Below are 72,089 nucleotides of genomic sequence, written 5' to 3'. Positions count from 1 at the left end.
CTCCCAGGAGTCCCTGTCTATGGAAGAAGCAAAAATTTACAGAAATGACAATTTAAGGTCAAGAAATGACAAATTAAGGTGTTAGTGGCTCCAGAGAATATGCTACAAATATCTTATTCCTCTATTTGTACATGATTTGGAATATGCATGCATTTTTAGTGTCCCATCTCTTGTGTAATAAAATAATGGATTCCAAATACTCTCACAAAAATTTATTTGTGCTTTAATCTCCCACTTTTTAGCTAATTTACCTGTTGTACTAATTGACAAATCAAAGAAGTGCAATGAATTCTAAGATCCGCAGCTGTGAAGCTCCCATCATGCCGTATTGTTTTAAAATAGAGTCAAACTGGCAGATAAATTATTAGACCCTCATTTGTTGGCTTCCTTCCATTTCTCCCTGTTCAGAATCACCTCTTCTGTGGAATTGGAGCTTACAAAATATATTCTTTTTTCACAAGTTTTGCTACTACTGTCCTTTGTAGGATTTAGGGTCAAAACTTTGAATATTAGAATTTAACATCTTGTTGACAAATGGCTATCTTATATATTCTTGAGTGAAATGTTATCCAACTTTCACCCAGCTCACCCAGACTCTGCAGGTTATTTGCTCATGGAGCTTGTCTCCTGTGCCCAGAATTTCTTCCACCATCCACCTGCTCCCTGTGGTTTCTTTATGCAGTCCCTGGAGGCTCATCGCATCCTTCTACACTTTTTCTTCATTACCCCATGAAATCCAGTTCATCTTAATAGTCATCTTCCCCAGGACTCAAACACTTTGTCTCCTATTCTATAGACTATAAGATCAACATTATTACTTAGCATCTCTTCTGGAATCAACCCAGAGCCCAAACTCAAAATGTCCAGAAAGTAGAAATCATTCTGTTTGCGTCAGATCTGCTCCTCTTCCAGGGCTTCCAATCCAGGAGAACTCAAGTATCCATTCCAGAAGCATGAGTTGAGTTTGTTCTTGTGCCAGGCAGTTTTCTGGGCTCTGTAGACACAGTAGTGACAAAACAGGGGGAAAAATTCTGTTCACGTAGAGCTTAGATTCTGGTATGGGAAACACAGTGAACAAAGTCACAGAGGAACGTCATCACATAGCTGACACCACCCTGGACAGTTATCACCCTGGGAATCTGGAGCCAACTCTTGACCACTGAGAGCCCCTCATCTCCCACAGGACGTTGACACTGAACTCCTGAATGCTGTGTCCACAGCCTCCTTGATCTTCACGGCTCCCTGCCCCAATCCATGTGCCTGAGTGCAGGTGCCCATCCCTGCTCACCTGGCCACACAGAGTCCCTCAGTGTGGTCTTGTCCACCATTTTGTCCACTATATTTTATTCTTCACATTATATTCAGAGGAATATTTCAAACACATGTATCTGGCAAAGGCACCTCACTGCTTAAAAATATTCCATAGATTCTCTTCCCATCAAGATTAAGTAAATATATTTAGTTCCACATTCAAGATTTCTCTGGGCATGACCATCATTTCTTCCCCCATGTCCTGCCTCACCTTTCCTCCCCTGCAGCCTCTACATAAACACAAGCATGTCTTCTTTACAAAGAGGATACTTAACCCTGGACTACAGTGTCCCTTTCTCTTTGGGTCCTTATTGTCCTCCAGTCCCACCCTTGTGCCTCTTCCTTCAGGACCAGACTCACATATCACCTCCTGGAGAAATTTTAACCACACTGAGATGAGTGAATATTTGTTTTCATTATAATAATTTGCAAAGATTATTATCAAACCTAAAATTTTAACCACCTGTGTGCATATTTCCTTAACTAGAATTTAAAGATGAAAATAGTGCACAAAGAACATATTTATGATTCTTATCATCATTTTTTTCCTGATTAGTTAAACCTATTTACACTCCCTAAAGCAGTGGCTGTACATTATGTGATTACTGTTTCATTAAACATTCAATCTTCCCAACTTGGCTTGAGAAAAGCATCATCCTTGGACCAATCCAAACATCCAGGATAAATAGAGATTCTGTAGCATTTGAAATCAAGAATGTCTTTAATTATGACACCCTGTGAAATGAGAGCCTGGAGGACTATTTCTAATGATTATTGAATTTGAAATCTGTGACAGACTTGGTCGACCCTGCACGTAGGTGAAGTCTTATAATCTCTATGTCCCTTGCAGCACCAAGGACACTAAAATCAAAACAATTTCCACAATACTACTTTCCTGGACACATCATTTTTGTTTTATCTCTGTTTGTAATGGAGCATTTCTAATATGAAACCATTAAGAATGATTTAGTATTAAGATTTAGTTTTTAGTTTATTTACTGTCTAATCACAGGGTAAGAAATGTCCCTTTTATTCCCAATTTACTGAGAAATTGTTTTAAAATCACAAAGAGTTGGATTATTGATCAGAAGCTTTTTCTCTGGAGGTAACCATTGTTTTTCCTTTAATAAATCACAGAATAATAGAATAGAAATAATGAACATTGACCATTGTCCCATCCCATACATAGAACTTAATATGATTTGAATCCTAAATCCTAAGTCCTAAATACCAAAGCTACTATCAGAAAGCTTCTGGAAAAATTCTAAATTAACATCTTCATGTTACTAGAACAGACAAAGTCTTCTTAGAGAGGACACAAACATTACCAATCATTACAGAAAATATAATAAATTAAATAACTACATAAAAATTTTTAAAATTGCATAACAGGTATGTGATATCAACAAGATGATGGAATAGGAGCTCCTCCCACTCATAATCCTCCTCAGCAATGATAATTTGAAAGCCAGCCATGATCAAATCTGCCTTTGTGAGAGCTTTGGGATCCAGGTAAGAGATTCTGAAAACTTTGTGATACCCAAGACCGAGGAGAGGTATTTTGAGAAAGCAGGTCCCCATCCAGGTGGCAAGCTCACTGACCATGGACCTAGATAAAGACAGAAAAACAGCACCAAACATTGTTAATATGGCTTCAGCTTCTTTTTGCCTTCCTCTAACCACCTACACCACCTATGAAGTAACCTAGCAGGAATCACTCCTCAGATAATAGGCCTGTCAAAATCAGATCTGGCCACAGATAATGAAGCAGCCTGTGACACAACTCCAACACCTCTTAGATGTGATCTGAAAGGAGTCCTGCCCTTGCTGGCATGGGACAAGAGACATGCCCATCTGTACATCTAGAGGCAAGTCTGTGGACCTCGGTCTGACTGTGAATCCTGAAGTAGCTCTGTGACTTGGCTCCCTCTAGGCTCAGGGTGGTCCAGGGCCAATCCTGGCCTCCCAGGGACCCATGAATGACCCACAGGGAGACCTCTCAGGGACCCACTGGGAACCATACCTATCCGTGCACTTGGTAGCATTTCCACTGTCTGTAGACCCAACTGCAGACTGTGAGAAGACTGTTGTCTCGGTGCCTGTACTACTGACCAAGGTCCTGGAGGCAGACCTGTCTACTCAGAGACAAGACAGGATCCACACCCACCAGAGCCCCTGGTAACCATGCACCCCATTGCAGACCCAGCAGCAGCCACATGACTCAGCCCCAAACCTCGTTATCTGCAATCACACAGGCAATGCCATCAGCCTGGGGACTCAGCAAGAGAAGGTCTTGACCTGCCAATATCAGTCTGTAAAGTCTCTAAAGACTGAAAAGGTGTCTGCTCCTTCAAATGTACAGACACCAAAGCGAGGGTGCACAAATATTGAAGAATAGGGCAAATATGACAGAAGGAAAGGAAGCTAATAAACACTCAGTAACTGACCCCAAAGCAATGGAGATCTATGAATTGCCTGACAATGCATTAAATAGACATCTTACAGAAGCTCAATGAGATGCAAGAGAACTCAAACAGATAAACAAAATCAGGAAAACAAATCATGAAAAAAATGAGTTTAATTTTAAAATAGACACTATAAAGAAGAACCAAATAAAAATCCTGGAGGTGAAGAATACAATGATAGAACTGAAAAATTCAATAGAGATTTTCTACAATAGATTTTATCATAATAAGAAAATTCCCACAAACACACACATGCACAATTGGATTCCCAGGAGAAGAAGGAGAGAAAGGGGCATTGTTCAAAGAAATAATATTTGAAAACTTCCCAAATTTTGGAAGGGATATGGGCATCCAGTCACATGGAGCTCAAAGGACACTGTATAAGGTAAAGCAAAGAATATTACTATGAAACATATTATAATAAAATTGTCCAGTTCAAAGACAAAGAATTTTATAAGCAACAGGAGAAAAGTGACTCATGACATGTATTATAACAGCATAAGGCTATTAGTGGGTTTCCCGGGTGAACCTTTGCAAGTCAGGATGTAATGGGAAGACACTCAAAGAACTGAAAGAAAACAAAAACTGAACAAACACTCTGCCAACCAAGAATGCTATACCCAACAAAGCTGTCCTTCAGAAATGAAGGAGAGATAAAGATATTCCCAGACAAACAAAAGATGGGGGATTTTATCAGGACTAGACCTACCTTGCAAGAAATGCTAAATGGAGTTCTTCACATTCAAATGAAAGGACACTAAGCAACAAGATGAAAACCTGTGAAAGTATAAAGCTGACTTGTAAAGATAAATATATATTCAAATTCAGAATACTCTAACACTGTATTGTGGTGTATAAATTATTTTAACTCTAGTATAAAAGTTAAAAGACAAAAAGATTAAAACTAACAATAGCTACAAAAATTTTTAATGGATATACAATATAAGAAGAAGTAAAGTGTAACATCAATAGCTTAAAATGTGGTGGGGAAAGTAAAAGTCTTGAGTTTCTTTATGTGATTGAAGTTAAGTTGTTATCAGCTTAAAATAGACTGTATTTCTATAACATGTTTTATGTAGGCCTCTTGGTAACCACAACCATCACTAGTTGATAAACAAAAGATAAAGAGAAATGAATCAAAGCATATCACTACAAAAAAATCAACAAATAAAAATGGAAGACAGCAAGAGAGGAAGAAGGAAGAAAGGAACTACAAAGCAATGAGAAAACAGCAAGTTGACAATAGTAAGTCGTTACCTATTCATAATTACTTTAACGTAAATCAATTAAATTCTGTAATTAAAAAAAACAGCATGTCTAAATGGATTTAAAAAACAGTTCCAGCAATATGCTGTCACAAGAGACTTACTTCAGCTTTAGGGACAAATATAGGCAGAGATCAAAGGGATGGAAAAAGATATTTAATGCAAAGAGTAACAAAAAGAGAAGAGAGGTGGCTATAGTTATATCAGAAACAACAGATATTCAGCCAAAATATGCGACAAGAGTTGAAGAAGGTCACCATAGGGGCCAGCCCGGTGACATAATTGTTAAGTTTGCATGCTCCGCTTCAGCAGCCTGGGGTTTGCAGATTCAGATCCCGGGCACAGACCTAAACACCTGTCACCAAGACATGCTGTGGCAACATCGCACATAAAATGAGTAAGATTGGCACAGATGTTAGCTTAACAACAATCTTCCTCAAGCAAAAAGAGGAAGATTAGCAACAGATGTTAGCTCAGGGCCAAGTTTCCTCACACATACACACACACACACAAAGAAGGTCGCTATATAATGATAAAAGGGTCAATTCATCAAGAGGATATAACAATTTTAAATATATATATTCATCCAACATCAGAGCACCTAAATACATAAAGCACATATCAACATAAATGAAAGGAGAAATTAGCAATATGATAACAGTAAGGGACTTCAATATTCTACTTTCAGCAATGGTTGGGTCATTCAGACAGAAAATCAATAAAGAAACAGTGGACTTAAACAACTCGTAGACTAAATGGACCTTACAGAATGTTTCCTCCAATAGCAGCAGAATGCACATTGTTCTCAAGTGCACATGAAACATTCTCCTGGATAAATCATATGTTGAACCACAAAACAGGCTTTAAAAATTTTTTTAGTATTGAAATCATACCAAGTATCTTTCCATACCACAATGGTATGAAACTAGAAATCAATAACAGGAAGAAAATTGGAAAATTTACAATTATGTGATAATTAAATAGCACATTCCTGGATAATCAATTGGTCAAAGAAGAAATCAAGATAGAAATACAAAAATTATCTGGAGACAAATGAAAATGGAAACACAACATACCAAAATGTATGGGATCACCAAGAGCAGTTCTAAGCGGGAAGTTCATAACAATAAATACCTAAATTAAGGAAAAAGAAAACTCTCAAATAAACAATCTAACTGTACGTCTCAAGGAACTGGAAAAAGAAGAACTTAGCCCAAAGTTGGCAGGAGGAAGAAAAAATAAAGATTAAAGCAAAAGTAAATGAAATAGATACTAGAAAAAATAAAAAAAGATCAATGAAAATAAGAGTTTGTTTTTTGGAAAAGAAAAACAAAAATTAAGATAAACTAACCAATAAAAACAGAGTAGGGACTCAAATAAATAAAATTATAAATGAACGAGGAGACATTACAACTGATACTGCAGACATTCAAAAGACCATAACAGAATACTATGAACAATTATATGCCAACAAGTTGGACAACCTAAAGAAATAGACTAATTCCTAGAAACATACAACCTACCAAGACTGAAGCACAAATAAATGGAAAATCTTAACAGGCCAATAATGGGTAAGGAGATTGAATCAGTAATCAAAAACCTCACAACAAAGAAAAACCCACCACCAGATGGCCTGGTGAATTCTAACAAATATTTAAAGAAAAATTAATGTTATCTTTTTAAAATTCTTCCAAGAAATTGGAGTATGACATCAATAACTTCCTAACTCATCTTATGAGAGCAGCATTATCCAATAGCAAAGACAGACAAGGACACTATTAGGAAGAAAATTAAACGCTAATATCCCCAATGAACGTAGATGCAAAGATCCTCGATAAATTACTATCAAAACTACTTCAACAGCACATTAAAAGTGGGATGGTCAAGTAGGATTTGTCCCTGGGATGCAAGGATGATTCAATTTAAACAAATCAATAAATGTAAGGGAAGACACAGACAGCAGCTGAGTCACCACAGGCTGGGAGAGGGACTCTATAAACAATTACAGATCAAGTTGGGAGGCAAATGATGAGCTACTGGAGAAAAGAGAAAAGAAATGGGAACTAGCATAACACCTCTGCAGATTTTGGCCTTGCCACCTTCCATAATTGTGTCAGCCAATTCCTTATAATATAATTTAATATAATATAATATAATAATTATATATATTAAAATCTCCTATTGTCTCAATTTCTCTGGAGATAACTGAATGATGCATATACCATTCATTTGCAATCATGACCAGCCATGAGATTAGGCTAGCAAACAGTACAAAGGATATGGATCTAGAGGCACAAAGGTTCCCTCTTCTCCCTCCAGCCCAGGTTTCTTCCCGTGACTCTCAGAGCAGACTCACTCCCTAGTTTTCTGTTTCTCCATGAAGAGCCACCTTTAGAAGGGAGTCTTAGTGGCCTGAAGGAAACAGTAACAATGAGGCAAAAGTCCAGGGAAGCTCAAGGATGTCATGTTGATAGAAATTGATGCCACAGTTGGTCTCATACCCGTGAGGGTCAAATACCTCCCATCACAATTTTGAGTTTTTGCACTGAGGGCTGATGGTTCCAGGCAGCAACGTGGTAATAATCCACACCAGTGCTTACAGTGCAGGTAGATTAACCTTCTGACCAAGACCCCATTAAGTCAGGACAGTTGAGTCATTTAATCATACCCAAGACCTTAGAAATGGGGGTGCTGCCAAATGGAGTAGTGAAGATGGGTTCACAGCTCATGCAGTGCCTGGGAACCAGAAAGGAAAGGGTGGTCATGAGTGCCCCAAAGGCCCCTTCACCCTGACCCCAGCAGAAGGCATCTACTCATGTAGACCCAACAGAAAGAAAGAATTGAGCTCAGGACACAGTAAAGTTGCCAAAGAGCTTTGTCTGCTGGGGTTCCATTTCAGGACCTCTGCTGCACCATCTGGTTCCTCTTATTCCCTGGGGGCAGAGTTACTTTTGGGCAGAAAGAGCCTTTCCCCCTCACTGTCTCCACCCCTTCTCTGGACCTACATCTGGGCCATGACGCCGTAAGAGATGAAAGGCTATGACTAGAATCAGATTCAATTGTGTGAGGGAATCAGACCCAGGCAATTGTTGGGCTATAGTACGGGATTCACAAGCACATGAATATTTCATATCAGTGATGCATTCATTTCCCAACATCCTAGAGAAAGTTGAGTGATTCCCTACTCGGCCCGGATCTTCTACGCTTTCCTCTCAGAACCAGCTCCAGGATGCTCCCACTGTCCTCAGGGTGACATCACCCTGGCTCTCTCATACCTCTGAGGACTCCTGGCAGAGAGCCCCTGTTACTGCAGATGGTCTTTTCCTGTAACTACCCAGGGAGTACTGGAGGCCTGTCTCTACCATATACCTTTGGGAGTGATGCTTCAATTCTCTCCAGGCCACTAAAGACCACGTCACCTAAATCCAAGACTCAAAGCTGAATCCTTCCGATAATGATGTCTTGGCAGCATTTCAGATCATTGATCTTATACAAGCACATGCTTAGTTTAAAACCTCATAAAATACATAAGGACGCAGAATTAAGACACAAAAATTCCTCTTCACATCTTCTAATTCTTTGGAACTCTCCAAAATTATTTTCCCTTCCCAGAGATAATTACAAAACTGAGTTTTACATATTTGGCCAGAAAACTAAGATTTCAGTGCTTGTCTTTCATCTGTCGAAGTTCCCAACAGATATTTGATATTCATTTTTGATGTTTCCCTTTTCCTGACCCCCAACACACACAGTCAGTCTCCAAGACTTGCTATTTACACCTCCATGTTGGATATAAAATTGCTCCATTTCCTCCTTTTTCACTGTCATAAAATATAGAAAAAGTCACCACCATCTCCCCTGTGAATTTTTGCCTCCGTCACTTAGCTGGTCTCCTTGTCCCAGATATTGCCTCAACTTACCCTTCAACCCATTCGCCATTGTGCAGCTGGAGAGCTCATTCTAAACACCAGATGAGAACTCTTCAGTGACTCCACATGGCCTCTACAGTCAAGTACACACTCCTCAGCTTGTCTCATCTTAATGATCTGCCCGCATCCTTCCTTTATATCATCCAGCTCATCTTAAGTTACTTCCCCTCACCCTGTCCCCCCTAAGATCTGACACACGTAGGCCAAATGCAAGTTCTCGTAACTACTTGGATGAACAACTTTTCTTCTCTTCTATTCTTTGAAAATGCTGTTACATTGTTTCCTCATCTTTCCTCCTAGCTCATTTCTATTAATTCTAAAGATATTAGATTAGATCTCATCATTGGTACGAGGCTTCTCGTGCCCCAAATCCTTTCAAGCACAAACTCTCTCTGGGGATTTAACTCAGTATGTGCACCCTTTAATTCTCCTCATACAGCTGTGTTCAGGGACTGGTAGAAACAGGTGGAGATGAGGCTCTAGAGGCATGAATGAGGAGACTGGTAGCCTCAGAACTAGAGAAAGAATTGTCTTGGGCCCTCCCAGTGTCCATGCTGGGATGACAGGAAGGGTCCAGCTCCACTGTAAAGGAGCATTGTCCACAGAACTGAACTCTGGATCATTACAAGGAATTGAAAGATTGTTAGGAAGAAGGTAGTAAATGAATAGTCCTTTAGCTTATCATGAAACAGATCTGAAAAGACTTAGAATTCTGTTGCATATAAATATTTGTTGAATTAATAATTCTAATAATTCTTAATTGGATTTACTGAGTTTTGTAAGTAGTCCCAACTTAAAAGATAACCTTTGATTGAAATATCTAAATGTGCACCAGGAACCCAGCTGATTTCTCACAGGTCCACTGCACCCTGATGCTCTAGGTAGTAAATAGGAAGGAAGAAGCTCACAGGTTTTTATCTCATATCACCATGGGCCTCCAACACAATGTAGGCAGCAAGGTTGCTGTCTTTTGTTGACGAGTAATAATCAGTCTTACCCCCAGGATGGAGCCCGGTGATATTTTGGAGGCCAAGTTGCCAACCTGGAGCCAGAGAATTTCTATGAGACTCCAAAGGGTCAGTTGTTATCCCTGTGGAATCGCAGAAGGTTGAGGACGTGGCCTGGGTGTTGCTGCAGCCATGCAGCCATGCTACTTCCTTGTTGCCAACACTGTTGCTGTTTCTGGTGCAGGTGAGTATGGCCATCTGTCCCAGGGATGTGGTCACTAAGGGTGGCTGAGTCCGCACCACCTGGACCCAGAATCTGGAGGAGGAGAGACAGGGAGAACAGTGAGCTGAGTGTGTGAGGATGGGATACAGAGGCAGGGTGAGGCTTCCCACAGAGTCTTTTACCTGGAACAGGCCCCCCTCACATGTGCAGAACGAGGAGCCAATGAGCAGAGGGTCCCGGGTACCATGCAGGTGCTCAAGAGCTCCCCTCCCGAGACCCAGCTGGGACATTGGGGTCCCCTATGTCTCTTTCATTCTCTACAAGCCCCAACAGGGATGGAGTGCCTACATTCAAATGGGTATGGGTCCCTGACTAGCTGTAACACCCCTCAGCTCTAGGTAATGTCTCTGTTGCCTGGAGGAAGGGGAGAATTTCACCTGCACAGGCCCCAGGTGCTGAGAGAGCCTGGCCCTTCATGGCCATGGGTCCCTGAGGTTCTGACAGGTGCAGTCTCATCACAGCACAGTTCAGTGAACTCACTGTTTGCTCTTTTCCCTCTGGCCTGTGGAAGTTTCCCAGGTGGGAGGGCCAGGCATGCTCACCTCTGAGATAGCCCCACAGTGCCCAATGCTAGCCACATATTCTTGCCACCACCAGACCACAGACCTGACACAGCTGAGGGTCCCACAGTTGTGCATTTGATGGTGCTGTCAGCTCATCAGATCCTGGTGCTAGAGGACATGATGGGGAATCAAGGGGCTGTTGTCAGAGCAGAGAGGAAATAATGTGATTTTAGCAGCATCTTCAGTCAGTAAGCAAGCAAGCACATTTTCTAGTCTATGATTTATTTTTTTAAAAACATGAATTTTTTTTACCAGAGCCCAGCTGCACATAGTAGACTTCTTCAAACTAATGAGCAGTCAGCGAGTCATCGCCATTGCTCAGGGAGACAGGTTCAATTTATTTCATTTTTTGAAATGGTTCCCTTTGTTTCCCATCCTCAATACCATCCTTCTCACCCTCAATTATGACAAAATGTGAAGACAATCCCTATCCTTTCTGCCTCAATGAATTTATCTATTCTGAATATTTCCTATAAATACAGTCATGCAATACGTGCCCTTTGGTGTCTGGTTCCTTTCACTTAGTATACATTCTCATGGTGCAGCATGTATGAGTATTTCATGCCTTTTTATGGCTGAATAATAATCCCTGGTATGGAAGGTGGATCTACTTTATTTCCATGTTCATGGTATAAATATTTAAAACAATATTTCCTTGCCTAGTCTGAGTTAAACATTGTATTGCAGACTCTGGTTGGGGCTTCTGTAGCATGTGGTACACTCTCTGATTTGATGTTGTTTAGAGTATTATTCAACCATCAAAACAGTCTCTTAAGTTCTGCAGTGCTGTTTTAAACGACAGAGGGGAACCAAAAACACAGAGCAATAATACATCTAGGCTTATGTCTGGCTGCTTGGGGTAAACAGGATTCCAAGACAAGGGTTTCCTAAGAGTTAAGAATGGGCTATTCACCTGAGTGACCTCAATCAGGAACAACTTTGTCCTCCAGGCAGAGGACATTGGGTAGTGTCTGGAGGCATCTTTGTTGTCAAAACTGGGGGACGTGCTCATGGCATCTAGTGGGGAAAGGCCAGGGATGCTGCTGAAGTTCTTACAATGCACAGGACAGACTCCACCACAAAGTACCAGTAGTGTCGATGTTCTGAACCCCTTTTTTTAAACTACATCTACTCCATGGCTTGATTATAAAGGTATTAGGAAATCAAGATGGGGAAGGCAAAATTTGTATTTTGAAAAGAAAATAGAGGAAGTCGTGAACAGACAATTCCAACTCTAGCGTTCCAGCAGGAGACAGAAAAGAACAACCCTCCTGGTGGAGGCAGGTGGAGGGCAGATTCAGGACAGGGAGGCTCTAGGGAGTTTTGGTCTCACTTCCCCATGGGTCTGAATCACTGTGTCTTTGTTGCTGTCTTCACCAGACTGAGTAATAGTCGGTCTCATCCTCAGGCTGCAGCCCAGAGGTGGTGAGGTAGGCGGTGTTGGAGGAGATGTTGACAGAGCTAGAGAACCAATCGGGAACCCCAGAGGGTCTTTGGTCATCCTTGTAGACCACAGTGGTGGGGGAACTGCCTGGGTGGTGCTGGTACTAGTAGGCATAATAGTCATCAATGTTGCCGCTGCTGCAGGTGCAGGAGATGGTGACCTTCTGCCCTGGAGACTCCAAGTGAGTGGAACTGAGTCAGCACAACCTTGGCCCAACAATTTGCAAGCAGGGAGTGACACAGAGATCCATGAGGGCAGAAATAACCCAGTCCCAAGGGAGGAAGGAGAGGGCATCATCCCAGGTGACATTCAGGTGCCTTCCCAGAATTCCCTGCAGGTAGCCACCTATGTAGTGAGTGCAGAGGATGAAGCAGAGTGGAGCCCAGACCACGGCAGAGATGCCCCCAGGCTCTGCCTCCTGAGCCCCACTGCTGGGCCTGAGCCAACCAAACATTTTTGTCTGTCACCCTGATCCTGAGGGCAGGAGGTCGCCATGAAAACATTCCCCTTTTTGGAGACTGCGCTTGCCCCTCCTCAGACTTAGGCCTGGCCTCAGCTGAGTAAAGAGAGACTACAGCATACAGCAAGCATTCCACCCCTGGGAGGGCAGAGGAACATCTGTGGGGCATGGGGAGTGCTCACAGCTGAACAGCTAGCCTGAGAGCCTGAGCAGGTTTACAGAAGACAGCACCCTCTGCTGGATGCAAGAGACATGGTGACCCTGGACAGGTACTGGTTCTCAGGGCTCTGCCCTCCACAGGCCACACCCATCACAATCACAGCCACATATCTAAGATTCTCTGCACAGCATCCTATGCTCACTGTGCATGTGAACATTCATATCTATCCAGATGGACTGAGACATTTTGAGTTACTTTGTGTTATTGGAGATCATGAATATCACAAGAAGGAGGGGCTCTAATTGGAAGGAAGTGGAGGAGAGGGCTCTGCCTTCTCCAGATGGGTCCACATGGAGCAAGTCTGTGAGCTCGTCACTAAAAGGCCCAGTTGTTCAGGCAGGAGGAGGAAGGAACCCTTTGATCAGGACAAGATTTCACCATTATAAGACACCATAAGAACAGAATGACTCTGAGGAGGCAGGGAAATGTCTGCTGGGTGTGAATCAGAGAGCAATTTAATCAGAGCCCTTAATCAACAAATGCCATGAAGTTTTGAAATAAGACAGGAGAATAGAAAGTCAACAGGAGAACTTGAATTTAAAAGAGGTTTGGGGAGACAACCTACAAGGCTTGTAACCAATTAGATGGTTGCGTAGGGAAGAAGGAAGAGTCTGTATAAATATCAGGTCTCTCATTTTGTGGATCATTTGGGTGTTACTGCTCTTGATTCTTGTAGGAGAAATGGGACAGAACTTATTAGGGGGCTCTGATAAGAGCTTGCTTTCCTCTTGCAGAGTAAGAGGTAAGAGGGAATGAAGCAGGTGGGAACATGAGGGTGAAGCTCTGCAGTCCCTTAGCAAAGGGAAGCACCAGTGCTGTGACCAACATCAATGCATCCATTATTAATACACTGCACATGTTTGGGGACACATGTAATTGATAACGACTCAATAAATAAATCAGAAGTGAATATGAAAGATGCTGAAAGAGTAAAGTGTTGCCTGAGAAACTCTCCAACTGTGGAATTTAAGGAAGGTTTCTCAGGACAAGCATTCTTCAAATAGAGTCATGAAGAATGAGCATGGGCATGGATCCTGAGAGAGAAAAGGAGTGAGCAGTGTCCTGCATGAAGAAATGGTACCTGATGATGTTCAAATACACTAAAAGCTACAGTGTGTCACCATATTAAGAACATCCTTGATATGAGATGTCATTGCAGAAAGGAGCAGGGAGGCTGCTGCAGAGCATTGCAGGTGTAAGAGAGGTCAAGAGGTTATGAGGAAGTTTGGAGGAAAATGTCAGAAGAGGAATCAGGAGGATAATATTAATTTAAAAGATGTGGGAGTTAGAATATACAGAAGAGTTAACCAACAAGATTTCTTGTGTGAGGAAGAAGTAAGAGTAGTCACAAATTTAAGGATTCTGTTTCTGATAACTAGCAGGGTTAAGTCATTTAATTTATTAGGTTATTAGATATTTGGTTTCACTCTCTATTTTTCAAAAATCTCATAGCTTAGGCGAGTGATGTCAGCATCATGGTGGAGTGAGCTCTTCCTTTAGTCTCTCTCCCCTAAGATACAACAAAAAGGACATTAATATATTAGTAGAACTGGCAAAAGTCATTGATGAAGAAAAAATATTAAGGGCAGCAAGGAAGAAGAAAATAACCTATAAAGAAACCCTTATCAGGCTTTCAGCAGATTTCTCAGCAGAAACTTTACAGGCTAGGATAGAGTGGAATGATATATTCAAAATACTTAAAGACAAAAACTTTCAGCCAAGAATACTCTATCCAGCAAAACTATCCTTCAGATACGATGGAGAAATAAAAGCTTTCTCAGACAAAAAGCTGAGGGAGTTGATCCCACAGGAACACCCCTACAAGAAATGATCAAGAAGGCCCTCATTTCTGAAAAAAAAAAGAAAAAAGTTACAAAGCCTTGAGCAAGGAGATAAATAGACAAAACCGGAAAATTACAGCTCTCTATCAGAACAGGTTAGCAAATATTTGATTATAGCATTAAATATAAAGGGAAGGAAAGCATCAAAAATAACTATAATCACTTCATTTTAATCACAAACTCACAACACAAAATGTAGTAAGTTGTGACAACAATAACAGGCGACAGGGAAGAGGCAACGGATGGAAACTGCATAGACTAAGGAGATCAGAGGCTATCAGAAAACGGTCTATCTCATCTACAAGATATTTTATACAAACCTCATGGTAAACACTGAACAAAAAATCAGAACAGAGGCACAAAGGATAAATAAAGAGAAAACCATCATAGAGAATCACCAAACTGAATCGGCAGTTGGAAATATACAGGACTGGAAACAAGGAAAATACAGAACTGGAAAACAAGTGATAAAATGGCAGTATTAAACTCTCATATATCAATAGTGACTCTAAATGTAAATGGGCTGAATTCTCCAATCAAATCACAGCATGGCCGGATGGAATAAAAAAAAGACCAAACAACATTCTGTCTCCAGAAAACATATCTCAGCTCTAAAGACAAACATATGTTCAAAGTGAAGGGATGGAAGACAATACTCCAAGCTAACAGCAAACAAAAGAAAGCAAGTGTTGCATACTTATATCACACAAAGGAGACTTCAAGATAAAAAAAGGCAATGAGAGACAAAGAGGGGCAGTATGCAATGATGAAAGGGACACTCCACCAAGAGAACATACACTTATTCACAGGAGCACCAAAGTACATAAAGCAACTATTAACAGACATAAAAGGAGAAATTAACAGCAACACAATAACAGTATGGGACCTCAACACTCCACATACATCAATGATCATAATGCTGTGAAACCAAAAATCAACTACAAGGAAAAAGCTAGTAAAGTGACAAATATGTGGAGACTAAACAACATGCTACTGAACAACCATTGGATCAATGAAGAAATTAAAGGAGAAATCAAAAAATATATGGAGACAAATAAAAATGAAAATATATCAGGGGCTGGCCCCGTGGCCGAGTGGTTGGGTTCGCGCGCTCCGCTGCAGGCGGCCCAGTGTTTCGTTAGTTCAGATCCTGGGCGCGGACATGACGCTGCTCATCGGACCGCGCTGGGGCGGCGTCCCACGTGCCACAGCTGGAAGAACCCACAACGAAGAATACACAAGTATGTACCGGGGGGCTTTGGGGAGAAAAAGGAAAAAAGTAAAAAAATCTTAAAAAAAAAAATGAAAATATATCATCCAATTCATATGGGATGCTGCAAAAGTGTTCCTAAGAGGGAAATTCACAGCAATACAAGCTCACCTTAACAAACAAGAAAAATCTCAAATAAGTAATCTTAAACGATACATAACAGAACTGGAGAAAGAACAAAGCCCAAAGTCAGCAGAATAATAAATATTAGAAAATATCATATTAATTATAAATATTAATTATAACATTTATATTTATTTATATATTATATATGTTTATAAATTATATACATTTTATAATTTATATAATTTATAATTATATAATTTATATATAATAAAATATGTATATTTATAATATTCAATTATAAAATATATTAAATATTAGGAAATAATAAAAATTAGAGTAGAAATAAATGAGATAGAAACAGAAAACAGAAACAAACAAACAAAAAAAACAGTAGAAAGGAGCAATGAAACTAAGAGCTGGCTCTCTGAGAAGATAAACAAAACTGACAAACCTTTAGCCAGACTCACTAAGAAAAAAGAGAGAAAGCTCAAATAAAATTAGAAATGAAAGAGGACAAACTACAATGGAGGCACAGAAATACAAAGGATATAAGAGAATACTATGAAAAACTATATGCCAAAAAACTGGACAATCTAGAAGAAATGGATAAATTCTTAGACTCATACAATCTCCCAAACCTGAAACAAGGAGCAACAGAGAATATGAATAGACTGATCATAAGTAAAGAGATTGAAACAGTAATCAAAAACCTCCCAAAAAGCAAAAGTCCGGGACCAGATGGCTTCTCCGGAGAATTCTACTAAACATTCAAGGAAGATTTAATACCAGTCCTTCTCAAACTATTCTGAAGAATTGAAAAAGATGGAATACTTCCTAATTCATTCTATGAGGCAAACATCACTCTGACCCCAAAGCCAGACAAGAATAACAAAAAGAAGGAAAATTATGGGCTAATATTGTTGATGGACATAGATGAAAAATTCTCAACAAAATACTGACAAACCAAATACAGCAATACATTAAATGGATCATACACCATGACCAAGTAGGATTTATACCAGGGACACAGGAATGGTTCAACATCCACAAATCAATCAATGTGATATTTCACATTAACAAAAGAAAGAAAGAAAACCACGTGATCATCTCAATAGAGGGAGAGAAAGCATTTGACAAGGTCCATCATCCATTTATGATAAACACCCTCAAAAAAATGAGTGTAGAAGGAAAGTATCTCAACATAATAAACATCATATATGACAAACCTACAGCCAATATCGTACTCAATGGTGAAAAACTGAAAGCCATCCCTCTCAGAACAGGAACAAAATGAGAGTGCCCACTCTTGCCACTCATATTCAACACAGTACTGGAGATTTTGACCAGAGCAATTACACAAGAAAAAGAAATAAAAGGGATCCAAATTGGCAGAGAAGAAGTGAAATGCTCAGTGTTTACAGATGATATGATTCTACACATAGAAAACCCTAAAGAATCCATCAGAAAACTATCAAAAATAATCAACTACAGCAAAGTTGCAGGGTACAAAATCAACTGACAAAAATCAGTTGCATTTCTATATGCTAAGAATGAACTAACAGAAAGAGAACTCAAGAATACATTCCATTTACAATCACAAAAAAAAATAATAACATATCTAGGAATAAAATTAACCCAGGAGGTGAAAAACCTAAAAAATGAAAAGTATAAGACATTATTAAAAGAAATCAAAAACAGACATAAAAAAATTGAAAGACATTCTATGTTCATGGATTGGAGGAACAAACATAGTTAAAATGCCCATATAATCTAAAGCAACCTATATATTCAAAGTAATGCCAATCAGAATCCCAAAGACATTTCCAAGATATAGAATAAAGAATCCTAAAATTTATATGGAACAATGAAAGACCCTGAATAGCCAAAGGAATCCTGAGAAAAAAGAACAAAGATGGAGGTATCATACCCTCTGAATACACATTATACTACAAAGCTATAGTAATCAGAACAGCATGGCAGAAAAACAGACACATAGATCAATGGAACAGGATTGAAAGCTAAGAAATAAAGCTACACATCTACGGACAGCTAATCTTCAACAAAGGAGTCAAAAATATACAATGAAGGAAAGAAAGTTGCTTCAGTAAATGGTGCTGGGAAAACTAGACAGCCACATGCAAAAGAATGAAAGTAAACCATCATCTTACACCACACATAAAAACTAACTCAGAATGGATTAAAGACTTGAATGTAAGCCCTGCAACCATAAAATTCCTAGAAGAAAATATAGGCAGTATACTCTGACTTTGGTCTTATCAGTATCTTTTCAAATACCACGTCTACTCAGGCAAGGGAAACAAATGAAAAAGTAAAAATAAGGGACTACATCGGACTCAAAAGCTTCTGCAAGGCAAAGGAAACTATCAACAAAACAAAAAAATAACCCATCAACTGGGAGAAAATATTTACAAATCACATATCCCATAAGGGAACAATTTCCAAAATATATAACTCAACAACAAAAAAAAGGAACAACCCTATCAAAAAATGGACAGAGATGGGTGCCAGCCACAAGGTTTAGTGGTTGAGTTTGGCATGCTCTGCTTCAGTGGCCCAGGTTCACAATTCAGATCCCAGTCATGGACCTACACCAACTCGTCAGCTATGCTGTGGCAGTGACCCATATACAAAATAGAGAAAGATTGCCAACAGATGATAGCTCAAGGCAAGTCTTCTTCAGCAAAAAAAAGAGAAAGAAAACAAGAAATGGCAGAGGATATGAACAGACATTTTTTCAAAGATATACAGAGGGCCAACAGCACATGAAAACATGTTCAACATCACTAATTATTAGGGAAATGCAAATCAAAACCACAATGATATATCACCTCACACTTGTCAGAATGGTTATAATTAACAAGACAAGAAATACTAAATGTTGGAGAGGATGTAGAGAAATGGGAACCCTCACTCACTGCTAGTGGGAATGCAAACTGGGTGCAGCCACTATGGAAAACAGTATGGAGATTTCTCAAAAAATTAAAAATAGAAATACCATATGATCCAGTTATTCCACTACTGGGTATCTATCCAAAGAACATGAAATCAATAATTCAAAAAGATATATGCATCTCTGTGTTCATCACAGCATCATTCACAATAGCCATGACATGGAAGCAAACCAAGTATCCATCAACAGATGAATGGATAAAGAAGATGTGGTATATACATACATATACATATATATGTGTGTATATGTGGTATATGTGACGATGTGGTGTATATATATATATATGTATATATGTATATATATATATACATGTGTGTGTATATATATATATATACATATACATACACACATACACACTTCATATATATATATATATATACATATGAAGAACTGATCAGTGGTTACCAGAGGGGACGGAGTGGGGACAAGGCTGAAAGGGGTGACTGGGCACATATGTATGATGAAGGATAAAAACTGGACTGTTGGTGTTGAAAATGATGCAGTCTATACAGAAACTGAAATATACTGATGTACACCTGAAATTTACATGATGTTGTAAGCCAATATGACCTCAATAAAATAATTTTTAAAAAACGTATACTTTCTTAGCTAATTTCAATACATGAAACAGTATTATTAACTATACTCACCTGCTACATGTTAGATCTCCAGAACTTATTCATCCTTCGTGACTGTGTTAAATTAATTAAACAAGGAGGCCACTAGACTGAGTTGGCCCTAACGCCATGGCAGCCTATGTAAGCAAACCAAAATCTAAGCCTGCAAATGCCTCAAGGTTATGAAATCAAAATGCTAAGGATAATTGATCACAAAAGTCAACTAGGCTTTAAGCTATAGCCAATCCATGATGTCCTTACTCTGATTCTGCTTTTCTGTATACAAGTCTCTCCTGGAGCGCCTGTCAGTGGAGCACTTCTAACCACTTCCAGTTTGGCACTGCCCAATTTGAATTGCTTTCTGCTCAAATAAACACTTGAAATTTTCAGTATGTCTCAGTTTATCTTTTAACAACTGAAACTTTGTACGCTTTGACTAATATCTTCCCATTTTCCCCACCTCCCAGCCCCTTGTAACCACCACTCTATTCTCTAGTTCTATGAGTTCAATTTTTTAGATTCCACATAAAGCGAAATCATGCAGTGTTTTCTCTTGCTGTCTGACTTATTTTACTTAGCATAATGTCCTCCAGGGTGATTCATGTTGCCACAAATGACAGAATTTCCTTCTTAAGGCTGAATGCTATTCCATTATATATACCACAATTTCCTTATCCATTCATCCATCAGTGGGCATCTGGATTATTTCCATGGCCTAGCTATTGTGAAAAATGCTGTGATGAGCATGGGAGTGCAGATTTCTCCTCAGATACTGATTTAATTTCCTTTGGATGTATATTCAGAATTGGGAGTGCTGGATCATAGCGTACTGCCGGGAGCCGTCAGCCTACAAGTTAAGCCTCTGCCTTGTGACACTGTCCGGGAGAGAGATGAGGGGACGCAAGGCGACCCTCAAGGGAATCTACCAGGCTGCCCCTGAAACAAGTCTCCCTGGCACTTTTGACTTTCCTGCTTCTGCTCACTCTGTTCTGCACCTGGGGTTATTTCAGAGGAAGTCAGCCCGGCCCTGGGAATGAGAATGATACAATGCAATATTCTAGGGAAAGTTCTGGGGAAAAACATCTTCTAGGGAAAGACCATTTTGACCCGTCCTTTGGTAGGGTGGAGCGATGGGAGTGGAGAGGGAAGAAAGAAATCTGTAGCCCCCACAGATCTCTCTGGGAGGACCGTGGTTGCCACGGCCCAGTGAGTCAGGAGACCACTGGGGGTAGCCTCCTTGAAGTAAAGAATTACAGAAGTTTGACTCCCCCTGGGCCTACACACAATCAGTTGCTCTTAGGACTATTGTCTACCTCGCAAAAACCTGCTTACGTGAGCCAAAAATACGTACTGGGACTGTTTCATGAAATCATCCTTGCATACCCTGAGCCCTATATGAATCATACATACACAAAATAAAGTTAGACTTGGACACCAAACTCCCTGTCTCACTGCCTCCTCCTTCGCCGAAGCCGTCCATCCCTCAGGACACCCTGTTCGGCTGGGGCTGGACCCCGGCAGCGTACTTCTATTTTTTATTTTTTGAGGACAATCCCTACTGTTTTCCATAGGTGGCTGTACCAATTTACATTCCACCAAGAGTTTACAAGGGTTCCCTTTTCTCCACATCCTTGCCAACCCTTGCTATCTTTCGTCTTTTTGTTTTGTTTTGTTTTTTGTTTTTCTTGAGGAAGATTAGCCCTGAGCTAACATCTGCTGCCGATCCTCCTCTTTTTGCTGAGGAAGACTGGCCCTGAGCTAACATCTGTGCCCATCTTCCTCTACTTTATATGTGGGACACCTACCACAGCATGGCTTGCCAAGCGGTGCCATGTCCGGACCCAGGATCCGAACCAGGGAACCCCAGACCACCAAAGTGGAATGTGCAAACTTAACCACTGTGCCACCAGGCCGGCCCCCTTTTGTCTTTTTGATAATAGCCATTCTAACAGATGTAACAGATCTCATTGTGGATTTGACTTTCATTTTCCTGATGATTGGTGACGTTGAGCACCGTTTCATATACCTGTTTGCCGTTTGTACATCTTCTTTGTAAAAATATCTATTCAAGTCCTTTGCCCACTTTTTAAGCTTTTGCTCATGCGTTGTTTGAGTTCTTTACATATTTTTGATATTAGCCTTTTATCATATGTATAGTTTGCAAATATTTTCTCCCATCTTGTAAGTTCTCTCTTCATTCCGTTTGTTGTTTCTTTTGCTGTGCAAATGCTTTTCAGTTTGTTGCAATTCGCTTTTCTATTTTTGTTTTTGTTCCCTGTGCTTTGGAGTTAGTATACAAAAAAATCATTGCTCAGACCAGTGTCAAGATTTTTCCCTATGTTTTCTTCTAGTACTTTACAGTTTCAGGTCTATGTTCGAGTCTTTAATCCATTTTGAGTTGATTCTTATATCTGTTGTGAGATAAGGAGAAAATTTCATTCTTTTTCATGTGGACATCAAATTTAACAACAATATTTATTGAAGAAACTATCCTTTCCCATCATGTGTTCTTGGCACCCTGCAGAAGATCAGTTGACTATAATTGTGTGAATTTATTTCTGAGTTCTCTATTCTGTTCCATTGGTCTATATGTCTGTTTTATGCCAATATTATAGTGTTTTGACTACTGTAGCTTCATAATATATTGAAATCAGGAAGTGTGATGCTTCCACCTTTGTTATTCTTGTTCAAGATTGCTTTGGCTATATGATATTTCTTGTGGTTGTGTATGAATTTTAGGATTGTTTTGTTATTTCTGTGGAAAATGCCATTGGAATTTTGATAGGAATTTCATTGAACCTATAGGCTGTTTTTGGTAGTATGGACATTTTAACCATATTAATTCTTCTGATCCATGAACATGGGATATCTTTCCATTTATTTCTTTTTCAATTTCTTTCATCAGTGTCTTGTAGTTTACAGTGTGCAGAACTTTCAACTCCTTGGTTAAATTTATTCCTAAGTATTTTATTCTTTTTTGTTTTTTGAGGAAGATTAGCCCTGAGCTAACATCTGCTGCCAATCCTCCTGTTTTTGCTGAGAAAGAGTGGCCCTGAGCTAACATCCTTGCCCATCTCCCTCCATTTTATATGTGGGATGCCTGCCACAGCATGGTTTGATAATTGGTGCATAGGTCTGCACCTGGGATCTGAACTGGCAAACCCTGGGCTGCCGAAGTGGAGCATGCAAACTTAACCACTATGCCACTGGGCCAGCCCCTATTTTATTCTTTTTGATGCTGTTGTAAATGTGATTGTTTTCATAATTTTTTGTCAGAAAGTTTGTTGCTGGTATATAGAAACATCAATGATTTTTGTATGCAGATTTTGTATCCTGAAACTTTACTGAATTCATTTATTAGTTCTAACAGTCTTTTGTGGAGTCTATTAAAATTGTCTACCTATAGGATCAAGGCATCTGCAACAGAGATAATTTTACTTCTTTTTTTCCAATTTGTGTTCCTTTTGTTTCTTTTTATTGCCTAGTTGCTCTGGCTAGGAGTTCCAGTACTATGTCAAATAGAAGATGTGTGAGTCAGCATCCTTGCCTTGTTCTTGATCTTAGAGGTAAAACTTTCATTTTTTTCATTGTTCAGTATGATGGCTTGTCATATATGGCCTTTATTGTGTTGAAGTAAGTTACTTCCATATCTTTTTTTATCATGAAAGGATGTTGAATTTTGTCAAACGTTATTCTGAATCTGTTGAGAGGATCATATGGATTTCATCTTCCATTCTGTTAATGTGGTGTATCATATTATTGATTTGCATATGTTGAACCATCCTTTCATCCAAAGGATAAACCCCACTTGAGCATAATGAATGATCCTTTTAATGTGTTGTTGAATTTGGTTTGCTAATATTTTGTTAAGGATTTTAGCATCTGTGTTCATCAAGGATATTGGCTTATAATTTGCTTTTCTTGAGTGTCCTTGTCTGGCTTTGGTATGAGGGTGATGCTGGCCTTGTAAAGAAGTTCGGGAGTGTTTCTTCCTCTTCAATTTTTTGGATGATTTTGAGAAGGATTGGCATTCGTTCTTATTTAATGTTTGGTAGAATTACCACTTATTTCAAATAACTTGTCTTTGAGCTCACTGATTCTTTGTTCCACATGATTGAGTCTGATTTTAATGCTCTCTGTTGAATTTTTCAGTTCGATCATTGAATTCTTCAGCTCAGGATTTCTGTTTGGCTCTATTTTTATGGTTTCTATTTCATTGCCAAACTTCTTATTTTGTTCATGCATTGTTTTCCTGATTTTGTTTAGTTGTATATTTTTGTTCTTCTGTAACTCATTAAGCTTCTTTAAGATGATTATTTTGAATTCTCAGCCAAGCTGTTCATGGTTTTCCACTTCTTTAGGGATGGTTACTGGAGCTTTTTTCATTTCCTTTGGTGGTGTCATGTTTGCCTGATCCTTTGTGATCCATGTAGTCTTGCATTGGTGCCTGTACACTTGAAAGAGGAGGTCTCTTCCAGTCTTTACAGTCTGGTTTTTGCAGATAAAGGCCTTTTCTGCCAGGTCCTTGAACTTGTGAAACTATCTCCAAGGTTACAGTCAAGCAGGGCTAAAGCCTAAACTCGTAGCTGTTGCCAAGCCCACACTTGGGGCCATGATTGGCAGGCCTATTATCAGAGGTGCAGTTACGTGTGCTTTATACCATTTCTCTGATTATGCTCCCTTTGGATCACTCTGCTCATCCCTGGCTGGGCAGGACTGCCTCTGGACCAGAGTAGGACTAGAGCTGGGCCATGGGACTGCTTCCAGAACTTCAGTTGAGACCAAGTTTTGTGAGCCTATTACCAGGGGCTCCTACAGGTATGACTTCTACCAGGTCCATTGGGTGGGCTCCTGGGTAGACAAAACTGCCTTAGATCACATTAGAGCATGGCTGAGCCAGGTCCTGGGACAGCTTCAGGGACCATAGTCAGGTCTAAGGTCAGTGTCTCTCTTACCAGGGGCACCTACAGACAGAGCTCCTCCTAGGTCACTTGGTGGAAGGGGCTGATGGCAGGACAGCAGAGAAGTGGGACTGCAGCTGAGTCCACAAGGGAATGAGGCTGCTTCCAGTCTTCAGATGAGACCACAGTCAATGGGCCTGCCACTGGTGCATGGGCCTGCTTTCTCAAATTAGTCCTCCTTGGTCTTAGGCTCCACCGGGGTATTGAAACCTCCTACCTACATCCCAAAGCTCTGACAAAGGCACTTTTGCCTCTGGATGGCTGCCAAATACTTTTTTCTATTGGGTAACATGGAATGGAGCCCTCCTATTCTGCCATCTTGCTGATGTCACTCTCCTTTTTTTCAAAATTTAGAATGCAAAATTCCAGGAAACTGAGACAATGTCCACCAAGAAAATTTGAAGTACTTGCCATATCTCTTTAAAAATCCATACTCAAAAAAATAGAAAAGAAAGAAAAAGGACAAATGAAACCACACAAAACCCACATGCCCAATAAAACAATAAGAAAATGCCCAAACTTCAACTTATATGTAAGTGAAAACGCATAAATATATAAACACACAAACTGCCCACTCCCAGAAGCCTCTCTCACATGCTTCCATCCTCAGCCACACTTTAAGGAGAAAGCAAGGTCAGTCAAAAAATCTTTGTGGAGGTTAGGAGAGGAAAGCTGGCAGTGGGCCTAATATTAATCAAAAACCACTGCTAGAAAAAGAAAGTCCCTGAAGTGTGAAGACACAGAAAAAGAATACAGGGAGGCCAGGTTCCTGACTACAACGAAGGGACAGCAAAAAAACTTTTAGGAAAGGGAGTGCTCTGGGGGAAAAGATAATTAAAAGGAAGGCTGGAAAGCTCTGTAGGAACCTCCTGTGAAGAGAAGAACAAGCAAGGGGGAGAAATTTAGAGTTCTCTCCAGTACCAGAAAATTAAAAAGACAAGAGAGAAACAACCTATCTTCCCATTACAACAAAAGCAACAGGTTATGCAGTAGAGGATAGAAAAACGGTAAATCTACTGGCATGTCAAAAAAATTTTTTTAATGACAGAATTGGAGAACCACTTACTTATTCAATGAAAATGGACAATGTCTAACATTTGGAAAATATTGAAAAATGGAAAAAAATCCTGAGATAACTTCTATTTTTAAAAGAAAGCAAGATGAAATGTGTACTTTCCTTAAAAAGTGCAAATTTGCTCCCATTAAAGATGAAACATTTAAAGACCAATTTCCTTAGAAAAAATAGAGAACATTATCATGGAACTACTCCACAGAAAGAAATGAGGCCCAGGTAGTTTAACAGGAAACTTCTAATGAATCTTCAAAGATCAGATGATTCCAATTTATTTGCTTCATAATTCTTTCCCAAACCTTGAAAAATTGAGAAAATTTCCTAGTTCTCATAGAAAGCAGGTGTAACACTGATACTTAAACCTGACAAAGAAATACAAAAAAGAAGATAATTACAGATCAATATCATTAAATGTTGATATAAAATTTCTAAATAAAATGTTAATGGGCCTGCCCGGTGGCACAGCAGTTAAGTTCACACATTTCATTTCGACAGCCTGGGGTTCACTGGTTGGGATACCGGGTGCGGACATGGCACTGCTTGGCAAGCCATGCTGTCGCAGGCATCCCACATATAAAGTAGAAGATAGGCACGGATGTGAACTCAGGGCCAGCCTTCCTCAGCAAAAAAGAGGAGAATTGGCAGCAGATGTTAGCTCAGAACTAATCTTCCTCAAAAAAAAAATTAACAAATAGAATTCAATACCAGATTAATAAATTTACATGCCATTACCAAGTAGGATTTATTCCAAAAATACAAGTTTCGATCAATATTAAAAATTCTTTTAATGTAATACACCAAATCAATAGATCAAAAGATAAGATCATATTGTCTCAATAGATTCTGAAAGAGTCTTTCACCTAATTTAACAACTATTCCTAACAAAAACCAGCTAAGAAAATAGAAACGGACAGATATACTTATAATATGGTAATACACGCTCTCACACACACATATAATTTAGGCCTAACATCAGCATCTCACTTAATGGGGGACATTTCCACTAAGATTAGGAAAAGGGAAAGTTTTCCACTGCTTCCATTATTATTCAACATTGTTCTGTAACTATAAGAAAATGCAATTTAAAAAGAGTAATCAATGGTTAGGTCTAAGCTTTGATGGGACTACATGAGTAGACATTGCTAAAGACTCAAATGCCTTAGATCTTCAGGTTCTGGTAGCAGAAGTGACAGCAGAAATATCCTTAATGAGCTAGTGTTGGTCACAGGTGCAATAGGGGAACAAACGACATGGCAAAGGATGCAGAGGGGATGCCTTTGCCCACTTCCCTAGGACCAAGAGGACAGTGTAACCTCTGAGGCTATAATTCCAGGTCTGCAGTAATAATCAGTCTCCCCCTCAGGCTGTACTCCAGGGAAGAACAATCACATTTATAGTGCTTCAGGATGAGAGTTGTTGATGCAAGACTGTATCAAAATTACCCACATTTTTAAGGCTTCCCTTGCAGAAGGTGGTGACCTTCTGAGCAAGTGACCAATACATTGAGACAGGGGTTTTGAGTCTGACATCATGACACACCAGCCTTTGACAACCAAAGAAGAAAGACAGGTCCTGTGTGACCCCAAGAACCCTTTCACCTAAACCCTTGGCAAATGCCCCATTCATAAAAGACTGAAGGAAAAAGCTCCAGGGCATGTTGGAGATGCCTCAGAGCTCTGTCTCTAGAAGCTCCACTATGGGGATTATGCCCACAAGCTGTGTCTTATCCTCCAGCCAGACTTTCCTAGGAGAAGACTTACTATCCACTTACATTCTGAGTCCTCGCTGTCTATCAGCACTTCTAGACCAGATTTGATCAAAGACTTTATAGAGAAAAGGAGATGACTCAAATCTGAAAAAATAGGAGCCAGACCCAGGAGCTCATGGGGTGACACGGGGGTATCACAGGTGGAGGAAAGCCACACACCAATGAGGACACAGTTTGCCCAAATCCCCTAGAGCCAGCTGAGCAGTTTGACAGCTGTCTGGCACAACACCTGCACACTCCAGACATCTCATAGCGCCCTCTGCTGGCCACAGGGGCCACAACCTCCAGTCACTGTGATAACACTGAGAACATGGGGCAGTGTTTTTTTTTGTACTGTAATTTTTCCTGGTGTCACTACCCAAGACAATAGAGTGAGAAGAGGCCTCCATTGGTCCACCATTGGAACAGTGAGGCTCCCACACCTGGATTTTTATCTCGATGGAAAACTCACTTTTTTCAAAATGTCAATCTCTGTCAATTGTACTCCTACAGCTCCAACTTTGTCTGCTGATCTAGATACTGCACACGCTATGTTAAAAGACAGTTGAAGGATATAATAGGGACACACCTATGGGGAGATTACCCTGTGTGCATGTTGAGGGGTACAGGGAAGTTGGGCCAAAGAAGCCTCAAAAAAAATGTGATGTATAAGTTTGGATCTGTAGGATGAGTCAAGAGATCTCTATGGGAAAGAGGAAGAAAGGGCCTTGGAGTCAGAGGTCAAAACATGTGCCAAGGCCAAAAAAAAGAGAGATTGTTGGTTGTTGGTGACCCTGATGAATGGCTGCCCGAGGTCAGAGAGATGAACCCTCTAAGCAAGTGAATCCAGCATCTCCAATTGGAACAGAAAAGAAAAATCTGTAAAAATATGTATTTCCTTAGTTAAATCTTGTAGTCCTTCTTAGCAATTTTTAATGCATGTGAATGTACATTTCTTTAAATTGCCACAAATATACTCACAATGGTGTTACCTACATAAATTTGCCAATTGTGTAGGTCTTTTACTGGGCCAGAGAAACGGTGTTCTGTGAGGGCCCCATGTACTGGGTGAGCCTGGGGAGCTCAGGGTTTGTGTCTCCTTCCCCACCGGCCTGGGGCACTGTGTGAGCACTAAGGCTGCTGCCCCACGCTGAGCAGCAATAATCAACCTCATCCTCAGGCTGGAGCCCAGAGATGGCCAGGGAGGCCATGCTGCCTGACCTGGAGCCAGAGAATCAGTCTGAGATCCACATATAAAAATACATATATCATATTACATGTGCCATAATAATGATGTACTTAGAGATCCAAAGAAAGAAAATAAAATTCTGAACCACAGAAAATCACAGAACCAAGCTGCTAGTTTTAAAACCAGTAAAAGCTAAAGAAAAATATAGTAGGTCTCTTCAGGCTTCTGCTGAATAAATCACAGATCATCACCTATAACTCCATTGATGCCTCTCCTCAAGATGACGCAACTGTAAAGTCCTCAACAGTGAGAAAAACTCTCCACTCTTAGGCTTGGGGTTCATTCACCTGAGAGCACCCAAGAGCTGACTGTCCCTGCTTAGTCCCACAGCACCCTCTGCTGATTCAAATCAAACCCCCTCTCCTCAAACACCTAATAGTCCTGTGGCTCTCTGGGTTTCCTCTTGTTTTAACTGGGTTACAGAGTTTGCAATGCACAATATTTTCATGACTCCAATGTGCCAGGCACTATCCTAGACCTTAATAGTATGATGATTAGCACAGCTGCTTACTATGTGACTCATTATATTTGGGTCTCCCAGAGGAGGTGGAACTTGTTCTAGTTCTAAAACAATATCAGAAAGGACATTGTAAGAAGAGGAAATAGAAGGCATAAAACCTCTGCAGCATTCAAGATCAAGGGACATCCAGAAGGTGACAGAAGTCTGCTATGTGTGCTGACTGCAGAAGGTGGTGAGGTGGGGAAAGGCTGGGCAGATAGGATAGGAACAAGTGATGGGTGGAAGGGGGATATGGGGGTGCGTTATATGCCACACTTGGGATTTGGGGCTTCATTTACTTGACAGACATTGAAGATTTTAAATATGGCAGTGACATTCTCAGCTTTCAGTATTCAAAAATTTTTTTAAATAATGTAAATTAGAGAAAGCTAGCAAGAGGAGAGTATGGCTGTGTGAAAATATCCATCGTGTGGAAATCAAGAGGAGATGAGTTTGAAACGTGAGTAGGAGTAGAGTCTACCAGACTAGTGGGCATATGGATCTGGCAGATGAGAAAAAAGAAAAGTTAATTAAGTTTGAAGGTGGGTTTGGGTGGCTATGTCAATGGTTCTAAATCAGAATGATTTTGTCCCCCAGGGATTTTGACAATGACTAGAGACACTTTTTGTTGTCACACTGTGGGAGCATCGGGGAGAGGTTGCTAGTGGCATCTAGTGGTTAGTAGCTAGGGATTCTGCTAAACATCCTACAATGCACGGGACAGCATGCACACAAAGAATCATCTGGCCCAAATGTCACTAGCACCGATGCTGAGAAGTCATGACTGACACAGGAAATATTTTAGACAGAGCAAAACATAGTAACATCAGTGATTAGTCTGATTTTATTTTTGTTGATTTATAGAACATGGTGGAATATGGCAGAAATATGATGGTGAAATTCAGGGAAAGACTAGGGCTGCAGGGACTCCATTTTCTCCTCCTGTGGTAAAGGTATGAAAATAGTCCACCTCATAGGTTTCTTAGCATTAATCCATTCATTCAATAAACAATTATTTAAGGAAACTATAGTGTATGCCAGTGATAGGACAGGTAACAGACAGAAAGCCCTTGTGACTGCAGCAGGGAGATGAGGACTCAGGAAGTAAATGGAACCATCCCCAAAGACTAACCCAGACCCATATGCATGAAAAAACAGTTTTCAAAGCAACTCTTCTATATAGATCTCCCAGAGAAGGCAGGAGAACTTGCTCCTCCTACGGAGGGCACAAAGGTTACTTTACTAATTCATCCGGACTAGTCAACATCCAGGAATCCACAAGTCTCTGAGGTCTCCTCATGCCCAGACTCCTTCCTCCTTCCTCTTCCCTCATCCCTGAGCCTGAGACGAGAGTATGTGAGTGCACAGCTGCAAGAACTAGAGAGGCTGAAGCCACATAGCCTGGAGGAGCAAACACTTCAGAAGGCAGGGATTCTGTGCCTTGAGCCTCCACTCTGCTCAAAGGATAATGTGGGAGCTCAGAGGGTCAAAACTCCAGGCCTTTAGGTGGAATACAATGGGATGCCAAACAGAAACTCCTTATCCAGAAATGAAAATGATCCAAAGGAAACCTGTTGCTTGGTGGGTTAATTTAACTTGTAAAGGAAAATTATGAATATGTACCATCTTGTTGGAGCTTACCAAGTCCTTCCCCTCTTATGGAATTCCTCTTGCTGCATGAGGGTTTTGAACCTCAGATTCATAGGAATCTCTAAAAAGTGATGTTTTCTTGCCTTATTCTAAGGCCAAACAACAAAAGTCAGTCGTGTTGTTACTAACACAACTACACTAACAATGAATTATCTGAAAAAGAAATAAAGACAGCAATCTGATTTACAATAGCATCCAAAAGAACAAAATATTTAGGCATAAATTTAACCAAGCAAGTGAAAGATTTGTACACTGTAAAGTATAGAATCTTGAAGAAATGAACTGAAGAAGATGTAAATAAATTGGAAGATATCTGATGTTCATGGATTGGAAGAACTAGTATTGTTAAAATGTCCATACTACCCAAAACAATCTACAGGTTCAACGCAATCTCTATTGAAATTCCAATGATGTTTTTTCACAGAAATATAAAAAACAATTCTACCACAAATAGACAAAGCAATCTTTAGAAAGAAGAACTTAGCTGGAGGCATCACACTTCCCGATTTCAAACTGTATTATAAAGCTAGAATAATTAAAACAGTACTATACAAGCATAAGAACAGCCACATAGACCAATGGAATAAAATCAAGATCCCAGAAATAAACTCATGGACAAAGTCAACTAATCTTTGACAAGGATGCCAAGAACACATATTGAGAAAGGATGGTCTCTGCAATGAATGGTGTTGTGAAAACTGGATATCCACATGCAAAAGAATGGAACTGGATCCCTATCTTACACCACTCACAAAAATTAGCTCAAAGTGGATTATTAAAGACTTGAGCATAAGACCTAAAATCATAAACTTTTAAAAGAAAATGTAGGCAATAAGTTCCTTGATATTGTATTTGGCAACGATTTTTTGCATATGACACCAAAAGGCCAGGCAATGAAAGAGAAAATAAATAAGTGGCATTACATCAAACCAAAAAGCTTCTGCACATCAAAGAGAAAAATCCAACAAAATGAGAAGGCAATCTACAGAATGGGAGAAAATATTTCCAAATCATTGCCTAGTAAGGGATTAATATCTAAAATATTCAAAGCACTCTTGCAACTCAAAAGCAAAAACAAAAAAACATTTGATTAAAAAATGGGCAAAGGATCTGAATAGACATTTTTCCAAAGAAAGCATACAAACGACCAAAAGCACTTGAAAAAATGCTAAAAATCACTAATCATCAGGGAAATGCAAATCAAAACCAAAATAATATATCACCTTATCTCTGTTAGGATGGCTCTTACCAAAAAGACAAGCAATAACAAGTGTTGGTGAGGGTGTGGAGAAAAGGGAACCCTTGTGCGCTGTTGGTGAGAATGTAAATTGATACAGCCACTATGGAACACAGTATGGAGGTTGCTCAAAAAACTAAGAATAAAACTACTGTATGATCCAGCAATCCCACATCTGAGTATATATTTGGAAGAAACAAAATCAGGATGCTGAAGAGTTATCTGCACTCCCATGTTCATACAATATTATTCACAATAACCAGAATACAGAAACAATCTAAATGTCCATTGACAGATGAATGGATAAAGAAAATATGGCATATGCATACACATACACACAAAGAAATATTATTCAGCCTTTAAAAAGAAGGAAATCCTGCCATTTGTAACAGCACAGATAAGTCTGGAGGACATTATGCTAAGCGAAATAAGCCAGACACAGAAAGACAAATATTGCATGATCTCACTTATAGGTAGAATCTAAAAAAGTCAAACTTTTAGAAGTAGAGAGTAGAAGTATGGTTATCAGAGGCTAGAGTGTGGGGAAAATGGTGAATGTTGGTTAAAGGTTACAAAGTTTCAGTTCTGCAAAATGAGTAAATTCTGGTGTCTAATGTACAGAATGGTGACTGTAGTTAATAATACTGTATTATATACTTTAAATGTGTTAAGAGAGTAGATCTTAATTGTTCTCTCAAAAAGAAGTAACCATGTGGGTAATGTTAATTAGCTTGTTTGTGGTAATCATTGCACAATGTGTATATATATACCAATATATCCTCTGTTCACCTTAATTATATACAATTTTTATTTTTCACTTATACCTCAGTAAAGCTAAAAATAACTTGAGACAAATGAAAACAAAATCAAAATATACCAACTTATGGGATGCAAAGAAAGCTGTACTAAGGGTGAAATGCATAACTTTAAAGCTTTACATTTAAAAAGAAGAAAGAACTCAAATCCAATAACTAATTTTACACCTTAAGGAACCTGAAAAATAAGAAACTAATCCCAAAGCTATCAGAAGGAAGGAAATAATAAAGATTAGGGCAGAGAAAAACAAAACAATGAAAAGAAAAAGCAGAGAAAATTAACTAAAGCAAGAGTTATTTCTTCAGAAAGATTAACAAAATTAACAAACTATTAGCTAGATTCACTCAGAAGAAAAGAGATAAGGCCCAAATTACTTAAATCAGAAATGAATTTGAGAGGATGGCGTCAGGATGGCAGTGTAGGCGGACTCTGAACTCACCTCCTCCCACAGACACAACCAATTTACAATCACACTGGGAACAGTTACCCCTTAAAGAGAACTGAAAACTGAATAAAAAGAACCCCCACAACAAGGGACAGTCCTGACTGAGGTGGAAGAGGAAAAATTCCTTTCTGGAGAGAAAAAAATCCACCTTCTTGAGTCATGGAACTTCACAGCTGGCCAGGAGCAATCATAAGGTACACAGCCTTCCCTGGAGGAGCAGGGGAGCTGAGATGTAGAGCATTACTGCTATAAGCATCCTTTGGACTCGGCACAACCAAAACATCTGTCTTTGCTGGCTGTTAACAACAATGGGGAATACCCCCCAGAAAAGCTATCAGACATGAGCAGCAAAAAAAAAGCCAGCTCTTAAAGGGCCCAGGGACAAATTCACCTGTTTCAGAAAGCAAACTAAAATCACCAGAAAGAAAGATGCACAGTCCTTTGGTGAAAAGAGACTCACCTGATAGGCTCTGGGTGCTTCTTGGTGAGAGATGAGACCTCTCCAGGGGCTGAGACATTATTGGCAGCCATTACAGTGACCTAGTACAGGCATGCTGACACAGATGCTGGCAGATGCAATTTGAGTTCTCCTCCTGGCCTATTAGCCCAGGTTCAGCTCCACCCACTAGAGCACCAATCTAATCTAGGTCAGCCAGGGCAGGCAGCCTGCCTTAGGGACAGGCCTCACCCAACAGCAAGCCCTCAAGCAACCTGTGGGCATACAGAGTCTGGGTGCCTGGATCCTCTGCAGCTGGGTGAGTGGGTCCACATCTGCAGGGCAGGGCATGCATGAGGAGCAGGTGGAGTGTGTGGGGTATTGGTGGTATGTGTGGGACCTCTGCAGTGGGGTGACTGGGTCTGCTTCAGGGGCTTTGGATGTGCCCGTGGGGCAGGACTGTGTTGACAGTGTGTGTAGCCCTGTGGGCAGTGGGACTTGTCAGCTGCAGAAGACTTGTACTTCTCAAACAGCCATATAGGAGATCAGCCCCACCTTTGAAAGCCTGAAACAATTGAGTCCTCCCTTACCTGCAGCCAGCCCCACTCAGCTGCAATCCTGAGAGAGCTTACAACAGCATTGAAGGCTGGAAGCCTACAACAATTGTAAGCCCTGGTAAGCCATGCTGTGGACCCACTCACTTAACAGAAAAACTGCAATGGGCATTTATTAGTAGACCTTGAAGCCAACTGTGCTGGGGCTCCTCAAACCTGAAAAAGTGACTGAAGGGTCCACAGCAGCCACACACAGCTGAGAATTAAAACCAGTTGGCCAGGGAAACAGCCTAGCCTCCATAGGCACCTGAAGCAAGAGAAACTCTGCCACAACAGAAGAACACATGTAGCCCACAAACAGGTCACTCCAGGAATATTTGAAACTGGTGACAGGAGGGAAGCACATTGCTGGACCTCACAAGTCATCTCTTACATAAGGCCACCTCTCCAAGATCAGAAGACGTAGTTGACCCATCTGATACGTAGATATAAGCACAGAGAAAGAAGCAAAATGAGGAGGCAAAGGAATACATTCTAAGTAAGGGAACAGGACAAAAGTGAACTAAATGAAACAGAAATAAATAATCTACCCAACAAAGAGTTCAAACAAAAACTCATAAGGATGCTCACTGATCTTGGGAGAAGAATGTATGAACTCAGTGAGAACGTCAACAAAGAATTCGAAAATGTAAAAAAGAACAAATCAGAAATGAAGAATACAATACTGGAAATGAAAAATTCACTAGAGGGACTCAATAGCAGACTAGATGATACAGAAGAACAGATCAGCGAGCTGCACTAAAGACTAGAGGAAATCACCCAAGCTGAACAGAGAAAAGAAACGACAATTAAAAAGAACAATAACAGTCTAAGGAACCTCTCTGAAACAACATCAAGCACACTAACATTCGTATCATAGGTGTCCCAGAAGGAGAAGAGAGAGACAAAGGGGCAGAGAATCTATTTGAATAAATAATACCTGAAAACTTTCCTAACCTAAGGAAGGAAACAGACATCCAGTTACAGGAAGCACAGAGGACACCAAACAAGATAAACCCAAATACTCTACCTGACAAGTTTATCATTCAGAATGGAAGGAAAGATAAAGAGTTTCCAAGAAAAGCAAAAATTAAAGGAGTTTATGACCAAGATACAAGTTTTGCAAGAAATGCTAAGAAGACTTATTTAAGTGGAAAGAGAAGACCACAAATAGGAATAAGAAAATTATCTCCAAAAAAAGGCAATAAAATCACTGGTAAAGGCAAAGATATAGTGAAGGTGGCAGATCAACCATCTATGAAGATAAAATGAATATTAAAAGACGAAAGTACTAAAATTACCTATTTTAATGATAAGATGGGAACAGACACACACCCACAAAAAATGAGGTTAGATATCATATCAAAAACATAAAATGTGGGAGGACAGGAGTAAATGAGTAGAGCTTTTAGAAAGAGGTCAAACTAAAGAGACCATCAACTTAATATAGATTGCTATTTACGTAAGTTATTATATAGGAACCTTATGGTAATCACAAACCAGAAACCTATAATAAATACACAAAAAATAAAGAGAAAGGAACCTGAACATAATACTAAAGAAAGCCACGAGACCACAAGGGAAGAGAGCAAGAGAAGAAGAAAGGAACAGAGAAGAACTACTAAAATACCCAGAGAAAAGTAACAAAATGGCAATAAGTACATGCTTATCAATAGCTACTTTAAATGTCAACAGACTAAATGATCCAATCAAAAGGAATAAGGTGGCTGATTGGATTAAAGAAAAAGAAGACCCATATATATGCTGCGTAAAAGAGACACACTTCAGACCTAAAGACACTCACAAACTGAGAGTGAAAGGATGGAAAAAGATACTCCATGAAAATGGCAATGAAAAGAAAGCTGGGGTAGCAATAATTGTATCAGACAAAATAGACTTTAAAACAAAAACTGTAACAAGAGACAAAGACAGGCACTACATAATAAGAAAGGAAACAATCCAACAAAAGGATATAACACTTGTAAATATCTATGCACACAACATAGGAGCACCTAAATATATAAAGCAATTACTAACCGACATAAAAGGAAAAATAGAAAGTAATATAATAATAGGAGGGGACTTTAACACGCCACTTACACCAATGGGTAGATCATCCAAAGAGAAGAGCAATAAGGAAACATTGGCTTTAATGACACATTAGACCAGATGGAATTAGTAGATATATACAGAAATTCCCTCCAAAAATAGCAGAATAGACATTCTTTTCAAATGAAAATGGAACATTCTCTAGGATTGATGACATACTAGGCCACAAAACTAGTCTCAGTAAATTTAAGGAGATTTAAATAATACCAAGCATCTTTTCTGACCGTAAAGGTATGAAACTAGAAATCAACTACAAGACGAAAATCAGAAAAGCCACAAATATATGGAGATTAAACAAAATGCTACTGAACGATTGAGTCAATGAAGAAACCAAAGGAAAAATCAAAAAATACCTTGAGACAAATGAAAGTGAAAATACAACATGCCAAAATTTATGGGATACAGTAAACTTGGTTCTAAGAGGGAAGTTTATAGCAATACAGGCCTACCTCCACAAACAAAAAAAAATCTCAGATAAACAATCTAACAATGCACCTAAAGAAACTGGAAAAAGAAGAACCAGCAAAGGCCCAAATCAGTAAGGGAAGGAAATAATAAAAATCAGAGCAGAAATAAATTAAATAGAGACTAAGAAAACAACAGAAAAAAATCAATTAAACCAAGAGCTGGTTCTTTGAAAAGATAAACAAAACTAACAAAACTTTTGATAGACTAACCAAGAAAAAAAAGAAAAGGCTCAAATAAATAAGATCAGAAATGAAAGAGGAGAAATTACAGCAGACACCTCAGAAGTACAAAAGATTATAAGAGAGTACTATGAAAAGCTACATGCCCACAAATTGGATAATCTAGAAGAAATGGATAAATTCTTAGAATCATACAACCTTCCAAAACTGAATCAAGAAGAAATAGGTAATTTGAATAGACCAGTAAGAAGATCAAACCAGTAACCAAAAAAATCAGAGTCCAGGACCAGACAGCTTCCCTGGTGAATTCTGCCAAACATTCAAAGAAAATTTAATACCTATCCTTCTCAAACTCTTCCAAAAAATTGAAGAGAAGGGGAAGCTTCCCAAATCACCATGATCAAGTAGGATTTATTCCAGAGATGCAGGCATGGTTCACAACATTCTCTTATAATCCTTTGAATTTCTGAAAAATCAGTGACAATGTTCTCAAATTCATTTCTTTCTCTTTTTTTTTTTTTTTGCCAGCCCCCTTGATTTATTTTTTTATTTTTTATTGTGGTGTCATTGGTTTATAACATTATATAAATTTCAGGTGTACATCATTATATTTCGATTCCTGTGTAGATTACACCATGTTTTTAGAGTCTAGAGTTCAAAGACTCTGTGAACACACCACTTTCCACCTCCAATTCTCATCCCATTTCTTGTCTCTCACCCCTCATTCTCACACTTCACTTAGGTCAACACTGACTGCTAGAGGTCTGGGGTCTCAGAGCTTCAGAGAAGAGGTTTAAAGATCACCATGCCCAAGAGCTGGTTCTGATAGCATGCCCCACCTCCTCAAGGCTGATCATTAACCCGGAGCTTATATAATGAAAGGGCCATCCCAGGGCTGAAGAAGGAACCTCCTGTAGCCATGGCCAGCACGTTAAGCCCCAGCACCATGACTGGGACCCCAGAGCCACCTGCGATGTCACAGCTCATCCAAAACCCTGCTGACATCTCTGTCATTGTCATCTATTTCGTGGTGGTGATGGCTGTTGGGCTATGGGTATGTAGGAGGCCAATGGGGTGTTTAGGGTGGGCACATGACGGGAATAAAACATCTGAGGGAGGGAAAGATGTGGTGTGACGAAGCTGAGAGAGCATTAACAGCTGTCACAGATTTCATTTTCCTTCTCTCGGAATCATTTTCTTTTGTGTGACATAAACAAAGCTTATGCTGAGTTAATTTATTCTCCTAACAACTCCATCATTTGAACAGAACCAGCAGTGGGAACTTCAGACTTAAACAGTTCGGGATCACCAGCACCGGGCATAATGAATAAAGGTGTTATTTTTATTATCTTACCTCTTTTATTTTCCTTTGTCATTTGCTCACTTTCTAATTTAGTTGAATTGGATACTTAATTCATTTACATTCACTCTTTTTAGTAATGGGTGTGAGGCTTCAAATTTTCTTCTAAAAGCAACATTAATGATTCCTCACATTGTTTTCATAAACGAAAATAAAGAGAAACTAAGACAGAGGTTGAGGAATATGATTTCTTAAAATCCCTATGCGTCTATGAAACTATGATTTTTGAAGTCCTTTAAAAATTGATGCTATATCACCTTTTGCAAGAAAACGTTTTGCCCTGTAGGGCTGCTGGACAAGGTCACTTCCCTCAGCACCTGGCCAGAGCCTCTGGAGCATCTTGGGTGCATCTGCTGGGTCTTGACCATCATATGTCTTCTCTTCTGCTCAGGCGATGCTGAGGACCAACCGGAACACTATTGGAGGCTTCTTCCTGGCTGGGCGAGAAATGGTCTGGTGGACGGTGAGTGGGTCAGAGTTTCCTGAAGATAAATTTCATGGGTGTGTGTGTTTAAGAATAAAGAAAGAAAACATTGGGAATGCTGAGAATTTTTGATGTGCATTGGTTAACTTACCTGCTGGTGTCTCTTTTCCTAAATCCCTGACCTCAGGTCTCTGCCCTGTAGTTTCAATAAATTATAGTGTGTCACTGACTATAAAAGCACGTGTAGTGTGGCACTTAAGGAAACACAGTCCAGCTCTGCTTCATGTTCTTTTTCCTCGGTCCTCATCAAGAATCTTCTGCCTTGGCTCCTTAAGATCCCCCAGCACATTCCTTCCTTGCTCCCAATCCAATCTAGTGCTGCTCCTCTTATCTGGATGAGCCTTCCCCTCTCTGCTCTCCTCCTTCAAAACTCAACTCAAGCCCTGCTTCATCTGCACTCCCACCTGAATGTCTAGTCCTCTCCTCTATGCAGTTACGATAGCGGATATGTGTTCCTTGTGGTGATGTGAATGCTGATGACTCTTTGATTCTTGCCCAGTTGGTGTCTTTCTTGCTGGGCTTTAACGCCTGGCCTCCTTGACCAGAGTCCTATTGCTGCATAGAACTTCTTCTCTGAACCCATAGTGTCAGCAGTGGGTTGGGTATACAGTGGGTGCTCAGTACATGGTTCCTTCACAGATTTTCTGACTAAATAGTAGGAAGGAAAGTAGAGATCTGGAAATGACCTGGCTAAGGTGATTGAAGCAGACCAACTGCAAGCTCATAATGGATTTTCACTTGGAATGTCCAACCCAACATTGCCTTCTTAGGACTGTTTTCGTGAAACATGCAAGGCTCAATCAATCCTATAGCCACAAATGAAATCAATCCCATCCCCTGGCCCCAAACACCTGGATAGAAAAGGTGATTTTACAGAGGGCTGAAAAGGTGGGAATAGAAGAAGAGGCACTGCAGGGGTCTCACACCCCAGTGCTGTTCTGTGAGGACTAGTGCTCATCCATGCCCGCTCAAGGGATCTCGCTTGATCTTTGACTTAAGAACAGTAGACAATGTGATCGAGAGGGAGGTGGATGAGAAGAGGCTCCTCAGGGCCAGAAGGATGAAGAGGAGCTCCCTTCTACCCAACTTTGGGATCCTTGAGGCTGGTTGAAGGGGCCAACAGAGGGTCTGGAAGTTCTTGGCCAAGGACAGGTTCAACCCAGAGCATTCAAATAGGTAGATTAACGTTCTTCTAAGCCAGGAATGAGCAAGCTTTTCTATAAAGTGCCAGACTATAAGTATTTTAGAGTTTATGGGCCATAAAGTTTGTTGCAACCACACAACTCTGCCGTTGTAGCATAGAAGCAGCCACGGTCAATACGTAAAACCAACAAGAATGGCAGTGCTCCAATAAAACTATTTATAGACACTGAAATTTGAATTTCACATCATTTCACATTTCACAAAATATTGTTCTTCTTAATATTTTTTTTAACCATTCAAAAATATAAAAGACATTAGCTTACCAACCATACAAACACTGGCAACTGGCTGGATTCCGCCCATAGGTTGTAGTTTGCTGGTACATGCCCTAAGGAGTGGTGACAGAAAATCCCAACATTTATCTGTTTTCAAGAAGTCTGATTTGGGTCTTTTAACTCTGATCCTAGTCTGTCCTCTTGGATTCCAGATGGGCGCCTCTCTCTTCGCCAGTAACATCGGCAGTGGCCAAATTGTGGGGCTGGCTGGGACAGGAGCAGCTTCAGGAATCGCCACTGCAGCATTTGAATGGAATGTAAGTGACATCATAGGCTTTTTCCTTTAAATCAAACTTATATCCAGGTACGTTTTTCTGGGAGTCTGTATAGGATAACTCCTCTTTGGTTCAATTTCTATTTTCCCATCTCCTAACCCACTCCTTGTTTGAACTTCAGGGCCTTCCCTGTGGCCACAGTCTGCCTGGGCCAATCCAGTCACATTATTACCCACCTCTGAGATTTTGCTCAAGCAGTTTTCCCATCAGGAAGTTCATTTCCGTACAATTCAATTTCCACTTTCATTTGACATCCTTGATTATTTTAGCTCTCACTTGTATCTCTCCTCCTTGAGTTATTACACTGTGCGTCCAGCTCTGAATTAGGTGCAGGGAATAAAAGATGTAAGAGCAATGGTCTCTTCTTTTGAAAAGCTTACATCCCAAGGGGAGAGACAGATATGTATTCACTACCAAGTAGAAAGTACAGAGAGAAACATGCATGGATCATCGCGAGATCTCACAGGAGAGACATCCAGCCTAGATGACGAGTGGGGCTCGGCATGTGTCAAGGGGGCTTCCTGGTGCTGATGCCAGATCGAAGGATAGAAACTGACCAAGAGGAGCCTGATCAAGGAAGTGACAGCAGAATAAGGAGTGATTGGTTTAGAGATAGTAAGTAGAATCTACAAGACTTTGTGAATGGGTTCCTAATTGTTTTAGTGCCATTTCACCAGTAGAAGCTATGTCCCCTTAATTAGACTGTAAATTCTTTAAAGACAGGTATGATGTCCTCTCATGTCACTCACACTGCCCCACCATCTAGCACTTGGTTGAAGAGGTGGTGAACGTGCCATAAATATTTCTTGACTTGCCCGAGTTTTTTCTCTTCTTTTCTCTTATCCTTTCTCGTGTTCCCATGTCCATGTATATGCATATCAGTCAGAGGGAGATGCTTGTATGGAAGAAAATTGTATCATAGTGAAAATGTAGGCAGACCATCCCCGGATGGACTCAGAATGTGACCTGAGTCATTACAAATGCCTGAAACTCTTCTTTATTGAAGATTTTGCCCCTAGTTTTACTTTAATATATCAGGGACTCCAAAATAGACCCAACCCCCGGATACGCCCTATGGCCTTAGGTTTGCGTTGATAGTGTCATGGACTCCAGAATGGAACCAGCCTCTGGAACCACGGACAAAATGCCCTTTGGCCCTAGTGGGGGTGATTACCAGGCTGCCGAGAGCCAGGCTGCTCCTCTTTTAACCTGTGAACTTGGGCTTCCTTAATCTCTATGAGGTTCAAGTTCCCCCTCCATAAGATAAGAATCACTATGCTTATCATGTCTGCCTCACCTGTGACAGCAGCACGGATGATATATGTGAAGTCTCTTTGTAAACATTGCATATCAATGCAAGATTATATGATTATCATTATCATATGTGGCAAGACTTAGGGGGCACTGAGAGTATTCTTCTATCTCCGAATTTCTTGTTCATCGCTTTGTCACTCTGTATACAACTCCTGCCGTTCAGGGATAATTCCTTTTGGCAAAGATTGTGTGACCTTCCAGTGGTCCAGCTGGGCTCAGATCTCTTCTGTCCATTTTTCACCACACATCTTTTGTCACATCTAAGCCCCAGGAAACCGTGGCCTCTGAATCGTGGAAACAAGACAGGAATCCACAGCTGTCTCTGGATCCTAATTGGTTAAGTGGGACAGAATTCAAGCAAACTTATTTTATTTTCAGACTCAGATGTCATGAGGTGATAAGGCCCACAAGCCAAGCCTGTTTCACTTTATACTCTTTTCTCGGTTTCTCCTAGGCCTCACTGCTGTTACTGGCTCTAGGGTGGTTCTTTGTCCCCATATACATCAAGGCAGAGGTAAGTATCTGCAGATGTTCTCAACACACCTGTCAGGCATTCATTTATTTACTCATTCTTTCTGCTCAATCATGAAACCTGAGTAATAGCATTTGTCGCAGAATTTCTGGGGTTACATTTACAGAAATCCACAAAGTGCAGCCAGATTGCTCTTGAAAATGGCTGCAGTCAGCTGTCCTCCTGCAGGTTACTATTGTGAGGGTTCCCATTTTCCCACATCCTCACCAACACATCATATTCTCCTTCACTCTACTCTTGGCCACTCTGACATTTGTAAAGTGGTTTCATTTTTTAAGTAGGGGTAGGATACACCACAGCTATGGCGGCCCCTCTTCCACCTGGGTGTTGCCAACTGACTGGTTGTCAACCGACTGTTCTGCCTCTCTGAGCCTAGCTCCTACATTTATTCCTTCTGCTGCTGGCGTTCTGACCATGGGGTGCTATATCTTGGGAGAACTCCTGGGATGAGGATGCTCACAGGCCCAGCCTTCTGGCTAGTACCTCTGCAGGTCGCCATATAATTCTCCTTTGCTCGTCCTGGGTCCCGTCTAGTTCTAGGATTAAACAAGTTCTGTTGAAGGATGCTGTACTTAGTGCAAGCACCCCTGACACAGAACTTATGCATGTGTTCTTGGATGTGGCTTCCATCTTTGAGGGGGTTCCACACAGTTTCCGAGCCACCAAGAGTTCCTCTTCTTGTTTTTGATAATATCGTATGAATAATTATTTAACATTTCTTTATATGGGCGGAGATTAAATCATGAACTCCATCTGCTAGGAAGAAACCAGAAAGCTGCACTTTTTATGCTACATATCACATAGTTGACCTCCTATTTTTCTGTAAGTAGGGAATTAGTGCCACATTTTTCCTTTTAATAAAGATAATCCTATAAATACACACCCAAATGCATATTTGCAATTTATTCAATTATCAATTTATTATGTAACCACAACTGTGGTTCATTATTTACAAGTAATATTTTTTTAGTAGACTGCAATATTATTGGTGAAAATAATAACAATTATTTGCTGAGTGTTTGCCATGCATTTAGTGTTGTTGTAGGCATTTTACATCTACCTTCATATTAAACCCCATTTCACAGATGAGAAAAATGGAGGTTCGGAGAGATTGCCCTTTGCCAAAGGTCACACTTCTAGTAGATGTTGACTCTGTGAACAAATCCCAAAAATTCTGATTCCAACACCTGTGTTCATTCCAACCTTTCTGCTCTCCCAAGAGACTGTGCCTTTCTCATCTCTGTGTTTCCAAGGTGCCACATACAGTCACCTGCCCACAGGTGCTTAGTGAATGTTGAATAATCTGAATGTGCTGGTCTCTGAAAGTGGTTCCCTGTTGCCGTCTGTCTCTGCAGGTGATGACCATGCCGGAGTATCTGAAGAAGCGGTTTGGTGGGGAGCGGCTCCAGATCTACCTCTCTGTCCTCTCCCTCTTCATCATTGTCGTCTTGAGAATCTCAGTGAGTTCAGTGCTCCTGGCATTTTAGCTTCACGAGATTGCTTGGATGGGGCTAGAGCGCTAAGAGCACAGTACTGGGTGTGTAGATATTGACAGTCTTTATGTGTCAAGCCATATGGATGTCTTGAACTACCTGGGGTGTCTCTACCGAGTTTTTATGGAAAAAAGGAGCATCAGAGACCATGCATCTCTAGAGTAGAAGAATTACAAGTCATGAGGGGTTCAAGAGTATAAACCTACACTTTCATTAAAGAAATGAAAAAATGGATGTACAGAAAGAACAAAATGTCTCACTCAAGTAACACAGCTATTTGTAGTAGAAAAGTCGAGAATTCTCTAGTCTCCTGCCTTTCCACTGCACAGTAACTACCAGTCTAGGGTTATATCTTCATTTTCAGCTTGATTATCTGACATGTGAGACAGGAGGAAAGTGCTTTGTATGATTAAACTGACTTGTCTTTATTTTATCTAAGACCACTCCTATAAAACAGATGTCGGAGGTAAATGTTAAAAGAATTCTAAAGCCTTTTAAAAGTTAAATTCCTTGGAGCTAATCATTGAGGAAAGAAGAAACGGATTTGAAGATTCAGCAGCATGTGTAGAAAACAAAGAAAGAGGGACTCACTTACTCCTCACGTATTGGTGACTAATGAAATAATCTCCCACAAGTTTATGGCCCAGGCAGTTCATGAGAGAAAATTAACCCTCATTATTGCTCTCCTGTTGAGCTGAGTTGTTGCTGGAAGTAAACCAGCTGCTTAGATTAGATGACATGAGCCTTCCTAATGCAACGTGAGCATTTCCCAGCACTCAGTGTATTTTGTTGAGCTCCGTGCTGGTGGTAATAAAGATTCCAATGTGCTAGATGTTCACCATATGGTTAAAGATATAAGAATTTTAAAAATAAAAACATTTAACATTTTATGACAACATATGCAAATATATATATGTTAAAACGCAAACTTTAATAGAGTGTGTGGACAAGTACGGGAGACATGCTATCGACACGCAGGAAATGAGGTGGTCCCAGCTGAGTGGAATTATTGGAGATTCTCCCCGTTGCCGGGGGCGGGGGGAGGAGGGCAGGTGTAGCCTGAAGGTGTCCGGGGCTTAGCGCTCGCATGTTCCATAAGTGGGCAGGACTCCATGATCTTTTAGTTCTCCTCTGGCTCTGACATCTAGAGATCTATGGTCCTAAAGAGCATAAACAGGGTACAGGAGCAGAATGATAGTGGCCAAAGGGCCCCCTCGGGATGGAGCCTCTGGGAGTGGAAGGTTCCTGGTAGTGGGGAGGGGATGCAATGTTGGGGAGCTAAATGGAGGACCCAGAGCATGTGTGTGACTGTGCAGGCTGTGAGGTCAGCTGGAAACATACAATGGTAGGATTCCATTCTTATCTACAAAGTTATGATTTAAGTGATAATACAGACGGTCTCCAACTTACAATGATTCAACTTAAGATTTTTAAAGTTTACGATGGTGCAAAAGTGATATGCATTCAGTAGAAATTATACTTTGAATTTTGAATTTTGACCTTTTCCTGAACTAGCAATACGCAGTGGGATAATTTCTTGTGATGCTGGGCAGTGGCAGCGAACCACAGCTCCCAGTCAGTCACATGATTGCAAGGGCAAACTACCAATACACTTAGAATTATTCTGTACCCATACAACCATTCTGTTGTTCACTTTCAATACACTGTTCAATAAAGCACCTGAGATATTCAACACTTAATTATAAAATAAACATTGTGTTAGATATTTTGCCCAACAGTAGGCTAAAGTAAGTGTTCTGAGCACGTTTATGGTAGGCTAGGCTAAACTATGATGTTTGGTAGATTAGGTATATTGAATGCATTTTCAACTTACAGTATTTTCAACTTATGATGGGTTTATCATGATGTAACGCCATCGTAAGTCAAGGAAGATCTGTAATAATTAATCTTGGGCACGACCTTTTGTGTGCTACTACACTCTGATAACAGATTCTGTCCTGGTTACTTATTAAATAGATCATTATGAGGAGTTGGACAGAACAGCTTTCACAGACCTCCCCTGCCCCAGGTTTGAGAAAATTCACCTTGTTCACTGGTTCTCAACCTCCGATAATACACATACAGACATGCACCAAATAATGACGTTTTGGTCAAAGATGGACCACATATGATGGTGGTCTCATAAGATTAGTACCAATAGCCTAGGTGTGTAGTAGGCTTCACCATCTAGGTTTGTGTAAGTACACCTTACGATATTCGCATGAGGACGAAATCACCTAACAATGCATTTCTCAGAACATATCCCCATTGTTAAGTGTCATGTGATTGTATTGAGAATCATTGCAGACATGACATACATTTACCCCTAAATGTTTCAGTCTGTGTGCCTTAAAGACATCGAAAACCACACTGCAAATTTTAAAATCAGGAAATTAACTTTGATACAAACTATTATGTAATTTACAGACCTCATTCGGATATTGACTGTTGTCCTAATAATGTCCTTTAATAGCAAAAGAAAATCCTGGATCATACAGTGCCTCTTTTTAATGAGAAATATTTTATAGTCATTGTAAATGTAATTAATTCCATTGAATTGTACACATTAAAATGGCAAATTTTATTTGTACATATTTTACCACAATAAAAAATCATTGGCAATATAATCTACTTACATATAATTTCAAAACCATCAATTTAATGCTTTAATTGTACTATATAAGAGAAACAAAAGTCAAGGAATTCATAATATGATAATGTGTGTTTTAACAAGTAAATGATTAGGCATTAATACACAAGTCCTAATACTGTGGTTAAATATTTACCTCCCCCCTCCATGTGGATCAGTATGAATCTGACAACTATAAATGCAGACAGACACAGGTATGTTTTATGGCAACTCAAATAGAGTAAGTGGCATCACAGTAGGTGATATCTTTTCTGAAATGGCAACAATTTTTTTGTTAATATCCAATTTTGTAAAAAGTACAATCTTCTTACAATTTACACGGTTGTTGCATTCCTTGAAAACCCAGAGACAACAAAGTTGCAGAAAGTACTTTGTGTTTGTAACGCAGAGTTAGTTTCTAGGCTCAGATAATCAAGAACAGGCTTTTCACTAACACCAATGTCTGGTGAGATAACAAAACAATAGGTTTTATTTCAAATCTTAGTGGGGAAAAGCAATCATCTCCGGCGACACCATTTCCAAACTCAAGTTCTACAAAGAAATCTACCTCTAATTCTTCTGATTCTGAATCCTGCCACCTTATCCCTCTTCCTCACCTCACTCATGCTTTCCTTTCCCTTAGATTCCATGATTATCCTCATAATCACCCTTCAGCACATAGACGCCATTCTTTGTCTATCTCCCCTTTCACTGAACTCCCTTTGCAAAACTCCAAACTTGGTTGAATCCGGCTTCCAACTTACTCTTTGCTACCCCCGAGGATTTTACTTCTGTGTTTCTAACATGCTTATAGGCTATTTTTCAGACAATTTTTGTGGGTTGTTTTTTTTTGTTTGTTTGTTTGTTTTATGTGGAGCCTGGGAGGATCAGAGTTGAAGGGGCAGATTCAAGTGGGACTACTACAAGTTTGTGTTCAAGTAAGGTCAGGGCAGCTGGGAGCACACTTTGGGGGTACAGGTGTTCAGGCAGAGCTAGGTAGATTTGAGAGCCCTCTGCCAGGCTCTAAACCTCAACCAATAATCCTTTCGTCTGTTTCTTATAATTTTTACCCTTGTCGTCTTGGTGACTATTCTAAACTATCCACAACTTCTTTAGCTCCTGGACCTCTACCTCTTATCAGAAAGCCTCACCTCCTACTTTATACAGAAAATCTAGCCATGAACCACACATCCCTCCACCCACCCAAAAAAAATCTACTTTTGCTTCATTTTTTCCTTCTTCCCCCAGCTCTGAGGATAAAGAGTCTTCCTTTTCATCAAAGGTCAACCACTCAACCTGACCTACTCTTGATCCCATCTCTTCTCAATGTCTCTGGCTACTTGCTTCATAATTACTCCCCACCATCATCTGTTACTTCTTGCTTTCTACTACCCCCAAACGTGATCAAGTATCTTGCTTCATAACAATAACCATTGCTTTACTCTGTCTACCTACTCCTCTATTTTTTTTTATTGTTCTTTCTCTGCTGACAGTCATGAAAGAGCAATCTTGTGTAGATATTGCTCACTTTCTGTTCACTCACTCACCATTCCTCTGTATGATCAGTCCAATAACTGATCCTCTGGGGATGAGATCTGGCTTCCAAGGACTTCATAACTGGATTGCAGGGATGACATATGAAACTATAGTAATCAATGGAGAGCTCAGCAATGTAGTGCAGACTCAATGCTGGGGAAAATTTAGCAGGAAGTACCTCACTCCCCACTGAAGAGTCTACAGCCAGAGTTCTTGGACACAGGCTCAGTCAGATGGAGGGTTTGGATGGAGGGACAATCTAGATGTGGAAACTACAGGTGCAAAGACCCAGAGTTAGAACTGACATGGCATTTTGAAACGTTGAGTCAAAACTGTTGTGTGGACTAAATCATGTTGTAAGTGTTGATGTGGTTGTGTTGTCCTCCCATGATTGGACCTGTAGATGCTTTCTTTCTTCACAAGTCTTGGACCTCAGCATAGGGTTGAAAGCCAGGGTCCTAGGCAGCAGCTGGTAGAAATTCACCTAGTCCATTATCCTTTGTCAGTATTAGAATTCTAACTCTACATAACTATACAAAGGGATCCTAAAATTGATTTGGCCCAAACACTTCTTTTTACAGCTGATCAAGTTGGAACCCAGTGAGAAGAAATTATTTATCTGAGCTTACACCATGAATTAGTGTCAAAGCCAGCACACAGCCCAGTTTTCCTATCCATCAGTATGGAATCTTTATTTTTGTGTGGGTAGTAGTATATGCAACATAAAAGTGCCCAAAACATAAATGAATAGGTCAATCGCTTATCACAGAATTAATGCCCATATAATCAAGAAGTCCCTCTGATGATTCATTATAAACACTACTCCCTCCTTCCCTTAAAAACAGCTACCACCCTAATTTCTAACACTTCAATTTAGTTTTGCCTCTTGAATTTTATATAATTGTGACCAAGCAGTATGTATTCTTTTGTTTCTGGCCTCTTTTTGATCAGCATTATATTTGTAAGATTCATTCATATTTTTGATGAAGTTACTCATTTTCATTGTTGGAAAGTATTGCATTGTATGAGTATACCAACTTTATTTATTCTACTGTTGGTGAACAAACATGGTTTCTACTTTTTAGCTATTATGAATAGTGCTGCTGTGAACATTTGGTGTGTGTCTCTTAGTGCCCTTGAACATGCATTTCTGTATGCTCAAGGAGTCTAATTGCTTGGTCATATGGTAAACATCTATTTGACATTAGTGGATAATCCAAAACATGTTTTCAAAGGATTTAAATTTACATTCTCACCAGCAGCATTAAAGTTCATATTGCTTAATCTACCTGTCAACATTTGTGTTGTCCGCATACTTTCAAATTTTAGGCATTCTATAAGCGTGTGTTGATGTCTCATTGCAGCTTTAATTTGCATTTCCTTCTATTTCCAATGAGATGGAGCATCGTTACAAGAATCTCAGGTGTTTATTGACCATTTGGCTATATTCTTTAGAAACGCCTATTCGTTTCAAAATGCCATTAAATCGAGTTGTCTTGTCTCTTTCTTATTCTTTTGTAAGAGTGTTGGCCCTTAGTGGGTTATACGTGTTACAAATATCTTCTCCAAATATGTGGCTTGTCTTAGAGTAAACAGAAGTTCTTAATTTTGATGTAATCAACTTTAGCAATCTTTTCTTTTTGGTTGATGCCTTTTGTGTAAGAAATCTTTCCCTATCCCAAGGGTAAGAAGAAATTCTACTATAATAACCTCTGTTCTTTGTTCTTGCTTCTTCTCCCCACTCCTGTCTTCCCCCTTCTCTCTCCTCTCCTCCTCTCTTCTTTGTCTCTTTATCCTCCTCTTCCTTCTTCTTCTCCCCCTCTCTCCCTTTCTCTCTCTCACATTTTTAAATGATTTGAGATTGTTACATATATCAATGCCCTTTATCCCCAAATAATTCCATATAAATTTCCCCTAGATTTAACATTCATTGATGATTCTAGAATCATTGGCGGTTCTATTCAATGATTTTTACCTGATCCAATCTTTACTATGACAGTTGCAAAATGATGGTTTTCCAATTCTAGCACTCCCTTTATTTTCCTATTCTTAGAAAGAGGAATAGTCTCTTTCAAAACCACAGTAAAATCATCAACTTCACTAAATGTAACATTGATACAATAGTTTTATCGTCTACTATTTAAATTCCAATTTTTTCCATTGACATAGTAATGTTCTTTTTAGCATCTTCACTTTTCCAGTAGAGAATGCAGTCTCAGGTCTGGTATTACATTTAGTTGTCAAGTGTCCTTAGCTTCTTTTAATCTGGAACAAACCCATAGCCTTTTTTTATCTTTGATGACACTGATATTTTTGAAGAATAGAAGTCCTCCTCCATCATTCTTAATATAGCAATCTTAATTTTGGATTTGTCTAATATTTCCTGATGGTTGGATTCAGGTTTTGCATTCTTGGCTGGGATACCATGTGAGTGATATTGTGTCCTGCTCAAGATATCCTATCTGGAGACATTCAATGTCCATCTGTTCCTCAGTGGTGATGTTGATTTTGACCACCTGGTCAAAGTTTTCCCAAATTTCTCCACTGTATAATTATGTGTTTATTTCCCCCTGGAACTAATAAGCAGTCTGTGATGAAATACTTTAAACCATGCAAATATCCTGTTCCTCTTTAAAATTTACCACTATACTTAGCATTCATAGATGATTCTTACCTGATCCAATCCTTACTATAATGGCTGCCAAATAATGACTTTCCAACTCAACAATCCCTCCATAGTTACCAGTTAGCATTCAGCATGCTTCTAAAGGCAAGAGCCTTTCCTTCTCCTCTATCTACCTACCTATCTACCTATCTATTTATCTATTATTGATATGGACTCATAAATTCATATTTATCACTGGTTTACAAATGGTTATTGTATGTAATTATATTGATGCTCATATTACACCAGATTGGGCTGGCAGAAACTCCTCAAACTGTTTCCTATGTAAAGAATGTGACATGCCGTCATCATTTTCTTGAGCAATTCCTTAAACTCTAGCATAACGAAGTGTTCCAGACTCATCTTGTACCAACCCTGCTCTTGCCCTGGAATCATCTATTTTGGCGGTGGGGGGGGGGATATTAGAGACCAAAATCTGGGTGATAAGTATGTTCATCGAGTTGTCTTTGTTTCTTAGCTCCTTGAGCAAACAGAACTAGGAACTATATACATATATGCACACACATACATATATGTGTGTGTATATAATTGTAGGAAAATTAAAATGAACACATAATTGTGAAAATCTTCATCAGCAAACAAGAATATTGATTTTAAGAATACATGGAAAAAATGCTCCACCATAGTCAAGAGTGTTCCTATAAGCAATTACTCAGCCTCTTTAAGCCTCTTGGTGCAGGAAAAGGTCTCAGGCATGCTGCCTCAACTCAGCAATGAACTAACCACCATTACGATATAGAAGAGAGAGTGAAATTGCTGATTGAGGCTCTATGGAAGATATTGCTGTGAGGATATCTAAGTGGAATCTTGAAGGATGAGTGGAGGATTACCAGGAAAAGAAGTTGGGGAGGGGTTAACATTGGAGCAGAGAAAATAGAGGCCTGAAGTACATGTTTCTTTTCCATCCTGACTGTTCCCTTTTTAGTCAGACATGTTTTCTGGAGCCATATTCATCAAATTGGCCTTGGGATTGGACCTTTATCTGGCCATCTTCATCCTCTTGGCTGTCACTGCTATTTACACAATCACTGGTGAGTCCATTGCATGTCTAGCTCAGTCATGCTATCTTCTGCTGATCCCACCCGAATCTGAAATTAGCAACTTCCGAGTTAGCCCTGTCACCACCAAGGTAAGGGTAGCCTTTTATTGCCACTATGAGAGTCACGCACAGGCCCAGAAATACAACTAAAGTGAAGAATCTCCAGAATTAGGTGTAAGCATCTTGATTGAGGATAACAATATGGTGGATGGAGTAGGAAAATGGTGATTTGGCTCAACTATGTGTTCAGCACCCAGATTGGCATTTGGAATCCAGCATATCATATACATGGAAGGTCAAGATGAAAGAGCAGCTCAGACATGAGAATACACCAAATAAATACACGATGCCAGGGCATGGTAGTGGGCTATGGCAGAATCAGGAAAGAAGAACTGGAGCAGTGAGTTGGTTTTGGGGAAAGGGTATGTGGTAATAGTTCAAGCAGGCTTTCATGAACCACGTACATTGATATAGTATCTCATGCGTACTAACTTATGAAAAATTAATTGTAAAAAATTAAACTATACCAGCTCAGTTGGAAAAATAAAGAAAATAACAGCTGGAACAATCAAGACAGTTCTGGAGCCATTTTCAAACACCGAGCATGTGTTTCAGAGTAAGTGAGAGAGGAGGGCATGAATCTTCTGTTTTCAGGATCAGTCTTGTCTCCCCAAGACACTCTCACAAAAGAAATATCTTATTGACTAAGAGTCTAATGAGTCTAGAGTTGAAAGAGAAGTTGTTTTTTGTAAAAAATTGCAGCAAAACACAAGTCAAAAACTCTAGCTGGTATTCATCTAATGAAACAATGATATCTAGGTTCCAACACTCGTGCAAAAATGGCTTTGCTCAATTTTTTGAAAGCAAGAATATTGGGCTAAGTGAAGTGAATTGAGGGATTGTTGAAGGAAATTTTCACGATATTAAAACTTTGCCTTTTCCCTTATTTAATACTCAAAAACTTACACAAAGATGGAACTCCACAATAATTCATAGAAACTTTGAGTCAAGGCAAGGCAAGGAAGACAGGAGGATCAATGAGAGACATAATGACTGAGGAGATAAGGATGCCCAGAGGAGCTTGTGGTCCAACCAGCTTTTGATATGTTTTCAGCTGAGTCGTTTCTAGGGTTTGGGTGGAAGATAACCAGAGGTGAAAGCAAATGGATGAGCACACATGGATAAAATGTCCTGGTTCTTTTCTTTCTCTTCACAGGCGGCTTGGCCTCAGTTATTTACACAGACACCCTCCAGACCATCATCATGCTGATAGGTTCTTTTATTCTCATGGGGTTTGGTAAGTTAGAACAGCGTGAGTGGTGCCCTGGGACCAGAAATCATGGGACTTGTGTCTGCTCCGTTTGCTCTTTACTGCTGCCTCCCAGTTCTATCTGGTCACATTTTCCAATCATTTACCTGATTCACATCAGTGAAATGCCTGCCTGACTTCTTTTTTGCTGTACTATCTCAGCATAAGGAAATGAGGGAGAAGAACTTTACTTCCTTTAAAAAATTATTGCTCAGATAAGTTATCTGTTTAATTTTAACATCTTTGTGTTCATAATGAACAAAATGAGTATCATTTCATTGATAATTTTTCAAAAATATTGGTACATTGGATTCAATGCACAGAAACCCTTCACTTACATAGAATCTTCATAAAATGAAGGATTAAATATTAGGAAAACTTTAGATAACTAAATATTAACTTCATTATGACTGTTTCTGATGGAAATTATTAAAGTACATTACTTACTCTATTGTTAGAATACACAAACACAGATTTGATTTTCCTTTATGATTCTTGCTTATTAGTATCATCAGTCAGTTCATTCTCTTGAGTAAGTTGTACCAGCAAGCAGTATTGATGAATCTAATTTACAGTTTGTTGATTTTTGTTTTCTTTTATTGTGGCATTTGTTCATCTTTGCATAGGAAATCCATGCACACAGTAAAAAGGATATAGGGTGAAAATAGATGTCTTTTCATCCCTCCCATGTCTTGCAGCCACCATGTTCCACCCACTCAAGCTGCACCGTATACAACAATTCTGAATATGCATGACCTAGATCACAGAGCTTGAAGATACATGAGGCAAAAACTGATAGAACTGCAAAGACAACAAATTCACGATGATAGTTGGTGATTTTGACACAATATGGATGCCATTAGCCACATATGGCTATTTAAATTTAAATTAATTCAAATTAAAAATTCAGTTTCTCATTTGCCTAAACATATTTCAAGTGCTATCAATATATGGCTAGTGGTTGCCATATTGGACAGGACGGATATAGAACAATTCCATCATTGCGGAAAGTTCTATTGCACAGTGCTGCTCCAGAGGCAACTCCTAGTACCAACTCCTTGTGAACTTTCTGTTTAGTTAGCCAGAACTTCTGTGCTATTCTTCTTCATGGTTCTTTGGTTTCTGGCCTCAGTGATGCATTCTCTGGCATCAGCCTCTCTAAATGCCACTTCTCCCATCCTTAGGAAAGGACTCTCATCTCCTAGGTCCCCATGTATTTTTGTCACAAATCATATTCCCCTTATCAGAACAATTTCCTTTTATCATCTGTATCCTCCACTAGATTGAGTTCCTGCTTTGCATATTCATTTTGCACATAATACCAGCACCATGTTTGGCACATACAAACATGAGGGTGTTCAATAAATTAATGTCAACTTCAACTCTACAAATACATGATGCTCTGATGATTTTGCATCATTTGAACTTATACTAAGTGGCCCCATGTGCCTGGGTTCATCTTTCTAGGGTTTCCACCCATTATGGCTCTTTTCTATGCCTGACTAGCCTTTCCAGACCCCCAGTGGGCTGATTCTCACCATTTCCCCTCACCACACATATTATTCTGTCCTCAGTTTCTGCTTCTCATCTTCCCATTTTTTTTATTGTAACTTAAGTAGAATACAGTATTGCACCAGACAACCACACTGTGCATAAAGTCATACTAGCCAGGCTCTGTGTCAAGAAGAGAAGTCATTTCTTCTTGGCCCTTTGAGAGGAGCTGGGGTTTCCTGATGGCTAATTCTGTTAGGATCACTCTGTTGGCCCTTGTCCAGGTTTATGTCCGCTCTAGATGGTTGATATTGATGGTCAGACATCAATATCAGTCTGTTGGATAACAGTCTTATTTTTACCATATGGCTAGACACTAAATCAAAATTTTCAAGAGCACTATAAGAAAAAAAGCTAAAGGGTGATATGCTTTATGTGCTTTGTGAAAGTAAATCTGATATCATAGCCAATGCCATTGGAAGTACTGGAAAGACATGGATCCTGGGAGAAGGACCCTGAGGGTTTGACCAGGCTGATTGGAGGTGCTTGGGTACCTCCACCACAAAGGAATAATTATGAACACCGGGTGTTTTAGATGTCTGCAAAACATTTCATTTTATCCACTGGCTTTTCAGCATTTGCCGAAGTTGGAGGATACCAGAGTTTTGCAGAGAAGTACATGAATGCCGTCCCGTCCGCAGTCGAGGGGGACAACCTGACAATCAGTCCCACGTGCTATACTCCTAAAGCAGACTCCTTCCACATTTTCCGAGATGCTGTCACTGGGGATATTCCATGGCCAGGAACCGTACTTGGAATGAACCTCGTAGCTGCGTGGTACTGGTGTTCAGATCAGGTGAAGTGTGTTTGTGGCATGTGGCTATGCTTATCCTGTTCTTTTTCTTCTCATAGAAAAGCATATATACACATATACACACGTATCATTTAAAAAGTCAAATACTTCTACAAGACTTGTTATGAAAAACAGCTGTCTGCTTTCTGGCTCTCCACCTTATTTCACTTTCAGCTCTTTCAGTTAACTATTTTGGTGTGTATTTCTATTCTCTAAATCCTTCTACTCAAAATGTGGTCTGTGAACCATCAGCATGGATATCACTTGGAGCTCATTAGAAATAAACACTATCAGATTCTACCCCGACCCAATGAATCACAATTTGCTTATAGATTTGATCCCCAGGTGATCCAAACAAATACTTGTATTCTCCCTTTTGGGTTTTCCAGATTTAGGATTTTCCTATTGGCTTTCCACAATGAGAAATGAGGGTTTAGCTCTTTCAACTTTCCACCCTCAATTCTACAGAAGCACATCTCCTGCTTCCTATCCTCCCAATAGATCTAATTTACAATTTTGATGAGATCGGCTTTTTTTTTTTTTTTTGAGGAAGATTCGCCCTGAGCTAACGTCTGTGCTCATCTTCCTCTGTTTTATATGTGGGATGCCTGCCACAGCATAGCTTAATAAGCAGTGTGTAGGTCCACGCCTGGGATCCAAACCAGCAACCCCCGGGCCACTGAAGCGGACCACACAAACAACTGCTATACCACCGGCCAGCCCTGAGATCAGGTTTTGATGCTACCATTTTTGTGACTACATAAATGTGATTCACAACTAAGCCACATGATATTCTTTGATTGATTTTTCTTTAGCTTTTTCTTTTCTCTCAAATTAATAATTCTTAATTTTTTTGCTTTAAATTTTCTTTGTAATTATTACTCATCAAATGCCAAACCCTCTGCAAATTGCCTATGTCTCTTCTCAATACTTGCAAATACATCAAGTATTCTACCAACTCTTTTCCTCATTTCTTCTCAGAACCTTTGGCCTCTCACAATATGTCAGGTTGCCCTGTATGCTTGGTGCCCACCCTCATCCAGGACCCCCTTCATTACCATATTTGGGATTCCCTTTGCCTCATTCTTGGGTTATATCTCTTATTTCCAGTATCCCACAGCACCTTCTTTCTTGGTTTACTCCTTCTTTCAGGACAATTGAATTTTCCAGGAAGTTCTTAAGAAGATAGAAGATAAATTTATTGCAAATTTGCATGTTTGAAAATGGCTTCGCTCCAACTTTTCCTAAACTGATCCTTTGGCTATGTACACATTTCTAGGTTGGAAATAATTTTCCCAAAGCCATAGATTCATTGTCTTCTGACTTCCACTATTAATGTTGAGAAACCTGAAGTTATTCTTAATTCTTTGGATGTGACCTGTCTTTCCTCTCTAGAAGCTTGTCTTTCTTTTGTCCTCAGTGTTCTGAAATTTCACCACAATGTACAACTGTGTGTGGATCTATTTTTGTCCATTGTTATGAGCCTCTGTGAACCTGTTTAATCCAATGATGGATGTCTTGAACGATTTGAGGGGCTACTTTCTTTGATTTCTTCCATTTTTTTTTCCTTTGGGGACCTGCTATTTTGAATTGATGGTCTTCCTCAGCTGGTTCTCTAGTGTTTTTATCTTTTCTTCTCATCTTCCATCTCTTGGTCTTTTGTTCCACCTTCTGGGAGCCTTCCTTGACTTTATCCTTCAGTTTTTCTGCCTTTGTAGTTATAACTTCCAAGATCTTTTTTTTTCTGGATCTTCCTTTATATAGTGTTTGAGTTTGTTTTTGTTTTGTTTTATGATGTTTTTTTCTCCCTAAATAGTTTCCATCAACCCAAACTTATAATTTCAAAATTTAAACCCATCTTGACTCAATGGTCACTTATGATGTTAATGTGGGATCCAGTTTTCCTCTTCTCTGCATAATAAATTGATTTTTTCAACATATCTACCAAAGAATGCATCCTTTCATCATTGATTTGTGGAACTATCTTTATTATTTATAGTTTGCCTTTGACTACCTGACTTGCCTTGTGTAAGTGGCCCCACATTAACCCTTAGATCTGATGGCAGAACCTGCTTGTCTGCTGACAGAACTCCCCTCCTCACCTGTGATTTGTATTGTCCCTCCAACTGTCTGCTTCTATCCCTCTGTCTAAAAATGTCACCTGCTCCCCCAGCACTGAATGACACTGCTGCTATCCCTCATAGATTTGTCCCTCCAAAGAGAATTAAGCAGAAAAAGCCATCCCTATTTTCTGACAGTCTTTCAGAAGAAAAATATTAGGAAGCTATAGCATTATGGGTAGAAATCCTGCTTTGCTAGAAAATTCTTAGTCAAGAAATTGCACAACTTAATAGAAATTATGAAATTGTATGCATTCATTTTCCCAGGACCATCATAGTTGATTCATAGCTCAATGAGGTCCTCAGAATATTCTGAAGAAATCTAGAGATGAATGTGTCAGGGTTCAATTTTGATGGTTGCCTGACTATGGTGTTTCCATGGCAGTGGGCCTGATTTCCCAGGGGTCAATTGCCCCACAACAATAGAGAGATACTGATGAGTATGTGGCTTATTCAGTGCCTACAATATTAAAAATGTAACTTAAACACACAACTTGTGGCAAAGATCAGTAGTGACAGCTTTGTACCTGGAGGAGCACATGGCCGTTGCTGCAATGCAGCCTGGGAGCTGTAAACATATTTTAACAGTAGTGATGAGTATTGACTTCTATGTACCAAGAATCTTACAAACATTAAACTTGATATTCAGAATATCCTACAAGGGATAACCCTATATAGAGATGAGAAAACTGAGACTTACAGAAGTCAAATACTCACGTGAGAGGAGCGGGGACTTGAGTCCTGATTTTATCCTGAAGCCCATTATTTCCCACTAGCCGTGACCCCATTTCTTATTGTAACCTTAATCCCTGAAAAGAGGCACTCCCCTTCTTTGAAGTCATCCTCTGGTTGTTTCACGACTGTGTTGTGTTTTCTCGGCAGGTTATTGTACAGCGCTGCCTATCAGGCAAGAACATGTCTCACGTGAAGGCCTCCTGCATCATGTGTGGTTACCTGAAGCTGCTGCCCATGTTCCTCATGGTGATGCCAGGGATGATCAGCCGCATTCTGTACACAGGCAAGTCCTGAATCCACTGATAAACCCTCTTTTCTTTTTATGCTTGAATTCTGAGAAGTGATTTTAAGATGTAGTAAAACTTTGATAAACTAGAGAACATATGGAAGTAAAAACAGAATTCCAGGTGGAGAGAACAGCTTGTGCAAGGGGTCAGAAACAGGAAAATTTGGAATATTTGACACTCTGTTCCTTTATCTCTTTTATACTATGTGCCTGTCACCTTGTAGGCATTTGAGTCTGTGAGTCCTATTTTCATGAGTGGCTTAGATTTAAGCAAGTCTAGACAATAATTCAGAAGGGCACTGGAGGGTGAGGTAGAACTTTTAGAAAATATGAGTTAGGTGAGGTGGTGGTTGTTTGGTGACCTCTCTGACTGAGAAGGTCTTTGAGATGCGCTGTCACTTCTTGGTCCCTATGAGACCGTTGAAGAATTGCACCAACCTCACTGCTTTGGAACTGAGTTGTTTGGGGCAATTGAATTTCTGAGTCAGCTGAAAGTAACTACTAACGTTGAAAATCTTCCAAAAATACCAACTTTCTTCCTTTCTTTCTTTATTATGATGAATGAAGGAAATATAACCAAATATTTTCCTTCATTGGCTAATGGTGGCCTCTGGTTTTTATTGGGGCAATCCATCAGATAACACTGAATCTACTTCATGTTTTCTCAACTAAGAATCAGTTTAATTGGCTGAAATCTTGTTAAGATGAACATCAAGTGACCAACCTCACTTCTTATTGCAACATTGTAGTATTGTTGATAGCAGTAAAGAATGTATAGATATCCAACAATAGGGAATGACTAAAGAAATTATTGTTTACCCTCTTTATGGAAAATTGCACACAGGAGACTGAAGATTCTCAAAACCTGGGAAAATGCTGAAGTTATTATGTTAAATGTAAAAATAACACTACAAAATATTATCTTAATAGTTACCACAGTTATGCAAAAAAAGACATTTCCCTGTAGAAAAGGATTAGAAAGGAATGAAAAAAACTACAGGAAGCTAATGTGCTAATGTGTTAGTATTCTGGGTGATTTTTTTTTATCAGTTTTTTCTGTCTGTTCTCATAATCTTATTTAAGCAAAATAATCACCAAAGTATTGTGCAACTGCCACAATGAAGTGAGACATCATCTCACAGGGGCAATCACCCCAGTGACCATCACAAGTGACATCTCTTCTTAGATGTAGGTGGAAAACACTGGGCTACATGTGACTGGACACAGAACTGACTTGCTGGGTAGGGGTGATATTTTATCTCTGGAGTTCTGTGCTCCTGGGAAGATTTATGCTTGTGCAGCTTTTCTGGAAGATGGAATCAGCTCCCTCGGTTTGCCCCAGTGCTCTAGCTGGACCACGTCCCAAGGAAGAACCCTGCCCCTTAGGTCAGTGCAAGAGGGATCACAGGTGTGAGACACTTATGAAGTCATATTCTGAGAAAAGAGGGAGCAGATTCATGATATGGAGTTCAAAACCGAATCTCCAATTTCCAGGCAAACGTCTTTCCTTCCATCCATGACCTTACAACTTGTTTCTTTGTCCAATGGTTGTGTATTTTACCTGTTGGGCCCCACTCACTGAACCTACTTATCTGAATCCCTCCTCAGACAGGGTAGCCTGTGTTGTACCTTCTGAATGTGTCAAACACTGTGGCGTTGAAGTCGGCTGCACTAACTATGCCTACCCAATACTGGTGATGGAACTGATGCCTAACGGTAAGAAAATGTCCATGCTCAGATGAGTGGATAGAGAAAATAATAGTGGAATATTATTCAGCCTTAAAAAATAAGGAAATTCTGTCATTTGTGATAAAATAGATAAACTTGGAGGACATTATGCTAAGTGAAATAAGCCAGATACAGAATGACAAACACTGCATGATGTTACTTATATGTGGAATCTAAAGAACTTGAACTCATAGAAGCAGAGAGTAGAACGGTGGTTGCCAGGGGTTGGGAGTAGGGGAAATGGGGAGATGTTGGTCAACGGGTACAAACTTTCAGTTATAAGATGAATAAGTTCCGGAGACCTAATGTACAGCATGGAGACTATAGTTAATAATAATATCCTGTATATTGAAATTTGCTAAGAGAGTAGACCTCAAGTATTCTCACCACAAAACAAGAAAACAGTAACTATGTGAGGTGATGAATATGTTAATTAGCTTGATTTGGGTAATCATTTCACAGTATATATATATATCAAAACATCACACTGTATACTTTAAATATATATAATTTTTAATTGCCATTCATATCTCAATAAAACTGGAAAAAAAGTTCATGCTAGGACTGCTTCAGAGGCCTGATCTATACATGGGCCATGAGGAAGGGATATGGTGTAATCCTTAATAATTCTTACTTCTATTAATTCAATTGTATTCATCAGATATTTCTTGAGAACCTTCCATAAGCTAGCAGCCCTGTACTGGGCCTGGGGAATACAGAGATGAGCCAGATATAATTTCTATTAGAAGAATCCTCCTGTAGGTTCAAGACTGCCTTCCAGGCCAATCGAGAACATTCAAATGATCTATTTGTCAATAGAAGAATTGCATAGCCATAGACTTACAGATTCAGAGGACTAGAGGTTAACTATTTATCCCACTTTCCTTAGACCAGTGATACCCAAACAATAGACCTCAATCTATTTAATTTACAACTATTTATTGACTGTCTACTATGTGCCAGACACTGCTCTGTTGCTCAGAAAACATCGGTGAAGTAGGCACAAAATCCCCTATCCCTTGGAACTCACATTCTAGTTTCATGAGATAGAAAATAAACCACATAGATACTTAATAAGTAAATGAGACAAGACATTAGATGGTGATGTTTGCTGTGGTGAACAGAAAGAGAGCCGAGTTTAGGGCTCAGGAGTGACCAGGTGATCTTGTACCTTAGGTCCATCAAAGGTTAGCTAACACTGCTAAGACCTTTCTCCTCCCTGACCCACATGAACTTTGTCAGAAGGAAGGGAGCACGACCGACAAGTGATATCACCCATCCCCCCCATTCGACACTTTGTCCTAGGAGGTTTAAGGGCATTACTAATGGGAAGAGGGAACTGGAGGATGAAGTGGCCATGAGGTCTCAATACCCTCAGCTCTGCCCACCAAAGACCTCTTCAGCAGTACCACCTACTAGGCTTCTTCCTCTCCAGTTCTCTAAGTCTTCAGGAAACCAAAGAAAGGTGAGAAGGCACAGTTTCCTTTCTATCAATATTAGGTTCCAGCAGATGATCTCTAAATTCCTATTTAGAACTAAAATTCTATGCTAGATTATTCTTAAATTAATCTCAAATCGAATATGCAGGAAATGCCATACGATGATGTGTGTTAATAGGCACATCAGTTGGTAAATGTTCCAGGTAACACTTTTATCTTTGAACCACTCTCTGGTTTGACCTAGCCCTTGTAGATCCTGGCGTCAAATTTCTAACCACTTCTTGTACCCTCTTCCGGCCCCAGGACTGCGAGGCCTGATGCTGTCAGCGATGTTAGCCTCTCTCATAAGCTCTCTGACCTCCATCTTCAACAGCGCCAGCACCCTCTTCACCATGGACCTCTACACCAAGATGCGGAAGCAGGCATCGGAGAGAGAGCTCCTTATAGCTGGAAGGTGAGAGACCTGGTTTCTGTGTAGAATTTCTCCGGAAAAGTACAGCTATAGAAGTGACCTAGAGCCTCTTCATCTTTGGCTTTAGTGAAACTAATCATCAAGTTCTAGAGTGGAGGAAGGAACATTGGAGGACGTTTAATCCAACTTAGTCTCTTTCCACATGCAAAACTTGGGGCGATACCTTTAAATGAAATAGTTGCTTTTTCGGGCTTTTGAATGATTGTCTCCTGTTTTTCCCTCTCCTCACATGCTCTCCCAAACACATCTTCATGAAACTCCATCAGTGTTTTTCATTACTTATAAACTTCCCACCTACTCTGATAGGTTAATGCATTGTCTCTAGAAGTTTCTGTGTATAGCACAGGAAGGAAGCAACAGATTAATCCATCCACAGGCTATTACAGAGGAGTTTATCAACTACATTCATTAAGAAATGGGGTGTCAAGAGAAACTGACAACTTATTTAAAAGGTTGTGCCTTGTTGAAGATAGTAACAATTGCTTTAGTAAATTAACCACTTGGGGGGAAAATTCCAAGGGCTTACTTGGTCCAGATCTTGACTCTGGACAATGCTATTGGAGAGGTAAAAAAATCTGTGTTTCTGTAGTGGAGATAGTGTTGGACTAGAATTCAGAAGGCCCAAGACACAGTAGTCCACTAGTGGGTACATGATCTTGGGCATGAGTCCCCTTTGTCCCAGTGATAACCTAATGAGTTTTTTCTCTCCCTTTCATTAAATGTCTACTATCTCCCAGAATACAAATATGAAAAAAAGACATATATGTGAAAAATAATTTCCTGCCTCATGCTATTTATGCCTTCATGGGGAAAATAGACAGTTAATAAATATATTCTATATCAGATGACAAAAAGTACCAGGAAGAAAATTAAAGGAGGATTAAAGGATGGGGGCTACTTAAGACAGGTGCTCAGGGAGTCCTCTCTGAGGAGGTGGCACTTCAGCAGAGCCCTGAGGGAAGTACGGGAGCGAGCCCCTGGCTCTGTGGGGATGAAGAGGAAGTGCTGCATTCCTCCTGCAGTCACATGCGTGGCGTGTTTGAAGACAACAAGAGGTGGGGCCGGTACCTGAGGAGCAAGTGGGAGATGATAAGAAACATGGTCAGAAAGATAGCTGGAGGTTAAATCATTTAGGGCCATTTAAGCCGTAACAAGACTTTGGATTTTATTCCACACGTGAAAGAAAAGAATTGAAGATAAGAGAGCAAGTAAGGTACTTTCCAGTGACCTGCTTTCCAATGATGATAACAACAAGGAGAGTGGATGTTATTTCTTGAATCTTTACTGTGTCCTAGGTATTGTGCTAAGACTTTCCACAGCTTATCACATTTAGTTATTGCAAGATTGCAGAGGTTTTGTAAGGCTTAAATGAGATACTTGTTCCTCAGTCTCCTGCCCAAATGCTTGTCCCCCTCTTTTTCCAACCCTCACCTCTCTGTTTCAGATGAACACAGAGAAGCAATGACCTTTTACAGACAGCCCAATAAATTATGTTTGTTTATTCACACCAGAAGTACAGAATATTGTGGAGTTTATATAAGTGAATCAGCCATGCTCCCTGGACTCCAGGAAACTCTAATAGGTTTTTACCACCTACCAATATTTTAACTAATTCTTTCTACCTGCCAAAGTATTCAAGTAGCAAAATGCACAAATTAGCATTTCTGGTCAATTCACTCAACATTCTGGGATAGAGGATATTTTCATTCTAATCTATGCAAACTGACAGTTTCTCTCAAGCCAGGAAAAAAGATCAAAATAAGAGTCTGCTTTCTTTGTCATACAAATAATTACTTATTAAAAGAAATAGTGTGATGTTTTTTCTAACTGATATATTGCATAAATTGCACTAGAGAATTATTAATCAATTGCTGACATTTGAACTGTTTTTATGAGTGGATATTTCATCCTGTAGTTGAAGCTATTATGACTAATTATAGACAAGAAATTGCTTGCTTGGAATTTTACTGACAGATCATCATCAAGTATGGCATGGCTTCGTGTGTGGTCAAAGAGCTTGATTTTATTTGGAAAATCAATGAATGGCCACAAGAATGGATTCAAGAACTAAAGCACAATGGAAGTACTAATACTTCTTTTGTTTAACATTTATTTTGTTTTCTTCCCAGGCTATTTATGATTCTATTAACTGTCGTCAGCATTGTGTGGGTCCCATTAGTAGAGGTAGCTCAAAATGGACAACTGGTCCATTACATAGAGTCAATTTCCAGCTACGTTGGACCTCCAATTGCAGCTGTCTTCCTGCTTGCCATCTTTTGTAAAAGAGTGAATGAACAAGTAAGTGAAATTGGGAAACTTTTTCCCTGCTGGAATGAGAAAAAAACTATTTCTATCACTGGTAAAATGCACTCTTTTTACCTTATTTATACAACTCCAAGTCCATCTCAATTTCACTTGTGGTCAGCCACAATTCCCGATTCTCACTAAAGTGTGTAAATACATAGTATACACTTAGTATAGTATACTTACATAGTATACTACAGTCTTTATATTTCTTACAAAATGTTATATACATACATGGCATGGTGCTGAGGAACACATGTTTTGAAGTAAGGCTGCCAAGGTCCAATCCTGGCTCTACCACTTAATAGCATTGTGATCTTAAGCAAAGCATTTCACTCTGTAAAATGAAGATAGTCACAATGCCAACCTTATATGATTGCGGTGAGAATTAAAAGAGAAAATATGTGAAGTGCTTAGGAGAAAACCTACCATTAGTAAGGCTTCAAAATGTGTTAATTTCTATTATGATATATATAATTGATTGACTATTATGGACCATGTACATTTAATCCCTTAATTGTTCCCAGGTGTTAGCCTTATTATTACAATTTCCAGATGAGGAACAGATGCAGAGAGGTTAACATCTATGTGTCTTCCACATGCTACTTAATATTAGTAAATTGGATCTTCAAATTCAGATTCAGGTCATCCCCCATCCAGAGGTCATACTCTTAATCTCTCTGCAATACCATTTCCCTTAAACATAACAGCTCAATTGGGTGAACAGGGGACACATGTTTCCACTGCCACCAACTTCTCAGAGAGGGTAAATGCTTTTAATTGTCAAAAGCTTAATAAATTACAATTATCTAACATTAACTCTGCGAATTGTGTAACATAAGTCATAGTTCTGCTTATTCTACAACATAACGTTTTTAAATCTATATATAAAATATGAGTCAAGGTAAACTTAGGCTTAGGTCAGAGTAGACAGTAGTGTCCTGGAGTTGGAGAATCAACAACACAATGATATTTCAGGACCATAGAAAGCAATATCCCACTAGCAAATCCACGTGTTTGCAACTTTTCCCTGCTTTGGTGACCTTGTGCTCAAGGTCAGCCATTTTTTGGTTCTTAGTAGAGAAAAGGAAGTAGGATGATCATCATGACCTATTTGAATGAGCTTCTCTTGTTTTGTAAATACTCTGATTTTGTTCTTGTTTCTTTTGCAGGGAGCCTTCTGGGGTCTAATGGTTGGACTTGTGCTCGGCCTCATTCGTATGATTGCAGAATTTGTCTACGGAACAGGGAGTTGTTTGGCTGCCAGTGGCTGTCCGGACATCATCTGTGGAGTGCACTACCTATACTTTGCCATGATTCTCTTCTTTGTTACCACGCTGGTCGCCCTGGGAATTTCCCTGTTAACAAAACCCATTCCTGATGTACACGTGAGTAATTGGTAATATATGATACTTGAGATTATCATCCAGTCATTCAACTAAGCGATTTGCACCTAGAATGTGCAGAGAACCAGTGAATTAAGAAATATTTGATTAGGAAATGGGCTTCATCCTCAAAAAACTGCACAATGCATTTCAGAGGTAAATCTACACCTTTGTTATAGGGTACCAGGAAGAGAGTAATTAGAATTGCCTAAGACTGGGAGAGACTTCACAGTGGAGCTATTATTTGGGCTGAAACTGTTTGGGGAAGAGTAGAATTTCACTTACAGCACAAACACTGACACAGACACAAAAAAAATCAGCACATGATACCAGAGGGCAGGAAGAAGAAAAATAGAACAACGAGATGCATTTTTTGCTTTTCAAATTGGCAAAAGGGTTTAATATGAATATGTTCAATGCTGCTGAGCATGTTGAGAAATGCCCACTCTCCTGAGCTGCTGGTGAGGGTGTGAATTTTATAATTTGGAGGAGGGCAGTCGGGCAGTATTTATCATTTTTAAAATTCTCATACCCTATGAATCAACAATCCATTTCTAGGAGCTTATTACATAGAAATACTTGTACAAGTAGGAAAAATATATGTATAAAGATTTTCTCTGCAAGAGATTTCTAATAGAAAAAAGTGGAAACAAGCCAAATTTCCATCGCTAGTGGAATAAGTACACAATAATGCTGCCTTGAATATTACACAGCTATTCGAGAACCTGAGGAGCCCAATTTGCTTTTTCAAATGTCCATGATATGGTTAAGTGGGAAAAATCACTTGCAAAATTAAATAGTGTTGTATAATATCACTTTTTTAAAATAAAATACATTTAAGTATGTACATGTTTGTCTAAGCAAAGAAAGAAAGTCTTAAAGTATATATACCAGAAACGTTCAATAAGAGGTATCTCTAGGACAGGCAGTATAGAGGACCAGCAAATATTAGTCATTTCTTAAATTTAAATATTGCTTCTATACTGATATTGGTTGAATTTATGACTAACATGTATAACTTATTTATTTTGCATTTATCACTCATAATCTTTGAAGCAATGCTTATTTGCACATATCCTTGAGGAGCGGCAAATAGATAACATGTGGATGGGAAAAGCTGAAGCACCGAGTGGTTCAAATTACTTTACCGAAGACAAGTCACCAGAATTCATAACTAAATATTTATGCTGAATATTGAGAGTTGAATGAAAGAACACTGGAAGACATATCACAGTTCTCAAAGAAATATATATCAACGTTAAACTCTTTCATGCCAATAGAAATAACCGTAATTTATTATTAATTTTTAGCAAAAGAATTTGTTTGAAGGACCAGTGAGACCATTTAGCTAGTTTATGTTTATGTTTTATTAATATACTGTGACGTTTGATTTTTCAAATAGACTGATAAAAACCAATAGCCATTTCAGAGAAAGCCATGAATAGTGTTGTGGACCTAATCTAACAGTGCAGTAAAGAAAAATCTCAGGAAGATAGGCCTTTGGCAAAACTACAAAGTGCCTGGTCCAAGTTAGAACAGAAATTCAAGGAGCTCCAATAAGAGATTTTTAATAAAAGAAATGGATTTACTATAAAAAAAAATGCTATAATTAAGAATGTTATGCAGGGGCCGGCCCCATGGCTGAGTGGTTAAGTTCATGCGTTCCGCTTCAGCGGCCCAGGGTTTCACCGGTTCAGATCCTGGGCGCGGACATGGCACCACTCATCAAGCCACGCTGAGGCAGCGTCCCACATGCCACAACTGGAAGGACAACTATGTACTGGGGGGGCTTTGGAGAGAAAAAGGAAAAATAAAAAAATCTTAAAAAAAAAAAGAATGTTGTGCAGCTACAATTAGGAATCTTGTTATGTCACCATCAAATAAGAAAGCCAATTACAAATTCTAGTAAATGTAAACAAGAAGATTCTTCTCTGGGCTAAATATGAGGCCAGTTAAAATGAAGCATGGCTTTTATCGTATGATGGATTGTAATTTTAAAAGCCCATTTGACATTTCGAACAATTTCGTTAGAATGATCTAGAGCTGGTATTTATTTGTTGTGTCCAATCACATGTCTTGGATCTATGGCACACAAAAAAATCACATAATAGCATAAATGCTACTTAATTTCAAATTTTAAATCAACATACAAACTAAGCATGGAAATCTTAATTATATTTACAGAAAACAATTAAAATTCTATAAAGCTTAACAGTTTTAAAATAATGGGTGAGTTGACAGAGTTTGGAGGCAGTGACGTGTAAGGGTACAAATGCTGTCAGAACTCAATAGTACATAGATACTACCTAAACATGATGAATCCAGAAACGGAGCTTAAGAAGATACTTGAAAAGTTATAAAAGTAACCACTAGGTAAACTGTAAGTAATAATGATCTAGCAAATAGCAATTGAATGATAAGGACAATGAGGGAAGCTGGGGTATGGTGTAAGTTAGACAAATCTTCAACTATTAAGAAATTATAAATCCAGAAGTAGGAGTTTTAAACGTATTATTTAAGACTTTTCAATATCTACCAGAAGAATTAAAAACAGAAATAATTAAAAACGATTGGTGTGTTCAGGTGAGTGGGTGTGGCAGGGGAACTTTTGACTGTGATGTATATTCTTCTGGGCTGTTGATTGTTTTGCGATGTACGGTAAACAAATACACCACTGTAGTGTGGTAAACATTTCCCCATCACTAACAGACTTGTCTGTGGTCTCTGGGCAGCTGCATCGCCTGTGCTGGGCTCTTCGGAACAGTACAGAGGAACGAATTGATTTAGATGCAGGGGAGAAAAGATACGAAGAATCTGATGATGGTGATGATGAAGGTACTATCTGGTCTACGTTTGGTTTTCATGCAGAAACTCTGTACCTGCATTGGTTTAGGGTTTGTTTGGGTTTTTTTTTAATACCACTAAATTCAGTTTCTAAAAAAGCTGTTAGATTTATGGCAAACTGAAACTTTAAAATCTTACTTTCCCAACAACCAAGACAATCTGTTACACATGAAAGCTGCCCATTCATCTACCTGTCCATCAGTCTGTCTGTCCATCCATCATCCATCCACAGGTCTGTGTGCCAGCTCTGAGGTGCAAATCAATTCTAGTCTCTCCTGTTCCCAGTTACGTACTAAATGTTCAACAAATTGATCTTGATTGATTAAGCATCTTCACACCTTCTTCTCCAGACTTATTTCTCACTATTCCCTCCAATACACCCTTCATTCCAGCCAGGCAGACTTCTTCACTCTTCCCCCATATATACAAAGCCGCCTAGAATGGTTCTACCTCCTCTCCAAGAGAAAAAAATGCCTGTTCTTTAAAACTAGCTTCTAAGCTCATTTCATTCATGAAAATTTCTCCAGCATCCATCCCCATGGCTCTTTATTTACCTGATGTTTTTAAAACCACTGACAAAATTTAACACTTCAGTGTATGTTGTCTTGAACTGTATGCTAATTGTTTGGTTTGGTTTGGGTTCTTCAAATTGAAGGAAGGATCAAGCCTTCTACTTCTTTTAGGTTTTTCCATCAGTGTTCCTGGGTAAGACTGGCCTATAATTTTCCTTTTTGGTACTTAGTCTTTGTCTGGTTTTGGTATTAAGACCATAGCGTTCTCATAGAATGAATTGGAAAGTAGCTGTTTTTCCATTTTATGGAAATATTTCAATAAGATTGGAATGATATCTCCATTAAAGTTTTGATATTTTGTGAGTAATACCATTAGAGCCTAGTGAATCTGTGTGTTTATGTGTCTGTGTGTGTGTGTGTGTATGTGTGTGTAAGTGGCGGAGAGAGACAAAGAGAAACAGAGAAGGTCTCTGATTAAATTTATATGATGGCTATTGAATGAATTAGAGTTCCTATTTCTTCACTAATCAGTTTTGGAAAATTATATATTTCTAGGATTGTGTCCATTTAGTACACATTTTAAATACATTGACATAAAATTATTAATAATATCTTATTGTCTCTTCCGTCTCTACTGCCTCTGTAGTTCTGTCTTCATTTTAATTAGTAATATAATTTTTTGTGATTTCTCTTTTTTCTTAATAAATCTTACAAAAGAGTTGTCTATTTTACTTTTCTCAAAGAATCAACTTTTGGCTTTGTTATTTCTCTCTATTATCATCCTTCTTTCTATTTCATTACTTTCTGTTCTCATTTGTACACCCTCCCATTTATGCTATTTGGGTTTGTTTTGTTGTTAGTTTTTGTAACTTAAGTTGGGTATTACTTCATTAATTTTCAGCCTCTCTTCTTTTCTAACATAAATAACTGACACTATATATTTCCCTCAAAGATGTTGCATCTCACAACTAAGTTGTAGAATTTTCATTACCATTTATTTCTAAGCTTAGTATTACCTTCATTATGGTTTTCATAGACATAGTTTAGAAGTATTATATTTAGAAGTACATATACTATGAAGTTTAGAAGTGTGTTTTAAGTTTTCTGATGCTGCAACAAATAGCCTTGTAATTAAGTCTTTTGAGGTGGTTTTTTTTAAGTGAGGAAGATTGGCCCTGAGCTAACATCTGTTGCCAATCTTCCTCTTTTTGCTGGAGGAGGATTGTCACTGAGCTAACATCTGTGCCAATCTTCCTCTATTTTGTATGCGGGATGCAGCCACAGCGTGGCTTGATGACCAATATGTAGGTCCATGCCTGGGATCCAAACCCACAAGCTCCGGGCCGCCAAAGCAGAGCACGTGAACTTAACCACTATGTGACCAGGCCAGCCCCAAGTCTTTTATATTTTTGCCAGGATACCGTTGGGATAGAGTTTAAGAAGTTTTATTTTGGGGTTAAAGGGTTAATGCCTACATAATATCCTCTCCATGGGAATTGAATCATGCTTTTCTAGCAACAATGTGTGAGAGTGTCTGTTTCCACACAGACTCACTAATATAATATATTGTGAGACTTTTGAGTTTTTTATCACTGATAGGTGAGTAGTGGTATTTCAGTGTAGTTTTAAATTAATTTAAATTTCTCTTTTTTAGTAAGCTTAAGAACCATCTGTCTTATCAATTTCCCTAGTATGTTTTCATGGGGTGGTTGGTGTCTTAGAAACCCGTTATATAGTAAGGATATTAAACCCTTTGTGATGTAAGATGAAAATGTTTTTCCCCAATTTTTCATTTGTTTTTCCTTTGTTTATTGGACTTCATGCCATGCAAAAATTTTCCATTGTTATACAATCAAATCTATCTATATTTTCTCAAGGATTCCGCTAACAGAAGTGGTTGTAGTCTTTCTCGCAGTCGTCTGTACTACATTAACAGGGGTTTTATTTCCCATGTTTTGTGATCATTCGTTTATCTTTCTTTGTTTCAGATAATCCTGAGGAAACTCGTGGATGTCTCAGGAAGTCTTATGACGTATTCTGTGGTTGGGAGAAGCAAGGTCCCAAGCTGAGCAAAGAAGAGAAAGAAGCCCAGAGGAAGAAGCTGACAGACACGTCCGAGAAGCCCTTGTGGAGGAGTGTCGTGAATGTCAACGCCATCCTCCTCCTGGCAGTGCTAGTCTTTGCCTACGGCTATTTTGCCTGAACTCTATCTGAGCCACTAGAATGTCTACTAAGCAAAGGATACTGTTATTGACTTTTCACTTTCATAGTTTATTGTATTGCAAAAGGGAGAGAAGCAGTTGGTAATTTTATCTAATGGGGGACTATACAGTTGATTTTTAGCTTTTGTTGTTCTTTTGTGTCAATAAAAAAAGAAAAAGAGTTGATAATTTAGAAAGCCAGTGAGTTGATATATGTGTGTATAAACTAGGAGCTCGGGTCTAAATTCTTTTTTTTAAAATATAGCTCACCAAGCGGGTTATCCTACCTTATATGCCTCTCCCAACTCTGCCTCACACAGCAATCGCCTCATCTGCAAAGCAGTGACCTCCTCCTGTTTTTTTCTTACTAATCTCAGAGATTTGGAAAATACAACTATTTTCTAATAGTTGAGGGGAAGTGAGCTAAAATGCCTGTTGTAAATGCTTTTACAAATCTTTACTGGAAATTAT

General features: G+C 39.4%; 1 protein-coding gene across 1 annotated transcript; it reads left to right on the top strand.

The window, feature by feature from the left end:
• The first annotated feature begins 38,032 nt into the window (after positions 1-38,032).
• Positions 38,033-71,620, top strand: SLC5A4 (solute carrier family 5 member 4). Its single transcript, XM_046640846.1, has 15 exons — positions 38,033-38,167; positions 38,865-38,936; positions 40,588-40,692; positions 42,479-42,538; positions 43,912-44,016; positions 51,826-51,931; positions 53,156-53,236; positions 55,375-55,595; positions 58,595-58,730; positions 60,342-60,449; positions 62,204-62,354; positions 64,502-64,670; positions 65,849-66,064; positions 68,794-68,896; positions 71,406-71,620. The coding sequence occupies exons 1-15, from the start codon at positions 38,033-38,035 to the stop codon at positions 71,618-71,620; spliced, it is 1,983 nt and encodes a 660-aa protein (XP_046496802.1).
• Positions 71,621-72,089: the final 469 nt, after the last annotated feature.

The sequence above is a fragment of the Equus quagga genome, chromosome 15, assembly GCF_021613505.1.
Source record: "Equus quagga isolate Etosha38 chromosome 15, UCLA_HA_Equagga_1.0, whole genome shotgun sequence".
Lineage (NCBI taxonomy): Eukaryota > Metazoa > Chordata > Mammalia > Perissodactyla > Equidae > Equus > Equus quagga.
The sequence above is the reverse complement of the archived record's forward strand: the minus strand, read 5'-3'. Positions and strand labels throughout refer to the sequence as shown.

Excerpts from the sequence above, each read along its gene's own strand:
- SLC5A4 (XM_046640846.1), top strand. The coding sequence starts at position 38,033 with ATGGCCAGCACGTTAAGCCCCAGCACCATGACTGGGACCCCAGAGCCA. Across the intron at positions 44,017-51,825 it reads TTGTCGTCTTGAGAATCTCA|TCAGACATGTTTTCTGGAGC; the intron begins GTGAGTTCAGTG and ends TTCCCTTTTTAG. Across the intron at positions 66,065-68,793 it reads AACCCATTCCTGATGTACAC|CTGCATCGCCTGTGCTGGGC; the intron begins GTGAGTAATTGG and ends GTCTCTGGGCAG.